Source organism: Panicum virgatum, chromosome 1N (assembly GCF_016808335.1).
Source record: "Panicum virgatum strain AP13 chromosome 1N, P.virgatum_v5, whole genome shotgun sequence".
Taxonomy (NCBI): Eukaryota; Viridiplantae; Streptophyta; class Magnoliopsida; order Poales; family Poaceae; genus Panicum; species Panicum virgatum.
In genome coordinates this window covers 38,396,816-38,468,369 of record NC_053145.1, presented here as the reverse complement: position 1 = coordinate 38,468,369, position 71,554 = coordinate 38,396,816, and the positions used below count along the sequence as shown (strand labels likewise).

The 71,554-nt window shown below is 48.4% G+C and overlaps 2 protein-coding genes and 1 pseudogene across 3 annotated transcripts; 1 reads left to right on the top strand and 2 right to left on the bottom strand.

Annotated features, from left to right (window-relative positions):
- Positions 1 to 14,566: 14,566 nt before the first annotated feature.
- Positions 14,567 to 15,845, bottom strand: LOC120653504 (annotated as a pseudogene).
- Positions 15,846 to 19,025: 3,180 nt separating this feature from the next.
- On the bottom strand, positions 19,026 to 31,681 carry LOC120655774 (heat stress transcription factor A-5-like). Its single transcript, XM_039933742.1, has 2 exons — positions 31,339 to 31,681; positions 19,026 to 20,391 (listed from the first exon to the last, which is right to left on the bottom strand). The coding sequence occupies exons 1-2, from the start codon at positions 31,567 to 31,569 to the stop codon at positions 19,198 to 19,200; spliced, it is 1,425 nt and encodes a 474-aa protein (XP_039789676.1). The 5' UTR covers positions 31,570 to 31,681; the 3' UTR covers positions 19,026 to 19,197.
- A 3,618-nt stretch (positions 31,682 to 35,299) lies between these two features.
- On the top strand, positions 35,300 to 44,829 carry LOC120655773 (protein ROOT HAIR DEFECTIVE 3). 2 transcript variants are annotated; one of them, XM_039933740.1, is made up of 23 exons: positions 35,300 to 35,534; positions 36,440 to 36,589; positions 36,691 to 36,757; positions 36,868 to 36,970; positions 38,689 to 38,759; positions 38,839 to 38,902; positions 39,014 to 39,079; positions 39,221 to 39,268; positions 39,534 to 39,596; positions 39,671 to 39,727; positions 39,819 to 39,977; positions 40,054 to 40,122; positions 40,214 to 40,305; positions 40,937 to 41,015; positions 41,755 to 41,917; positions 42,599 to 42,723; positions 42,806 to 43,068; positions 43,147 to 43,243; positions 43,326 to 43,487; positions 43,565 to 43,669; positions 43,850 to 43,944; positions 44,035 to 44,131; positions 44,215 to 44,829. In XM_039933740.1, exons 2-23 carry the CDS (start codon positions 36,442 to 36,444, stop codon positions 44,437 to 44,439), a joined length of 2,418 nt encoding a protein of 805 aa, XP_039789674.1. In that variant the 5' UTR covers positions 35,300 to 35,534; positions 36,440 to 36,441; the 3' UTR covers positions 44,440 to 44,829. The 2 variants fall into 2 exon arrangements, with proteins under 2 accessions (XP_039789674.1, XP_039789675.1); XM_039933741.1 differs by lacking the exons at positions 35,300 to 35,534; positions 36,440 to 36,589; positions 38,689 to 38,759.
- The last annotated feature ends 26,725 nt before the right edge of the window (positions 44,830 to 71,554 follow it).

Here is a 71,554-nt window from a genome sequence, read left to right as displayed (position 1 = left end):
AAAGACCCGACACCCGTATCTAGCACCCTGTTTCCCCTCGACCTGCGCGTCGCGCTCTCGCGCGCCCGGACGCCAAGCGTGGCCGACCGGCTCCGCGATCAGCGCCGTGATCCCGGCGCGGACCTCTCTCCCCCTCTCTTTTTCCCTTCTCTTTCCCCTCCTTTTTCTTTTTCTTTTTCTTTTCCCAATTTCTTTCTCTTTTCTTTTCTTTTCCTCCTTTTCTTTCTTTTCTTCTCCCCTCTCCTTCCTCCCCTCTCCTCCCTCCTTCCCGAACGCGGCAGAGCACTGGCCCCCCTCTCTGCGCGGGCCGTTCCCGAGCACGCCCCGCGCGCCGCTCGCCGCTCACGCACCAGGCTCGCCCCCGATCGCGCCCTCCCTCGCTCGCGTGCCGCGCCACTCACCACGCGAGCTGCTGCTGCGCATCGCCGCTCGCACGAACGCGGGCGCGCACCGCGCCCCGCTCCGCGACGCCGTGCCATGACCGCCCGTGCGCCGCCTCGCCCACACGCCACACCGCCCATCCTCCCCGCGCGCGCGCTCACCCCGGCCAGCCCTGCTCCGCACGCCCCGGCGCCCCGGGCTCACCCGCGCGCGCGCGTACGCGCATGCCACCCCCCCTGCTCGCCGTTGATTCACGCACTGTGCCGCCTGCGCCGAGGCGTCGCGTCACCAGCGCTCGCCCCGCCCACTGCCATCGTTGACACCCGCACAGCGCCACCGGCGACCCGCCCGTCGAGTCCCATCTCGCCTCGCCGCCCCACGCCATTAAGCCGCCTGCAAGCTTGCCCCCGTCGGCCATCGCCCCACTTCCACCGCCACCGCCTTGGCCGTCTATAAAAGAGGCCGCGGGGCACCCTCCGAGCACCCCAGTCACCCAGGCGACCTCCTCCGCCACCCCCAACTCCCTCCCTAGCCCTGCAGCGCCGCCGCCGCACACTCACCCCCGCCGCCGCCGTCGATCCCCGCGGAGCCGCCCTCTCGCTCCACCCCAGTTAGAGCCGAGGTGGGGAATCGAACCCCTTCACCCTCCTCCTCCTTTTCCCCTCCTTCCCGGCCGTTCCCGCGCCCTGGCTCGCCGGCGATGGATGCCGCCGTGCGCCGCCCACCTCTCCCCTGTTTCCAGTAGCGGGAGGAAGGGGAAAGGCAGTTTTGCCTTGAGCCCCCTCCCCTTTCCTCTATTCATTAAAGAAACCCCATCCCTTTAAGCCCTTTTACAATTAAACCCCCCCTTTTTGTTATATTTCCAAAACAAACCCCCACCATATAAACTTAATTACAAATAAAACCCTGACTCTTTTAGATTAACCCAAGAATCTTCTAAAATACAAACCAAGCCCCTGCCTTCTTAAAATTAATTACAATTAGGTCCCTGGACCCCTGTTTAGGGCCTAAACGCTCCCCTGACCTATCATTTTATGTGCCTAACGACCCCGGTTTAACCTAAAATTTTACCCCGCCTCTCCTAGCTCAGTGGTGGCCATACTATCCAGGAACCATTCAAAAATAACAATCTATGCTCTATATTTCATGTGTTCCCGTTTCGAGCTCGACGACAAATCTTTGTTTTGATTGTGTGCTTGTTTGTGTGCGCTGTAGACCACGGAGGGAACGAAGGAGAACCCGTTGACGAGCAGTGCTGTGAGCAGGTGAACGAGGACCCGTTCCGCGACCCCGAGTCCGAAGGACAGGTCTTCCCCGAAGGCTTTGAAGACGGCAAGTTCAATCCCATCCTTTGATGCATGTTTCTGTCCTAGTTTTTATAAACACAGCCAATGGCCTGTTTTATAAAGTCGCATATGTTTTACTTGCATGAAAACACGGTTGGATAGCCACCCCTTGATTTGTGATGACCATTCCTTGACCGCCTAGATTAATGTCTGATTTTGCTTGGACGTTAATCGATATTAGAACGCTTAGGACTTTACTCATAATATGATTTATTTGAATAAGAAAATGTGTGTGTGTGGGAAGGGATAAAATGTGGATTTTCGAAAGATGAGTATGGACGGGATGGACGGCATTTCTGTGTGATTTGCCGATTGGTGTGCTTGTGCCTGTGTGGCAAGGCAAAGAAGGGAGATATCCATCTTGTCGTGTCTAAGGACCGAGTTGGTGTGTCATCTCACCTAACTCCATTATCGTGCAAACCACTCGACCGTTGAATGGGCAACGGCGTAGCATAAATCCCACTAGTTGGTGTGGTAGCCATCAGGAGAGCTGAGAGCAACGGGTAACTAAGGAAAAGGGATAAGCCCCGAGTGACTTATGCCCGGTTATACCTAAGTGAACGGTCAATGACCCCTTGGTGCATCCCGTGATGGCTAGTCAGGCTTAGCTATGGTGGGTAATGGCTATGTTGGGATCTACACCGACACGACGGTGTTAGAGTTGTGGTATCCTACTTGTGGGTAAAGTTGCACACCTCTGCAGAGTTAAGAATCTATTCGAATAGTCCGTGCCCACGGTATTGGGCGAGTTACGGTGTGGTCACATAACTAGTGTTTCCTTGGGATGGGCTGGTGTGAGTTGTTTTGAAATTATGTCCGGCAGTTGTGCCGTGTGCTACGACGGACGGGGAGTCCGGTAGCAGTTTTAAAACCTGAACTCCGTGTTAATGCAAAAAAAAAGGTTTTCTGTTAAATGAACCCCTGCATAAAATATCGTTTTTCAGCAAAATGAAACCGTAACCTATTCCTTGATTTACCTATGCATATTATTCTGTTATAACCCCCTCCGTGGGTGTGGTTGGACTTGCTGAGTACGTTTGTACTCACCCCACTCTTACTTTTTACAGAAGAAGACCCGGACTTCGTACCAGACGACGCCGAGTAGGGTTATCGTTCTACACCCAACCTTGCCTGTGGAACCGGCCCTGTCGAGATGCCTCCGCTGTTGCAGTACTCTGAGCCCGTAGTAGACCCTATGTGGTTCGCGGTCTCGTGTTATGTCGTAGCCTGGTTAATTATTATCATCATCTGTATCAAGTGTCCTCCAAGGTTTGTACGGTTTTGAACCATCTGATGTAATAAATGTGGCATTAGCCTCCTGGGACTAGTGCTTTGTATCACATTTAAGTCCTCTCTTATGAGGGGACGCTTCAGGTGGTATCAGAGCCGTAGGTTGGCCGTAGGACGTGACCCTAGGAGCGAAACCCGTTTTCAGGACCTTTCACCTTAGGGCTTTTCTATCCTTAATCCTTTCCTCACACAAATACTTACCCTTGGTTCTTGCCCTGTTCCAGATGGCTGACAATGGATGGATCGGCGGAATCTGTTTCGTAGAGCCCGGCCTTCCTAAGTTGTTGATACTCAGCCTGGAACGCATTGGAGTTGTGGATCCGCCAGAGTTTCTTTACCGGGAGTATGACTCCAAGGGCACTCTTCGGTGCGACCTGATGATCTTCATAGCAAGGAGCACCCGCTATCCTGATGTGGACCCTTGGTTCATCTCCACCACTGGATTCCGTTTCCGCGGATACCTATCGGAAAGCCGCCCGCAAAGCCCTACGACGTCTACGTGTGATCTACAGGCATCACCTCCAGCGGACTCCTATGGGATTTTTCCCGCCGACTGAAGGAAGAGGACGCACATGGATTGCCAGGATGAGAGGACTTGGAAGAGAAGAAGAAGACCTAGAAGACACGGTCTCTCACCTATCCATCTATCTCACCGGCCTGGATGAGCTCTATCGCGAGCAAGCAGCACAACTGAAACAGCAGGTCCACAGAGCAGAAAAAGCAACCCAGGAGATGGAGGAACAACGGTCGAGGACTTTCCATGCCGAGTATTCCCTAGCCGCCCTCCAAGTCCAAATGGATGAAAAAGAGGAAGAACTGGAAGAACAGCGGGCAAGAGCCACACGCGCCGAGGACTCGCTAGCCGCTCTCCAAGCTCGTATGCGGAGGTACGAGGCTCGCTGGGGAATAGGCGGATGGATAGAAGAAGACGAAGAGGAAGAGCCCATGGAGACCCATTGGGATGTTGGAACTCAAACTGAAGAAGAAGAACCTGAAGAGACCCACTGGGATAAAGGAACTCAGACCGAGGATGACATGATGGATCAGTATCTCCCACTGAAGAAGCGCCCTCTTAGGATCGAGGAAGAGTCTCCATGATAGGAGTTGTCTCCAAGCTAGAACCTTTGCACTAATAATAATCGTGTACCCATGGAGTTGTACCCCCCCCCCCATGACGCCATAAATAAAAATCATCTACCCTTTGTGTACCTTAAATAATTGTGCAAGTTTTTCACCATATCCTTATTTTCAGATGGCTGAGGAAGGATGGACCCAGGGCGACTGCCAAGCTGCACCCGGCTTCCCCAGCCTCTTGATCAACGCCCTGGAGAGCCTTGGTGTCACGGAACGCCCAAGGTACTACAGCAGAGAGTACGAGCATCATGGCACTCTCCGCTGCAGGGTGATCCTAGTCGTCGCCAGAAGCGACCGTTACCCCGACATCCTGTCATGGCGAGTGACTGCTACAGGGTTTAGGCACCAGGACACCTATCCCCTAGCCGTCAGGAAAGCACTTCGTTATCTGTGCCGGATTTTCGAAGGACACCTCACCCCCACACCAATGAGGTTCTTCCCACCAGCCATCAGGACTCCAGTTTGGGAAGCTCGAATGAGGAGCCTGGAACGACGCCGCCATGAAGAAGTCCTCCTGTACCAAGTAGCTACCTACCTAGCCTCCTTGGATCAGCTCTTTGACGAGCAAGCCAACTTGCTGAGGGAACAGACCCATCGAGCCGAGCAAGCAGAGCTCGCACTAAGACTGCAACAGATCCGAGCAGTCCAAGCTGAGGCAAGAGCCGCAGCAGTGGTCAGCAGTGAAGCAGTTGCTCAGGAGAGCCTCAGGCAAGCCCGAGACCGGCGTATGCAAGAATGGGCTAGTAGTGGAACCCCAGTCCCGGCAATAGGAGAAGACCATGTTCTACTCGGGACGCCCGTCTTTGGATGGGGACCACTCGTTGGAAACCCACTAGCCCCACCCGAGAATCCTGGAAGGTCTACGGCCGCCGCCGCAAGAGAAGCCACAACGCAACCCCGGGAAAACGGAGGACTAGAGGATGGCGAACCGGGACCACTCATTTCCCCGGAGGTTGTGAGTTCCTTTCCGAGGGAGGAACCCACTCAAGCCGATGAGTCAGCCTAAAGTGCTAGCGACCGTCAAGGGATGAAGCCGTGTGGTCCGAAGAAGATCAGTGCCCCTTTTCTTTTGTAGTTGTGTACCCGGTCGTGTAGTACGCGTTTGACCTTGCCCCTTGTTGTACCACCCTGGCTGTAATAAAGTTGCTTGTGCTTGTTGTTTGTGATGATTGCTTGTCGATTGTGTGCTTGCCGGCAGCAACTAGTTACTGCCTTTTCAAAGATGCGACCTAAACAACTTAAACATCACCTAATCTTAGTCCCAATCCACTCGTTCTGCAGATGGTTTCCCGGAGCTTCACAAGGGCCTCCCGCGTCAGGGACCCTGCAGCTGCTGATGCAGGAGTACACCCTGACGGGCAAAACCATCCTCAGGAAGAACAAGAAGTGAGTCAGGGCAGAGGAGAAAATCATGGTGCACAGCTGCCACCACCACCACCACCACCTTTCGTGGACCTGGCACAAGTAATCCATAACCAGACTCTCATACTGGAGACGCTGGCCAATGCTCTAGTGAACAGGCAGCCACGAGAGCAGACCTTTAATGACAAGCTGACAGCTTTTCTGAGGACCAAGCCACCCACTTTTGCCGGATCCAGCAACCCATTGGATGCAGATGACTGGCTCCGCGTGATCCAGAGGAAGCTCGAGCCATTTGGGTGCCAGGATCGAGATAAAGTTCTTCTGGCTGCACATCAACTCACCGGGACTGCCTTAGCCTGGTGGGAGAATTACTGCGCTGCTGCCAGAGATGCCTCCACCATCACCTGGAATGAATTCGTGAGGGAGTTCCGCCGTTATCACATCCCCTCGGCCACCATGAAGCGCAAGGCAGATGAGTTCCGCGCACTTCAGCAGGGGAGTATGACGGTGGAAGAATATACTCACCAGTTTATGGAGCTGTCTCGATATGCGCCAGATGAAGTGAACGACGACGAGAAGAAGCAGGACATGTTCAAGAAGGGACTAAACCCAGAACTCAGGACCCTGCTCACTCCTCAGATCTATCCTGATTTCAACACCTTGATGAACAAGGCAATCCTCACCGAGAAGGCTAAGATTGATGAAAGGAAAGAGAACAAACGCAAGTTTCTGGAGAGTAAGTCTCACCAGCAGGATCGTTTTCAGAAGACCAAAAGTCTCAGCTACAACGCACCAAGGTCCCAAGCCCCAATGCAGTACAAAACTCAGTCTCAAGTGACAGGACCACGGGCCCCTAACACACAGCCCAGAAGCCAGAACACCATGAGGGCCTCACAGAATAATGCGAGTCAGGTCACCAACAACAACAGCAACGTGAGAGCCTGCTTCAACTGCCGTGAGACGGGTCACTTCATTGCCGACTGCCCCTATGCCAAGAACAAGCCGGCTACTTCAGCCTTTTCCAACACAGTGAATGGACCCAAGCCAGAGCTGACCGGTGCCAACCGAGTGCCCCTCCGTGGCAACAGCAACAACAACAACAACCAGCAGAGGCAATCCCAGCAGTCTTTTGGACGAGCCCGTGTCAACCACATCGACGCACAGGAAGCTCAAGGAGCCCAGGGCGTAGTACTCGGTGAGTACCTAGTCAGCTCAACTCTTGCAACAGTACTGTTTGATTCTGGAGCATCACACTCATTCATATCCTCGAGCTTTGTGGGGAAACATAAAATACCTACGGTACTACTAAAAACACCCCTATTAACCCGGACGCCCGGAGGAGACATCAGGTGTCAACTGGGTTGTCTACGGGTAAGGATCAATTTAAGTGGGGTAGAGTTTCTAGCAGATCTAGTAGTACTTAAGTCAGAAGGGATAGATGTGATCCTTGGAATGGATTGGCTGAGCAAACACAATGGCCTCATAGGTTGTACGGATAAGGTAGTACATTTAACAAACTCAGAGAGAGTCCGAGTGACCTGCCATACCCGGGAAAGTGGAGCAAACCCGATGGTGTTTAGCATGGAAGCCAAGTCCTTGGAAGAAGTCCCAGTAGTGAATGAGTACCCCGATGTCTTTCCCGAAGAACTTCCCGGTATGCCACCAGATAGGGACATAGAATTTATCATTGATCTTGTTCCTGGAACCGCCCCCATAGCCAAAAGACCCTATAGGATGGCAGCCTCTGAGTTGGCAGAGTTAAAGAAACAACTAGAGGAGTTACAACGGATTGGCTTCATCAGGCCAAGTTCGTCTCCTTGGGGAGCCCCGGTTCTATTCGTCAAGAAGAAGGACGGAAGTATGAGGTTGTGTGTAGACTACCGGGCACTAAACGAAGTCACTATCAAAAATAAGTACCCCCTTCCCAGGATCGATGATCTCTTTGATCAGTTAAAAGGAGCCAAGTACTTTTCCAAGATTGACCTAAGGTCCGGATATTTTCAGCTCAAGATTAGGGAAAGCGACATCCCGAAGACAGCCTTTGTCACCCGATACGGACAGTTTGAGTTCACAGTGATGTCTTTCGGACTGACAAATGCACCGGCCTATTTCATGAACCTCATGAACAAAGTGTTTATGGACGAGCTAGATAAGTTTGTCGTAGTCTTCATTGACGACATACTTATCTACTCAAAGAGTATTCAGGAGCACGAGCAACACCTGAGGGTAGTTCTAGAGAAGCTGAGAATGCATAGGTTATACGCCAAATTCAGCAAGTGCGAGTTCTGGCTGGAGAAAGTAGCCTTCCTTGGTCATATTTTGACCGCAGAAGGAGTGGCAGTAGACCCCGAGAAGGTCGAAGCAGTATCCAACTGGCAGCAACCAACCAATGTCAGTGAGATCAGGAGTTTCCTCGGATTAGCTGGGTACTATCGGAGATTTATTGAGGGATTCTCTAAGATAGCCCGGCCCATGACAGAGCTGCTCAAGAAAGAGAAGAAATTCACCTGGACGGAGTCGTGTGAAAGAAGTTTCCAGGAGTTGAAGCGAAGATTGACGACAGCCCCAGTGCTAACCCTGCCGGATATTCATCGGGATTTTGTCATCTATTGTGATGCGTCCCGACAAGGATTGGGTTGTGTGCTGATGCAAGATGGGAAAGTCGTTGCATATGCTTCCCGTCAGCTCAGGACTCATGAGCAAAATTACCCGACTCATGATTTGGAGCTTGCAGCCGTAGTGCACGCACTTAAGATCTGGAGGCACTATTTGATTGGAAATAAGTGCGAAATCTTTACCGATCATAAAAGTCTGAAGTATATCTTCACCCAACCAGACCTAAACCTGAGGCAGAGAAGATGGCTGGAATTAGTCAAAGATTATAATTTGGAAATTCATTATCACCCAGGTAAAGCCAATGTGGTAGCCGATGCCCTAAGTCGGAAATCCTACAGGCCCAAGAATGACCATTTACGAGAGGAAATGGCACGATTAAATGTGCACATTGTCCCTCGAGGTTCCAGCCAAGTGCTGAACGTTCAATCCACTCTAGAAGAAAGAATCAGGAAAGCCCAAAAATCGGACAAGGGGCTGATGGAAATCCGGAGGCAAACCGGAGAAAATAAGGCCCCAGACTTTCGAGTTGATAATAAGGGAACGTTGTGGTATAAAGACAGAATTTGTGTGCCCCAGAAAGGAGATTTCAGGCAGATAATCATGGATGAAGCCCACAACTCAGCCTACTCCATCCACCCAGGATCCACCAAAATGTATATGGACTTAAAACAGAAATATTGGTGGAATGGGATGAAGGCAGATATTGCACGATTCGTCGCCCATTGCGATACTTGCCAAAGAATTAAAGCTGAACACCAGAAGCCGGCAGGATTGTTGCAACCCCTACCCATTCCGGTTTGGAAATGGGATGAAGTAGGAATGGATTTTGTAGTGGGCTTGCCCAGAACCCAGAAAGGACATGACTCCATATGGGTAATAGTGGATCGCCTTACTAAATCAGCTCACTTCATACCCGTACGGACCAACTATGATGGGGAGAAGCTAGCTAAGCTCTATATAGAGAACATAGTGAAATTGCATGGTGTGCCCAGCCGAATCGTTTCAGATAGAGGGACCCAGTTCACCTCAAGATTTTGGAAGAGTTTGCATAAAGCCATGGGCACCAAGCTAGACTTTAGTTCCGCTTATCATCCGCAGACGGATGGTCAGACGGAAAGGGTGAATCAGATTATGGAAGATATGCTGAGAGCGTGTGTTCTCACTTATGGCAAAGATTGGGAACAAAGCTTACCGTATGCCGAGTTCTCATACAACAACGGGTACCAAGCAAGCTTGGGCATGTCACCGTTTGAAGCTCTCTACGGAAGAAAATGCAGAACCCCTCTGATGTGGTCAGAAGTTGGAGAACGTGCCCTAGTCGGCCCCGCACTCATAAAGGAAGCAGAGGAAAGAGTCGCCGAGATTCGAGAAAAGCTAAAAGCAGCCCAGTCCCGACAAAAGAGCTATGCGGACAAGAAAAGACGGGAAATAAGTTTCAACCCAGGAGATTTCGCGTATCTCAAGGTATCACCCATTCGAGGGACCCGAAGATTTCAGGTACAAGGAAAATTGGCCCCTCGGTATATTGGACCATACCGAGTTCTGAAGAAAATTGGAGCAGTAGCATACCGTTTGGAGCTACCAGAAGAAATGTCGGATATACACCCAGTGTTTCATGTCTCGCAATTAAGAAGGTGTTTGAGGGTACCCGAGGCAGAGCATGTGCCAGTAGAAACGATAGATCTGCAGCCAGACCTGCGATATCAGGAAATACCGGTCAAGATTCTAGACACCGTCGCCAGGAGGACCAGAAACTCCGAAGTACGAATTTGCAGAGTTCAGTGGAGCAGACACGGAGTAAAAGAAGCTACGTGGGAACGCGAAGATGCTCTGAAGAAGGAATTTCCCCACCTGTTTAGGAACCAGTCGAATCTCAAGGACGAGATTCATTTTAAGTGGGGTAGGTTTGTAACATCCCGAAAATTACCTAAAATAAATCGTGCGCTAAAATTTTGCTTCGTCGTTGAGCTCAAGATCCCTCCTTGAAACCCTAACCCCAGTTTTCCGGAATCCTCCCTGTTCCGCCGGGACTGCCGATTCCCCAAAGACCCGACACCCGTATCTAGCACCCTGTTTCCCCTCGACCTGCGCGTCGCGCTCTCGCGCGCCCGGACGCCAAGCGTGGCCGACCGGCTCCGCGATCAGCGCCGTGATCCCGGCGCGGACCTCTCTCCCCCTCTCTTTTTCCCTTCTCTTTCCCCTCCTTTTTCTTTTTCTTTTTCTTTTCCCAATTTCTTTCTCTTTTCTTTTCTTTTCCTCCTTTTCTTTCTTTTCTTCTCCCCTCTCCTTCCTCCCCTCTCCTCCCTCCTTCCCGAACGCGGCAGAGCACTGGCCCCCCTCTCTGCGCGGGCCGTTCCCGAGCACGCCCCGCGCGCCGCTCGCCGCTCACGCACCAGGCTCGCCCCCGATCGCGCCCTCCCTCGCTCGCGTGCCGCGCCGCTCACCACGCGAGCCGCTGCTGCGCATCGCCGCTCGCACGAACGCGGCCGCGCACCGCGCCCCGCTCCGCGACGCCGTGCCACTGACCGCCCGTGCGCCGCCTCGCCCACACTGCCACACCGCCCATCCTCCCCGCGCGCGCGCTCACCCCGGCCAGCCCTGCTCCGCACGCCCCGGCGCCCCGGGCTCACCCGCGCGCGCGCGCACGCGCTTGCCACCCCCCCCTGCTCGCCGTTGACTCACGCACTGTGCCGCCTGCGCCGAGGCGTCGCGTCACCAGCGCTCGCCCCGCCCACTGCCATCGTTGACACCCGCACAGCGCCACCGGCGACCCACCCGTCGAGTCCCATCTCGCCTCGCCGCCCCACGCCATTAAGCCACCTGCAAGCTTGCCCCCGCCGGCCATCACCCCACTTCCACCGCCACCGCCTTGGCCGTCTATAAAAGAGGCCGCGGGGCACCCTCCGAGCACCCCAGTCACCCAGGCGACCTCCTCCGCCACCCCCAACTCCCTCCCCAGCCCTGCAGCACCGCCGCCGCACACTCACCCCCGCCGCCGCCGTCGATCCCCGCGGAGCCGCCCTCTCGCTCCACCCCAGTTCGAGCCGAGGTGGGGAATCGAACCCCTTCACCCTCCTCCTCCTTTTCCCCTCCTTCCCGGCCGTTCCCGCGCCCTGGCTTGCCGGCGATGGACGCCGCCGTGCGCCGCCCACCTCTCCCCTGTTTCCAGTAGCGGGAGGAAGGGGAAAGGCAGTTTTGCCTTGAGCCCCCTCCCCTTTCCTCTATTCATTAAAGAAACCCCATCCCTTTAAGCCCTTTTACAATTAAATCCCACCTTTTTGTTATATTTCCAAAACAAACCCCCACCATATAAACTTAATTACAAATAAAACCCTGACTCTTTTAGATTAACCCAAGAATCTTCTAAAATACAAACCAAGCCCTTGCCTTCTTAAACTTAATTACAATTAGGTCCCTGGACCCCTGTTTAGGGCCTAAACGCTCCCCTGACCTATCATTTTATGTGCCTAACGACACCGGTTTAACCTAAAATTTTACCCCGCCTCTCCTAGCTCAGTGGTGGCCATACTATCCAGGAACCATTCAAAAATAACAATCTATGCTCTATATTTCATGTGTTCCCGTTTCGAGCTCGACGACAAATCTTTGTTTTGATTGTGTGCTTGTTTGTGTGCGCTGTAGACCACGGAGGGAACGAAGGAGAACCCGTTGACGAGCAATGCTGTGAGCAGGTGAACGAGGACCCGTTCCGCGACCCCGAGCCCGAAGGACAGGACTTCCCCGAAGGCTTTGAAGACGGCAAGTTCAATCCCATCCTTTGATGCATGTTTCTGTCCTAGTTTTTATAAACACAGCCAATGGCCTGTTTTATAAAGTCGCATATGTTTTACTTGCATGAAAATACGGTTGGATAGTCACCCCTTGATTTGTGATGACCATTCCTTGACCGCCTAGATTAATGTCTGATTTTGCTTGGACGTTAATCGATATTAGAACGCTTAGGACTTTACTCATAATATGATTTATTTGAATAAGAAAATGTGTGTGTGTGGGAAGGGATAAAATGTGGATTTTCGAAAGATGAGTATGGACGGGATGGACGGCATTTCTGTGTGATTTGCCGATTGGTGTGCTTGTGCCTGTGTGGCAAGGCAAAGAAGGGAGATATCCATCTTGTCGTGTCTAAGGACCGAGTTGGTGTGTCATCTCACCTAACTCCATTATCGTGCAAACCACTCGACCGTTGAATGGGCAACGGCGTAGCATAAATCCCACTAGTTGGTGTGGTAGCCATCAGGAGAGCTGAGAGCAACGGGTAACTAAGGAAAAGGGATAAGCCCCGAGTGACTTATGCCCGGTTATACCTAAGTGAACGGTCAATGACCCCTTGGTGCATCCCGTGATGGCTAGTCAGGCTTAGCTATGGTGGGTAATGGCTATGTTGGGATCTACACCGACACGACAGTGTTCGAGTTGTGGTATCCTACTTGTGGGTAAAGTTGCACACCTATGCAGAGTTAAGAATCTATTCGAATAGTCCGTGCCCACGGTATTGGGCGAGTTACGGTGTGGTCACATAACTAGTGTTTCCTTGGGATGGGCTGGTGTGAGTTGTTTTGGAATTATGTCCGGCAGTTGTGCCGTGTGCTACGACGGACGGGGAGTCCGGTAGCAGTTTTAAAACCTGAACTCCGTGATAATGCAAAAAAAAAAGGTTTTCTGTTAAATGAACCCCTGCATAAAATATCGTTTTTCTGCAAAATTAAACCGTAACCTATTCCTTGATTTACCTATGCATATTATTCTGTTATAACCCCCTCCGTGGGTGTGGTTGGACTTGCTGAGTACGTTTGTACTCACCCCACTCTTACTTTTTACAGAAGAAGACCCGGACTTCGTACCAGACGACGCCGAGTAGGGTTATCGTTCTACACCCAACCTTGCCTGTGGAACCGGCCCTGTCGAGATGCCTCCGCTGTCGCAGTACTCTGAGCCCGTAGTAGACCCTATGTGGTTCGCGGTCTGGTGTTATGTCGTAGCCTGGTTAATTATTATCATCATCTGTATCAAGTGTCCTCCAAGGTTTGTACGGTTTTGAACCATCTGATGTAATAAATGTGGCATCAGCCTCCTGGGACTAGTGCTTTGTATCACATTTAAGTCCTCTCTTATGAGGGGACGCTTCAGGTGGTATCAGAGCCGTAGGTTGGCCGTAGGACGTGACCCTAGGAGCGAAACCCGTTTTCAGGACCTTTCACCTTAGGGCTTTTCTATCCTTAATCCTTTCCTCACACAAATACTTACCCTTGGTTCTTGCCCTGTTCCAGATGGCTGACAATGGATGGATCGGCGGAATCTGTTTCGCAGAGCCCGGCCTTCCTAAGTTGTTGATACTCAGCCTGGAACGCATTGGAGTTGTGGATCCGCCAGAGTTTCTTTACCGGGAGTATGACTCCAAGGGCACTCTTCGGTGCGACCTGATGATCTTCATAGCAAGGAGCACCCGCTATCCTGATGTGGACCCTTGGTTCATCTCCACCACTGGATTCCGTTTCGCGGATACCTATCGAATAGCATTTCTCCGAAGTTGAAGAATTGTAATGGCAGGAATCAAAAACCCAAGAAGAAAGGTCTGGAAGTGGAGATATTTTTTTACCATAACAGTGAACGACGGGAGGGGTGAAACAGGAACTGTAGATTTGCAATCGGATGACGTAAATTTTTTTTGGCCAATCGACAGCCCGAGGAGTGGTGGGTCTTTAACATGTAGAAATTGAGTAATTTTTTTAAATTTGAAATATAACAGCAGTAGGGCAATGTAAATAAATAAATAGAATTTACAAGAACTACAACAGGGAGCCACACACCATATTTCATTTAGCAATGACAGTACGCACACACCAATTTAAAAAAGAAATAGGGCATGCCAATTTAGAAAGAACATTTGATTTCACAAATAAAAGACAGCAATATGGCCGCCGCGGTGAATTAGACCACGCTATCCGTGTCCTGATAGGCGGGATGAGCTACTGTGCATAGCATAGTTGCGTCATATGACAGCATGAGCACGGTTTCACGGCTTAAAATTCGATTGAACACATTTGTGTAGTGCAAGTATCAAGTTTGAAAGGTATGTCCAGGAAAAATCGGGGTTTTTACATTTTTACCATTATAACGAATTGCACTCATCAGATTATCACTATTATGATGCCACCTACATCTATACCATAAGAGAGAAGTTTGACTTACAAATTTACCACATTTGAGGATGTGGCAGCCACGAGACCGGTCCACGCTGGCGCTGAGTCAGCAGACACCGACGCCGTTCGGCCCCGTTACTGCGCGCAAGACATGTGGTACTCAATTGCACTTTGTCAGCATTCACTACCATTATATGATCCCTCGATCAATCAAGATAATCTAACCTTGTACAGAAGTCATCAGAATATGCATGTCGACCATCAGTACGTCCTAGGCTAGAAGTACTCAAAATCCGTGTAAGAGTCGCTGGAGTTCGACTTTGCGGTGTGACCGGGCGGCACTGCCTCGGCCGACGCCGCCGCCTCAGCTGGCTCCTTCTCCTTGCCGGCTCCGTACTGCCGGAAGTCCACCGGCTCCGGCACCGACGGCGGTGTCATGCTCCTCACGAGCGCCCAGTTGACGCCGTCGAAGAAGGGGTGCTGCTTGATCTCAGTGGCGCCCCTGGTGAAGGCGATCCGCTTTTGGGGCTCCTTGACGAGCAGGACGCGTTTGAGGTCCTTGGCGACTGAGCTGGTGGGCGGCCCGCCACCGGCAGCGTCGGAGGGGAACCGGAGCGGCTGCTCGATGACGTTGCAGAGCGTGGCGCGGTTGCCGGCGCCCTTGAAGGGCGTGCAGCCGTGCAGCAGCTCGTAGAGGAAGATGCCGAGCGTCCACCAGTCGACGGCGCTGCCGTGGCCCTCGCCGCGGATGATCTCTGGCGCCAGGTACTCGTGCGTGCCGACGAAGGACATGGACCGCGCGTCCTTCGGCTCCGCGTTGAACTCCACCGCCGGCGGCCCGCCGAGCCCCAGCTCGCTCCGGGACAGCTTCCGGCTGCGCCGCGGCAGGATGCGCGGGAAGAAGGACGACGGCTGGATGCACCCCTGGTTGGCGGTGACCGGTGAGGACCTCGCCGTCCGTGGCGTCCGCCCCGCCCCTGCCGCCGCCTCCGCTCCCGCTGCCGCCGCCGCCGCCGCTCCCCGTGGAATGCACCGACGACGACTTGACCAGCGTCGGGCACACGCTCCAGCGCAGCGAGAGGTCGAAGTCGGAGAGCATGATGTGGCCGTCGTCCCGGACCAGCACGTTCTCCGGCTTGAGGTCCCTGTACACGATCCCCAGCATGTGCAGGTACTCCATGGCGAGCAGCACCTCGGCGACGTAGAACCTGGCGGCGGGCTCGGAGAAGTGCTTGCCGGGCTGCTTCTGGCGGAGCGAGTGGAGGTTGCCGCCGCTGCAGTACTCCATGACAAGGCAGTAGAACTTGTCGGTCTCGAAGTAAGTGTAGAGCGTGGGGAGGAAGGGGTGGTCGAGCAGGCCAGAAGGAGCAGCGCGGCAAGAGGAGGAAGAAGAAGAATGCGGCGGAAGGAAGTGGGAGGAGAGGCGGGGATCGATTCGGCCGGATAGGGTTAGCGGCGGCGGCGTCAACCGGGCCCAGCTTGCAGTAACGGGACCGAACGGCGTCGGTGTCTGCTGACTCAGCACCAGCGTGGACCGGTCTCGTGGCTGCCGCATCCTCAAATGTGGTAAATTTGTAAGTCAAACTTCTCTCTTATGGTATAGATGTAGGTGGCATCATAATAGTGATAATCTGATGAGTGCAATTCATTATAATGGTAAAAATGTAAAAACCCCGGAAAAATCAAATTCAATAATTTTCCATTAACTGGAAAGGGATGAAAAATGTCTTCTACATCATGTACAGGTACAGCACAGGTGAAGTTTTCTGACCAACTGCTTGCATTGAGCTCAAACACTGAAGAAAGAAGTGCATTCAATCGCTGCAGGCAATGACCTATTGGCAGATCCGGGGAATAACGTGTGCAGGCAGCAAGCAGAGGCACAAACAACACACTTGCAAACCAAGGCGCTGGCGCGGCCTCCCGTGCGCTGCGCGTGCAGCAGCAGCAGGATAGGGCAGGCCCGCGGCTGCTGGCGCGGCCTCCCCGCGCGTCCAGCAACAAGATGGGGCGAGCCCCGCGCCCACGCCGTGCAGCTGCTGGGGGCGGCCCCCAAGGGTGCTGGCGCGGCCCCCCAAGGCTGCTGGTGCGGCGGCCTCGCAAGGCTGCTGGTGCGGCGGCGGGCGCTCCCCCGCGCGCGGCCCCCGGCGGGCGCTCCCAGCGGCCGGCGGCGGCTCCCTACGGCGGCGTGCGGCACGGATTGCTAGGGTTAGGGGAGGGCAGCGGCCGGCGGTGGCTTTCCTGTGCGACACGCGAGAGAGAAAGTAGGAGCTAGTAATGGATGTCAGGGGTAAAATGGTCATTTCCATTGATAGGTCCAACCTAACCTATCAAGGCTTTTCTACCGTTAAATCTTAACCGAACATAGACGGAAGGATATAGAAGTAAATAAAACTAAACGTGAGGATATAGAGATGCGAATTCTGTTTTCAGGAATATAGATGTAAGTGATACTTAACATAAGAGTACCTAGGTAAAGGACTCTTAGAACCTGAGAGAAGCTAGATTCTGTCTTTGATACTATCCGAGATGCGTTATCTAGGTTTGGCCCTCCTTTTGTGGAAGTTGGATTCGAACACCATTGGATGAATATCTGATGGTGTCCGTCTTGCAGCTATAAGATTCTATGATTTAATATTTTGTTTTGTTGTTGTTGTTGTCACAAGCTGAAAGAACGACGACCCTATCTGATCTCGTTTGGAGGGCTCTGTTCGAAGCAGCGCATGCTTGGCTATGCAAAACCAAACGGAATCTTTTATGTGAGTCCTGCACAATGTGAATCCTTGTGAGATCTCCAAAACAAGTCCAAGCAACTTCCATGCGGCGGCTTGGTGTCGTGACTTGGCCGGAGGCGGTCCATATTGCATGGGTCATGGGACTCGTCCCACTAACGAGTGGGTTCGAGGGTAGAATTTAGTACGAAACCGTTTTCATGGTAGTCATGCTCAAGGTAATCTAATAACATCTCTAGCAGTCTCTCAATAATTATTTCTCAATAATTAATATTGGGAGATATCCCAATAGCAACTTTAGGATTATTGGGGGAATTGTTTTTGCAGTTTCCCAATAACTTCATTCCAATCCAACTATCTTATTGGGAGAGTCACAACTCTCCCTTTATTTAGGGAGAATTGAGGTGAATTATTGGGTTGTCCCAATAACTATTGGGGAAAATGAAAGATTTAGGGAGACTGCTGGAGCACTATTTTCTTATCAACTCTCCCAATATGATAGTTGGATTGGAGATTGGGGACTGCTGGAGATACTCTAACATCGACCGTCTTTAATTTAGGTGCAGCGATTTTTTTAATTGGGGTCTATGTGTTATAATGATTGTTTTGTATGTTTCATCTTCTCTATCAATACAATGTACTACATATATATGCGGTTAATTTATCACTTCTCTTTAAAAAGAAAAAAAGTTTGTGATGAGCTATTTTGGTAGAGCTCCAACTCATTTTTGATTCTCTATGGAAATTGATTCTCTAACAGAAGTGATTCACTAGCTGAAAAGTGATTCTTTATGATTATCTAAGATTAATTTGTGAAAAACAAGCCCGGCCAGTGTAAGAAGTGAATTCAGAGAAACTTTTTTTTAGCTCCCAGCTTCTTAGTTTGTTTTAGAGAATTACTCTACAAAATTAATATAAAATCACTTCCCTCAGCAAAATTATTTAGCAGAACTTCTTTTATATTCAACGGAGAAGCTGCTCTAGCAGCTCTAAACGAGGCCTATCATCTATACGCTGATCGGCCAATCCTAACAATCTTGCATATGCACACGGCTCTCAGGGACCTGACGTGGAATGCAAGAAACGTTCCCGGGGATGCCTACTTTCTAGTGACGTGTCCCGATCGGACGGGCGATGGTTGCCACAAGCCAGGGCCATCTCTCTCTCTTGGAAAGAAGATGAGAGCCAATTCCCTCGATGCCATTAAAATTTTAGTCAATTCCTTGATTGCTATTGACCCCACATGTCATAGACACAAAAAATTCATTCAATACCATTTAGTGGCATTCAAGGGATTGGCGAAAATTTCAATGGCATTCAATAAATTAACTCAAAAAAGATATCGCCCTCTGGTACAGTCACCGGTTACCGGGGCTGTTTGTTTTCCTTGCGTTACTTGCGCTACAAAAAAAATCTTGTGTGCATGGCGATCAAAAGTCTCATTAGATTCGTCTCGCGAAATAGTGAAGGATTCTGAAGTTACTCCATCCGTTCCAAATTATAAGTCATTCCAAGAATTTTAGAAAGTCAAAATTTTTCAAATTTGACCAAATTTATACAACAAGATAATAACATTTACGATATCAATTAAGTATCATTAGATTCTTTGTTAGTTATATTTTTATAGTATACCTATTAGATGTCATAAATCTTTTTGTTTCTCTCTATAATTTTGGTCAAACTTTGAAATGATTTGACTCTCCAAAATTCTTAGAATGACTTATAATTTGGAACGGAGAGAGTAGTTTTGTAAACCATCTTTATTTAGTACCCTTAATTATTGATCAAAATTTGTGCTACGTGTGCTACTGCCCAAACCAAATTGGACCCGGATCAACCAGCCCCACCGTGAAGGTTACGGCACAGGGAAAGGGAGCCGTTGGGATAAAATCCCCGAAACAGAGGTCCGTTTCTCTCAATGCTGTGTGCGTAGATCGCGCTCTATGCGAGCCAATTGGCGGGTCTTTATCATCAATCACATTCACAACAGAGCCAAAAATCCGTAAACAATGCACAAACCGCCATTATATACTTATATTAACTGCTGGTCTCCTGTGGTAATATGTACTACTCCCTGTGATGCTGCGTACAATCACACTACATACATACGCAGTTCATAACACTGTGCATATGCATCCCATCTGGGAAAGGAAAGTGATCGTGCTAACCTGAAGGTCAGAGCTTCAGCTGACGCATATCTCTCCTGTCACTCCTCGTGTCCTCGTACGGATCTTCCCTCCTCAGCGTAGAGCTTGCTTCCTCGGCTTCCGTGCACCCCGGCCTCTCCGTCAGGAACTGCTCCCAGAACTTGTCGTTCGCCACAACAGGGGGAGCTGCAGCTTCTTCGTGAGGGGGAGCTTGTTGGCTGCCCCCATGTGGCGGCGCCGTCGTGTCCGCTGCAGTGGCTGAGTCGCCTGAAACCTTGGGCTGGGTATCACCCTGGCGTCTGTCGATGCCGTCGTCTTCCTCCATGGTGGCTGTAGTGGTCGCCTCCGCTGGGCCGTCCTCCTCTTCCATAGCGTTCCCATTCGCGTCGGAGGTTTGGCTTCTGTTGACGTCCATCGAGCACGACGCGAGGGTGAGGTTGAGGTGGCACGGCAGGAGCCCGTCGTTGTTCGCGGCTGCGGCGAAGCTCACGCTCTGCCCCTTCGAGGGGCAGATGGATGTCCCGGTGTCAGAGAGCTCCATCATCTGTGGAACCAGCGGGAGGCACTCCACGCCCGGTCTCTCGCAATCTGGATGCTTGCCGTGAGGACTCCCGTTATCTTCGTGCGAGCTTTGGGCACTCAGGGTGACGAGGTTGCTCTCGGTCATCGCCGGACAAAGCCCCAGCTTCAGCTTGTCGGAGAAGTGCTGGTTCAAAACGTTGCCCAATTCTTGCCTGGAGGTGCTGCTGTGGTCATCATAAAAGCTACTGGTAGTTTCAGCGGCCTCGGCGCTGTATTCCAGCCCAGGTAGCCTTCGCTTCTTGTGAAATGCGTCTGCGAAGATCGGGGAGGTCTCTGCCATCTTAGCGAGCTTGCTGACAAACTGAGGGTTCCTGCTAGCCTGCTGCAGGAAGCTGAGCATCTTGACCTGCCGTTGCTCCATGTCGAGCACCCGCTGCTCAAGATATTCAATCTGGCTCACGGCCCCTGACTGCTGCTCATTGAACTTCCAGAGGTCAGCCTGAAGGGCAGCTTTCTCCCGTGAAAGCCGGTCAATCTCATCCTCAAATAACGCACGCTCATTGTCAGGCAGGGCACCAGGTTGATGGCTATGGCTGTGGATGGGCTTTCGCCTATGGATATTCTTCAGCAGGTGCTTCTGTCCCTTGACAAAGTACTCGTTAGCAAATTCCCAGCGCTCCGGGTCAATTTTGCGAAAGCCCTGCAACATCGACACTTCTTAGTGAATTTCCATTAGTGTAGTGGAATCAAACAGTAATATCATTTCATTGGGATGCAACTAAACAACAAAAACTGGATTTTTTTTTCTACACGAATAATATTGTTACAGGTCAACAAGAATCCCACTGCATAAAAGCAAGCACCCCACAATAGCATATTGATGTGATCAAAGTTTTACAAGGATTGCAACAAGCAACCAAAAGAGTTAGATGAAAAATATTAGTAAAGAAACATTTGCTGTCTCACAAGAAGAGAAAAAAATGACAGTTTTCTACAGTAACCTCTACACGTAAGACTACTATTTGCTCAAATCTATAGGGCCCATTCAACAGACCAGCAAATGCAAGTTCAAACAAGGTTTCAAATCCCAACAATAAACACAGGGAACATGGAATCCTGGGAGGATATCTAGAGCAGAAAAGAGCAGCGGAAGTATAGCAATTATTTCTTCTTTTTTTCTTTTGAACCATATTCCCAAGATATTTTTTGCTTCAAGAACAAAAGAAAATGACAGGACACCAGAATTTCACAAAGATTGGACCTGTAACCTGATAGCTGTCAGCAGTTTCCCAGCTCCATCAAGGTCTAGAAATTGCTGAAACCGAACTTAAAATCCCCGATTCCATATAGATATAGCCACTTATTTATAACTGCTAAGAACAAATCTGTCCTTTCACATCCTCAAAGGGATTCATATGAGCCAAAAAAAAAAAACTTGGGCTCATATACCACATAGAGGTGTGAACTACATTCCTAAATCAACAATAGAAATAACAACAAATTAGATGCTCGAACATAGGATTTAAATGCAAATATGCAATTACTAAACTTAACTACAAATTACATTAATCAAAAAAGAAATTCAAAAGTGGAATCATTAAATGAACTTGGTCGAGAAATACTCAACAGATCATGGATTTTCCTTGGATTTCAGATCACCAACATCAAGCTTGATCCATTCCAGGAGACCACAGGAGCTGAAGTCTGAATCTAAAGTTCTAAACACCTAACTATTTCAGCTGCATTCACAAACTAGGTAATTTTTATGTTTTTAATATCTCAGATTACTCATGCCACAAGGCTCCCTCATTCATCTCAAATAATGAGCACAGCAATCAGCACCAGAACTAAGTCTAATTCAGATATTACAAAAGATGATCTGCTTTTCATCTGAAAAAACAGAATGATTATCCGCAAATACAGGTGAATGTCAAATCAAGTCGCATAGTCATTGTCAATGGGCTAGAGGAACCAGTAGCCCTATTTCTAGGGAGGGCTAGAGGACCAATTAAGCTATACTGGTTCCTCTACATTTGGGCTGTCGGTTAAGATCCATGCAATGAGTAGTATCCACTAAACCTCAAATGGGGCAGAGGAACCAGTGGCCCTATCTCTACATAAGAGGGAGGAAGGGTTTACTATCCACACTTACACATAAAGATAAGATTTCACTACTCAAACCAATCTTATCAGCAATACCTACACCCAGAAAGAAATTTTCAGTTTGCTGAATGTTTATTTAGTAATTCTGGAAGGTATGACATAGTGCATTTTCATTATGAATGAGAACGTATTAGGCCTAAGTTTGACCTTGACCTTTCCAATTGCTTGCACAAACAAAATTACTATTTAGACGGTGTAATAAAAAAATGGGGCTTTGGCGTTCTTGCCCCTATTTCGAAGTGAAATGATGATTTTACCCTTATTTTTTGAACTTTGCGAATTTACCCCTACTTTTTGAAAACGAAGATAGAGTTTGCCCCTATTCCGTGAAAGACAGGTAACAGTGTTAAAGTTGATTTGAAAAGACCAATTTGCCCTTACTATTATTTCAATTTGGTGATTTACCTTTGTTTTGAATAGAACAACATTTTGACAGCTCTGAAATGACCTTTCTTTAGCAAATTCAAACCAATTTTTTGTTCAATTTGTTTAACATGGGCATGTTTGCACCGGGACACTTCCAATTTGTTCAATACAAGCTTTTTCTTTGATCAGTTACTTGGCTATCACAGTAACATCTTATTGATTAGTACTCCTTAGCACACCATCAATGTCGATGGCGCATCTAGGGCGTGATTGGTTTGTGTATGATCGTAGCCTGGCTCGCATCTTGCATGCAGGCCCGTGTTGGCCAGGTCCGCTAGATACAGCAGCCTTTTGTTTGCTTGCCTGTGCCGAGGCAGCCAGGCCAGGTGCAGAGTATGATTGGTTGCCCGTGTCTAGCCATCAGCTGATCCAATTTCCCTCACTGAACACTTGGCCCGGCGCGCTTCCCTGCACCGCGTGAGCCAGGCTCTGGCCTCCTTTTTGCACCCACGCAGCCTGGCTCCGGCATCAACACAAGCAACCAATCAGACCTTTCCTGCATCCACGGAGCCTGGCCACGGGATATGCAAGCAACCAATCAGGCCCCTAGCGCCCTGCCTACTACCGCCCAGCTGCTGCCTGCTGCCTTGCTGCCGCCACTCAACCCTGCTGCCGCCGCTCCGCCTGCTACTGCCTGCCGCCTTGCTGCCGCTGCTCAACCCTGCTGCTGCCGCTCCGCCTGCTACTGCCTGCTGCTGCCGCCCTGCCGTGTGCTTGCTTCAGCGTCCACACGCGCGCGCGCCGGCCTGGCGCAGCGCTCACGCCCGCGAGGAAGGGCCTCACGCTCGCGCCGGCCTGTGCCTCCCTTGTCGCGCGCCGGCCTGGCTTTGCCCCTGCTCGCTCTCGCGCAGATCCGGCGCCTTTGTCTCCTAGGGTTAGGAAGAGGATCCAAGATTCCAAAACTAAATCTGTGGAATGGGAAGGGAGACAAGATAGAGTTAAGGGTATGAACGTCTTTTAGTGCCCTCAATTTTTCTCTAATTTATTTTAATTGTTTTACTGGACATATACCTAACGGTGTGAAAAGGAGGGGCAAACGGAGCCTTCGTTTCCATAAAGTAGGGGTAAAATCGCACAAATCAAAAAATGAGGGTAAAATCACCATTAGAGATTGAGACATGGGCAAGAACACCAAATTCCCTAAAAAAATTCACTACCATAGAAAGTTTGGAGTATTTTGGAAAACAAATGCTCTTGTTATTGTTGAAACTTGAAAGGTGAATATTGAGGCTACAAATCAAGCTTTTTTTTTCTCGAATGCGCAGGAGAGCTGCGCATCAATATATCAAGAAGAAAGAAAAAGGGGGGAAAGAGCCCCAAAACAAAAATGTTACAGGGATAAAGGATCTGTAACACACCCTAGGAAGAACACACTCTCTTAGACACACTAGACACTTAAAGAACCAGACCACCTGCACAGGGCAATTAGGAGGTGGGAGCTAGGGCAAGGAGATAAGAAACTCCTCGAGCCCCAGCTACAGACCACAGTTGGACCTCTTCTCTAAAGGCTACCATGACCCGGGATAAATTAGGAGTTCTTCCATCAAACACACAGTAATTCCTGTGCTTCCACACTAACCAAGATCCTAGAATAATGATGGAATTGATTCCCTTTTGAACCTGACCCGAGAACCTGCTGCTAGTTCCCCCCACCAATGAATAAAGCAGTGATCATCCAACTGTGGCGCCAAGGTTTGCAGCCCAAACTGCTGCAAGGTGTGGACCCAGAACTGTCTTACAGATTGCTAGAGAACACCATTTACTGCATTGTGGACACTGGAATCCACATCTACCGATCCTAAGTAGTACATAAAAATTAAAAGAGCTCTTTTATACTAGTCCCAATTCCACTAATTCCGAACTAGTATTGAAAATTGTTGGTGTATATTGAGCTCATGTATAGAGGCCCATCTAGAGGCCCATGTATAGGAACTATATATCCCACCCTTCTAGGGTTTGGAGGAATACAAGGCAATTATTCTCTCCAATATGGTATCAGTAGCCTAGGGTTAGGGATCCCTCCTCTCTCCTCCCCTATTTTACACGGATACCGGTACGGGTATCGGATACGATACGTATCGGATGCGCGGATACGCACTTTCCCAAAAAACACCAATACGGGGATACAGCTAGAATAATTAATAATTATATATAAATATCATGCTGAAACCAACAGTTGTGTTGGTACTAGCAATGACACATCTTTAGGCTGTTCACAGCAAAAGAAAGAAGAAGGGGGGCTTCAGTTCACAGCAAAACATGGAGAGGGGTGGCTGTTCAGGGAATAACTTACTTGTTTTGAAGGGAGGGCCTCGCCGGCGACCGATTTTTGCCGGGGAAGGAGCTCGCTGGCGGCCGGCGGCCACCGGATCTAGAGGGCGACAAGAGGTCGGGCGTGAGGGAGGAACGGGAGCACGAGGACTCAAGGATTGTGGCGGCTGCTATTCAGTCACGGAGGGGGTAGCAGTAGTCTAAAATCTAGTCTGGGTGGGCTAATTGGGCTGACTAGTGCTTTGGGCCGTATCTAATCTGTCCCAAACGTGTCGGATACACGTATCCAACACAAAACGTATCTGCATTTTCAGGATACGCCTGGAAACGTATCCGAGGCGTATCCGGGGCATATCCGTATCCGAAACATATAGGATACGGATACGCCACCCCCTAGGAGTATCCGCGTAACAGAGCTCCTCCCTCCCCACCTCCCAGCCGCCGCCGCCGGCAGGCATGGTCGGCCGCCGGCGCCCCCTGCTCTTTCCTTCTTCCCTCCCCTCCCCTCCTCCTCTGCCGCCGCCGCCGGATCCGCCTGGTCCTCTGCAGCTGGCGCGGAGCTGGCCGTCGGGGCCCCTGCTGCCGCCGCATGGTCCTTTCCGGGCGCGCGCACCCCAGCTTGGTCCTCCTCTGCAGCTGCCGCCGGTACCCCTGCTGCCGTCGCCTCGTCCTCTCCGGGGGCGCACACTCCTACTGCCGCCCTGGTCCTCCTCGGACCAGCCCCGGAGGGCCCAGCGGGCGCCGCTGCTGCAGATCCGCCGCCGGGTCCCCTGCAGCGAGCGCCGCTCCTGCCTGTGCAGGATCCCCTGCAGGGGCTGCCACTTCCGCCCGTACAGGGCCTCCTGCAGGGGGCGCCGCCCGCGCAGGTGCCGCCCGGGCCCCGGCAGGTGCAGCCCGGACTGGCGCCCGAAGCCGCCGCTGCTGCAGCCGCCCACCGCGCCGCCGCCGTCGATCCGGCCGTCCTGCGGGCCGCGGCACAGCTGCTGCAGGCCGCGGGCGCCGATCCGGCCGCCATGCAGGCTGCGCTGCCGCTACTACAGGATCCCGCCGCCGCCGCTAAGTCCCACCACGCCGATGTCGCCGCAGGCAAGCAGCCCGCCGCCGACACCGCGCCTGATGCCGCGTAAACCGGGCTCGGGACGTCGCCCACGGATGCGCCACTCTCCGCAGCCGCCCTGCGCGGGCAACAGGCCGACGCCACTCTCGCCACGGCCCTCCTCGCCGCCAAGTCGGAGGCTTCGGCGGCCCAGGAGCGGCTCCGCGTGGCTGCTCTTGCCTGGGAGCGCGAGCGCGCCGCGGCCGACGCCTCCGCTCTCCGGGTCACCGAGGCGGAGCGCTTCCTCCGCGTCTCCTCCGGCCAGCCCGTCGTCCCCGAGCCCGGCGCCTCCTCCTCCCGTCAGGCCCCGCCAGCTAGATCTGGAGCCCGGTACGACCCGACCGACCCCATGGTCGCCCAGCTCCACCTCCAGGCCGCCGGCGTCCAGAACATCAGGGCCTGGTCACCGTCTTCCTCGACCCGACGTCCTCCTCCTACAGACGCTTGCGGGACCAGGTCTTGCTCGCCCTCCGCCGCTACGCCCTCGACGACCACATCCTCCTCGACACGCGTGGCTGCGCCTCGACAGCGTCGCCATGTCCTAGATCTTCGGGTCCATCTCCCTAGATCTTCAGGACCTCGTCAGGACCCACGGCGGCACCGCGCGGTAGGCCTGGGTGGCGCTCGAGGGGCAGTTCCTCGGCAACGCCGAGTACCGCGCCCTCCAGCTCGACGCCACCTTCCGCACCTTCGTGCAGGGGGACCTCTCCGTTGGGGAGTACTGCCAGCGGATGAAGGGCATGGCCGATGCTCTTCACGACCTCGGGGATCCGGTGTCCGATCGGGTCTTGGTGCTCAATGTCCTGCGAGGCCTGAGCAGCACCTATGACCACCTGAAGAGCTGGATCGCCCACCAGAGGCCCTTCCCTTCCTTCCTGCAGGTCCGGGACGACCTCGCTCTCGAGGAGATCACCAGGGGTCTCACGCCCGGATCGCCCTCGTCCACCTCCACCGCGCTTGTCGCTGCTCCACCGGCTTCCTCCGCCGCCCCTGCCACCTCTCCTTGGTGCTGCTCCCGCCGGGCAGACCGGTGGGGGGGGGGGGGCGTGGACGTTGTCCTCGGGGGGGGGGGGAGGGGGGACGTGGTGGCATTGGCGGCCCTGCTTTTGGGGGTACCGGTACCGGTGGGGGCCGTCGGGCGCGCCGGCTCTGGCTCCCGCTTCTGCCCCTGCACCTGGAGGTACGCCCTGGCCATTCTTCAGCAACCCATGGTCATGACGCATCTCGATGTGGCCGTTCCAGGATCCGGGAGGGGGGCCTCGTCCTCAGCTCCAGCCGGCGGCCATGTTCACCAGTGCTGCTCCCCTCTCCGCGCTGTACTAGACCCCGCCCGCTTAGCCCAGCCAGCAGCCGACCTGGCCTGGGGGGTGGGACCAGGCCGCACTGGCACAGTCCTTCAGCACCATAGGACTGACGCCGCCGGTCAGCACCGAGTGGATCGCTGACACGGGTGTCTCCTTCCACACCACTCCTGATGTCGGTATCCTTTCTTCTGTCCGACCCCCACACCTCTTGTTCTTCTTCTATCAAGGTTGGTGATGGGTCTTGCCTTCCTGTCACCGCCGTGGGTTCTGCTCCTCGTCTTCCTAATGTTCTTGTTGCTCCTCAAATGGTTCACAACCTTCTTTCCATTCGCCAGTTTACTGCTGACAACTCATGTTCTATCGAATTTAACTCTTCTGGTCTTACTGTGAAGGATTTGGCTTCTCGGCGTCCGCTCCTCAGATGTGACAGCCCAGGGCCCCTTTACACTCTTCGGCTTCCTGCTTCCGCTGCCTCGTCTTCGACTTCTTCTTCGTCTACTGGTTTTGCCGTGACGCCTTCTTCCACCACCTGGCACCGCCGGCTTGGTCACCCCGGTCGCGACGTTTTGGCTCAGCTCAGTCGTAGTACCGATGTTTCATGTACTAGGGCTACTGCTGAGCACCTCTGTCATGCGTGCCAGTTAGGTCGTCATGTTAGACTTCCGTTTTCTTCTTCTTCGCATGCTGCGCATGCTTTTGATCTTATTCACTGTGACCTGTGGACATCTCCTGTACTCAACATGTCAGGCTATAAATATTATCTGGTCATTGTTGATGATTTTTCTCATTACTCTTGGACTTTCCCTTTGTGTGCTAAGTCTGAGACCTTCCCCACTCTCCTCCACTTCTTTTCCTGGGTGTCCACTCAGTTCGGCCTCACCGTTAACGCCGTCCAGTGTGACAACGGGCGGGAGTTCGATAACTCCACATCCCGTTCCTTATTCCTCTCTCGGGGTGTTCAGCTGCGTATGTCTTGTCCGTATACCTCTCCTCAGAACGGCAAGGCCGAGCGGATGATTCGCACGACGAACGACGTCGTGCGCACCCTTCTGATCCAGGCCTCTCTGCCCCCGCGCTTCTGGGCTGAGAGCCTCCACACCGCCACCTACCTGCTCAACCGCCTTCCGTCCACTGCTTCTTCTGCTCCCACTCCACACCACGCTCTCTTCGGTACCCCTCCTCGCTCCGACCACCTTCGGGTCTTCGGGTGTTCGTGTTACACTAACACCTCTGCCACCGCTTCTCACAAGCTGGCGCCCCGCTCGACTCGTTGTGTGTTCCTCGATTACTCCCCTGACCACAAGGAGTACCGATGCTTTGACCTCACCTCTCGCCGCGTCCTGATCTCCCGACACATCGTCTTTGATGAGTCGGATTTCCCCTACTCCACCTCCTCCACACCTTCTCCTGACCCCGAGCTGGAGTCTCTGTTTCCGACTGACCCGGTGGTTCAGCCACTGTTACCTGTCTGTCCTTTTCCTGCAGGTTTTCTAGGCACACCGGCACCGCTTCCGGTGATCCCTGCTGTGCCGAGTGCGGCCCTGGTGCCCGCAGTCGCGCCACGCGCGGCCCCCGGACCTCCGGTCGTGCCGCGCGCGGACCCGGTGTCTCCCGCTGCGCCACGCGCGGCCCCGGTGCCTTCCCATGCACCAGCACGGTACGCTCAGCCGGTGCAAGTGTACCGGCGTCGCTCGACGCCAACCCCAGCGCCGCAGCGGTACGCTGAGCCGGTGCAGGTGTACCGGCATCGTTCGGCGTCGACACCGGCGCCGCCTCCTGCTCCGGAGGCTCCTGCGACGCCGACACCAGAGCCGTCGCCGCCGCTGCCTCCTCCGACTCCCTCTCGAGCCGAGCCGGAGGTGTACCACCCGCCAGTCATCCATCGGGATCCTCGGCATATCCATTTCATGGTGACTCGGCGGATGGCATCTCAGGCCGCGACACTCTCCCCACCGAGGGAGAGCCGCGGGTCTCTCCGGTACCCTCCTCTGTTCGCGACGTCTTGGCGGATCCTCACTGGTGTTGCGCGATGGAAGAGGAGTACGCGGCTCTTCTTGCTAACCAGACGTGGGACCTCGTGCCACGTCCGTTTGGTGGCAATGTGGTGACAGGCAAGTGGATCTGGACGCATAAGCGTCGGGCTGATGGCACACTGGAGCGCTACAAGGCTCGCTGGATTCTCCGGGGGTTCACTCAGCGGCCTGGCGTGGACTATGATGAGACCTTCAGTCCAGTGGTGAAGCCCGCTACTGTGCGCACGGTCCTCTCGCTTGCGTTTTCGCACTCTTGGCCTGTGCACCAGCTGGACGTGAAGAATACATTTCTTCACGGCACTCTGTCAGAGACTGTCTACTGCTCTCAGCCAGCGGAATTTGTGGACTCGAGTCGTCCGGATATGGTCTGCCGCTCAACAAGTCTCTCTATGGTCTGAAGCAGGCTCCTCGGGCTTGGTACTCTCGGTTCGCCACGTTATTGCTGACATTGGGGTTCACCGAGGTCAAGTCTGATACGTCTCTCTTCATCTACCGCCGTGGGGATGAGACTGCTTATCTGCTGCTCTATGTCGATGACATTGTGCTCACAGCCTCCAGTCAGCAGTGCTTCAGAGTGTCATCTCCTCTCTGCAGCAGGAGTTTGCTATGAAGGATCTCGGTCAGCTCCACCACTTCTTGGGCGTCACTGTGGAGCCTCGCCCGTCTGGTCTTCTCCTTCACCAGCGGCAGTACGCACTTGATATTCTGGAGCGGGCTGGGATGACTGATTGCAAGCCCTGCTCCACTCCTGTCGACACTCAGGCGAAGCTTTCTGCGATCTGGGTGATCCGGTGGCTGATCCTACTGCTTACCGGAGTCTGGCCGGCGCTTTGCAGTACCTCACCTTCACCAGACCGGATCTCACGTACACTGTTCAGCAGTTCTGTCTCCATATGCATGATCCCCGGGGGTCACACCTTACTGCGTGAAGCGTCTCCTCCGTTACGTCCGTGGCACTGTGGACCTCAGCCTGGTGCTTCACCGCTCGTCCTCTGCTGAGCTGGTTGTCTACACCGACGCTGACTGGGCTGGCTGTCCGGACACTCGCCTCTCCACTTCCGGCTACGCCGTCTTCCTGGGCAGCAACCTGGTCTCCTGGTCGTGCAAGCGGCAGCCGGTTGTCTCCCTCTCCAGTGCTGAGGCGGAGTACCGTGCTGTCGCTAACGACGTGGCGGAGGCGTCCTTGCTTCGACAGCTCTTGGCGGAGCTCCACAGCCTGCTCGCCAAGAGCACGCTCGTCTACTGCGACAACGTCAGCACCGTGTATCTCTCCACCAACCCCGTCCAGCACCAACGGACGAAGCACGTGGAGATCGACCTGCACTTCGTGCGCGACAGAGTCGCCGTCGGCGATGTTCGGGTACTCCATGTCCCGACCACCTCCCAGTTTGCTGACATCTTCACCAAGGGACTGCTCTCCTCGACCTTCTCGGAGTTTCGCTCTAGCCTCAACGTAGCCGGTGGCTAGTTGTGGCTGTGGGGGGTATTTGCCCTTTGTACTTTCTTCTTGTCCAGTCTTAAACACCGCTGCGTCGGTAGTTCAGACTGCGGGGTGGTTTTAGCTTTCTTGTTGTCCAGTCTTGAACACCGCTGCGCCGGTAGTTCAGACTGCGGAGGGTGTTGGTGTATATTGAGCCCATGTATAGAGGCCCATCTAGAGGCCCATGTATAAGAACTATATATCCCACCCTTCTAGGGTTTGGAGGAATACAAGGCAGTTATTCTCTCTAATAAAAATGTAAGCCTAGAATAAATATCAGCAACGCCAAATTAGAGTTCAACCAAAACAATTAGGATAGACCATGACACTAGACCACTAGTTCCTTGCCAATGCAACCATGAGAATTGTAAGTCAGTCAATTATGCTTCCTTAATGCGATGGGCTCTAATTCTTAGCCTCAAGCTCCATTGGAACAGCAGCACACGGCGACACAAACCATAATGAAGTTTGGACTTCGGAGAACATGTTGACTCCCATCGTGACTTAATTTCAGTTTCACCCCAATTATTTTGGCACAATTCGAAGTTTCCAACCAATCAATCTACAAGAAAACAGAAACCAACATACGACAGATTCTAACAATTCGCCAAAACAGCACAAACATCTCGGCACCTAGGATCAGAAGTACCCTGAGCACAAATCTGGACGCCAAATTTCCCAAACGAAACCGCGCGAAAGCCATGTTAACTCCACCTAGGCCATCCCCCGCACCTGCGCAACCTTAACGCCCAAATTCCCACCACCCCAACCGCAGCAACGCACAATATCCCCAACCCGAGCAACGCGACGATATTCAAGTGCAGAGCAGGGCAGGACAGGGAGGAAAAGGAAAGGTGGGGTGATCGTTACGCACGTAGGTGTTGAGCTGGCGGATGAAGCTGGAGAAGTTGCTGTGCTTGAAGTAGGTGGGCAGCATACGGGCCGCGAACTCGGGCGGGTTCCAGACCACGAAGCTCCCGTCAGAGGCGTCGCTCCACGACACCACCGCGTCGCTGGACGGGTCGTCCACCATCTCGTACGTCTTCAGCAGGAACGGCGCCGGTCCACCACCGCCGCCGGACCCGCGGGCGCCGGCGACCTCCATGGCACAACGATGCGGCAGCGCGTGGTGGTGCGGTTGCGCGGCGAGAGGGAGGGGAGTTTGGTGGGGGGAGCGGTGAAGTCCCTTGGTCGTTGCGGGTTGGAACGGGGTTTTTTTTTCTGCGAGGGGTTGGAATGGGTTTTGGTATAGTTTAATTTCTCACAAATCTTTCTCGTTCTTTTTTTCACATTCTTTGTTCGTTTAGGATGCAAATTTGCGCTAAGCTGTTTTTTCAAAAAAAAAATTGCGCTAAGCTTCTAGAAGGCCCCTAGTGAAGTCAAAGGCCGTGATAGTCAGCACTACAATTGGACTTTGGGTCCGCGATGTAAAATTCTGCGCGAGCCAACCAATATAAGAGTAATTTTCGAATTCAATCCAATTCGAATTCAAATATTCCGGATATAAGGATGAGTTTTTAATATCCACATGGATATGAATAGTCTGAACTGTACTGCATGTATAGTTGGTCATTCATGCCGCCCGGCACGACACGGCCCGGACCCGACTCGGCCCGGCACGATTAGGCCCAGCATGATTTTCCTGATTATTTATCCGTGCCGGGCTGGATCGGTCCACGTGCCGAGGTTTAAGCCAAGGTACAGTCCAAAGGCTTGTCATCCGTGCTGGGCCGGCCTGATTTTCTATACAAAGTTTAGGGTTTAGAGTAAAGAATTTTGATGATTAGGTAGAAATATATTTTATAGAAAATGATTTTAGAGTACGACGAGTGCGGACAACCTTTGAGCAAGAATAAAAAAATTATTTCACTTAGCTTTCTATTAGATTCATGTTCATATATAATTATTATAGACATAGTGTCCAACCACAATTACTATACTTCTATAGTGTCTTTGACAAAAACAATATTTTTAGTTGCTTGTGGTAAAAATTATTTTTTAACGGTGTTCCATATTGTCTACAGGATACTTATCCCGCTCAAGCAACACATTTTAATTAGGACACGTAGCGTCCTTGTAGTATTATGCTCACTCTTATGCCCGAAGGAATTCAAGCCACGGGAGTCCATCTGCGTTTTAATCCAACCGGCATCTGACGCGTGTACAGTGTATTGTTTTACCATGCTCACCCCTCAGCCCATCTGAAAAAAAAAAGAATGAGAAAAACGGTACCTGGCGTGGCATATGCAAGGGGCACCGTCGGTGACTCAGCAAGGAATCACTGCCCACGCGTCCAATCTTTGCCTCAGTACCATCATGTTTACTTGCAGTATATAAGCATCAAATTGTGGTAGCAAACCAAAACAAAAAAAAAAAATAGTTCAAAGCAATTCATGTGTAGCAGTCTTCTGACTTCTAAGCTGTCTATGTATACAGTGTGTATTTGTATTTTGTCCTAATCAAACTATTTTATTAAGGCTGTACCTCCTTTGAATACTGAATTGACTATTGACCGGCCCACATTTATGTTAGCAAGTGTTTGATCACCATATATTTGGCATCTGCAAATGTTTTATCCATGTCATTAGGAGTATGGACTGCCGTATCATATTAGACCAAAATTGTATGCTGCTCATTTATTTGCATCAGACCTGATTGATTGCTTCAGTTTTTACATTTAGACCAAAATTCACTGTGATTATTGTAGCTCTTAGGCATAATACTGTGATTATTGTAGTATCCATTTATATCTCATCAGCCAGATATAGCTCTTAGGCATAATACTGTGATTATTGTAGTATCCATTTACAAATTTGATCTTTGTTTATGCATATCTAGATCAATTTTTCATGCATGTTAACTTCAAGCTTTCCAGCAGCAATATAAATGCTACGCCAAAACCAATGTGGTTTGGTATATATCATATGCGATCATTTCATCCTTGCAACTCAATAATCAGTGTGTTCAGAGAGTGAAATATTTCAGCACGAGTTTTTCTATGAGGCCATTAGTGGATTTAAGGTAGGTCTCATAGTGTGTGCCTTCGTGTAATTCTTAGTTTTCTGACAAAAATTCTGCCATATGCAAATTGAAGTGATGATCCAATTTCTCCTGAAATGAACGTATCAAGCTTTTAAATGAAGATGTAAGATGTATTTTAGTTTTTAGCGTACGAACCATCTTTTTTACGCTCCAGTTTTATTTTATATAATGATGAATTTATAGTCTTAATTGTTGATCGGACGGTTCAGGTTTTTAAAAAAACTAAATATAAATAATACCAATGGATTTCAGTTAAAATTTTGTTATCTAATTGCAACCTGCTGACTGCAAACTCAAATGAAAATACTACAGATATGGTGCATTATTAGTTTATTACTCTTTTTAACTATTTTTAAGTGCAAGTATTCTGGCACACATATTAAGTCGTTCTTAAAACGGTACGGGTAGTTCGGGTATTGGGCCACGGTACCCGAACTACCCGAAATACAGCCCAGCCCATGTATGTTTCCTCATTGCACTTGCAGCCCAGCCCACGAAACCCTTAAACCTAACCTACACTGCCGCTGCCGGCCAGGCGCACAGCCCACCCCACACCCCCAGTCAGTCACGCCGCCACTACACCCGAGTCGCGACTCGCGAGTCGCCCAGGCCACCAGCGCCCCTCGCCCGCCGACCGCCGCCGCGCCACCGCCCCTCGCCCACCGGCCGCCGCCGCGCCACCGCACGCGACCACGGCCTACTTCCTCCGACGGTGCTACTCGAGGCGACCCCCTTGCTCGCGGCGACCCCCGGCGGCCGGATCCAGTGCCGCCCCCTTCTCCTCTTCTCCGACTGGATCCATGGAGGCATCTGGCGCCTCCCACTCCTTCCTCTCCCTCCCCGGCGAGCAGGCGAGCCGGCTCCGGATCTCGCCCTCGCCGCAGTGGCCGTCGGGGCGGCCGCCTCACCGGCTCCCTCTGCGCCAGGCCGGCGGGCGAGGAGCTGCGGCCTCCTCACCTGCGCCGGGCCGAGGAGCTGCGCCGGCCGGCGCGGGTGTGGGGTGGGGCAAGCCTCCCCTGCTCCAAGGGGCGCGGGGCGAGCGGATCCCGGCCGCGGTGGCGTGCAGAGGCCCCTGCGGCATGGTCCCGCCCCGCCCCCGCCCCCGCCCCCGCCGGCCGCCCGCTGACGCCTCCGCCCCGCCCGTCTCCCGCGGCGCCTCCACCCCGGACGGTCCGCCGCCCCTGCCCCGCCGGTGCCGTCGCCCCCGCCACGCCACGGATGCCCCCACGGCCCGTCGACGCCCCCGCAGCCCGCCCCCACCGCGCCGCCGACGCCCAGCCCCCGGCCCCGCCGCCGACGCCCAGCCCCCGGCCCCGCCGCCGACGCCCCCGCGGCCCGCCCTCACCGCACCGCCGACGCCCTGCCCTCACCGCACCGCCGACGCCCCGCCCTTTGTCGGCCCTCTTGATATCGGGTAGTTCGGGGATTACCCGAACCCGAACCCGAATTTTCGGGTACCCGAAATGTCGGGTTTTTGTTATTTCGGGCAAATTTCGGGTATCGATTTTCAAAACCCGAAAAGCCCGACCCGAAATTTTCGGGTTACCCGAATGCCCAGCCATAGCGTAGCGCGCCTGCCATCCTAGTATATTCCATGTCGCAATGAAAGTAAGCATATACGTTTATAGCCCTTTGGTAATTTTGATTAACTATTATTCAATTATTAATAAATTCATGGTAGTTTACCATTTTATTTCATTTTAATATAATATATTCTTTTATCTTTTATTAAATAAATATCTCTCTTTTTTAAAAAAGAAAAGATTCAGTTTGGTGCATCTTCGTCTTGCCCGATCTCCATTTTACTCTCTCCACTTCCGCTCCCATTCCCGGCCCGGATCCGTCCCCGTCATTCACCGCCGCCACACACTGACAGCCCTCCCCCTCACGGTCACGGCTCAGGTCCCTTCCCCTTCTCTTTGACTCTCCTGCCTTGGTCTTCCTTCCCTGGCGGCGACGACTGGGCGAGCGGCGGCGCCACTCGTCACGTCTTCGCCCAGCCCTTTGCCGGCGACGAGCATCCACCAGGTATGCCCGCCCCTTCTCTTTCCTTCTGCTGTGCGAGACGGAGCACCCCAAACCCTAACAAATAGTAACTATTTGTATTTGGATCTGATCCAGTCACAATATATTACCTACTAACTTCGATTTCGTTTGCAAAATTTATCCTGTGTATATGTGTACACCCATGTCCTATGCTGGGTCCGCCCCTGACTTACTCCTCCTGCATTGATATTCAACTTGACAGACTTAGTACGCTAGTAAACAGACATTTACTTTGTTTCTATTCTTGTGGATCATGGCCACACCTTGCCTAGCTCACACAGGCAAAGCTTTCAAAAGCAAGAGCTATTATTTTTTTTAATAATGAAAGCAAGAGCTATTATTTGGTTGCTCAGTGTAGCAGCTCATTCAAAACACACGATCTTTCATGTAACTGCTTGCTTGCTGATAACGGAGAGCTAAATCAATCGCCTGGCCGGGCAAGCTATTTCTTGCCACTGCAGGCTAGATTGCCTCCAAAGGCCAGGATTTTCTATCGGTACCAAATGCCAATGGTTGCTGAGCAAGACTAGACTAACTTTTGCCTGAGATCCAAACACACCCTTTAAATAGTAAGCCCAATAAGCTGCATTGCTTGTTTTGTGGTGACAGCACAAACACTTGCCTGCCATTCTGTTCAACTTGATGGTCTTGTCCTTAAAAGCCAAAAATATCCGGCGTTCTTTTGTGGCTTCTTCGAGTATTGTTACTGTAAGCTCTGTGTCGCTGTGTGTTTGTTTTGTCACATTTTGTTTTTGGTGAAATCTTTGAGGCAGGTGATATGCTGCAGTCATCTTCTCTCTGCCTCGGATTTATGCCCTGGCCCCTTGCCCAGCTTATACTGTGATGTCTTATACTTCTACTTCATACATTCCTACCCTGCTGAACAGAAATGGGGGATGCATGTTTCTCGACGCAGCTCATCGATGGAGATGGGGTCTTCAATGTTTCTGGATTGGATAATTTCATGAAGGAAATTAAATTGGGTGAATGTGGGCTCTCATATGCTGTTGTGTCAATAATGGGTCCGCAAAGTAGTGGTATGGGGTTTCTCCTTTTCTCGTTCTTTCCATACTGTTTAGTGAACACTTTCTCTTATCTGATTACATTGTTCATTGTTGACTCAACTTCTTTTTTTCAGGGAAGAGTACACTTTTGAATCATCTTTTTGGCACCAATTTTAGGGAGATGGATGCTTTCAAAGGAAGGCATGCTTCTATTATTTTATATTTCTGTGTCTTTGCTTAGCACAAACTTTCCTGGTTTTCATGGAACCTATTCTTGTCTGTAACTTTGGTAGCATTCTTGAAATTTTCAGGTCACAAACTACCAAAGGTATATGGTTAGCAAAGGCCCAAAACATTGAACCATGCACCCTTGTAATGGATTTGGAAGGGACTGATGGAAGAGAGAGGGGAGAGGTAATGAAGATGAAGATACTGACAATTATGATTGGGTGGGTGGGGGGGTAATTTGAACCAATATACTGAAACTTGGTAATATTTATCACTTGTCGTAGCTCGTAGGACCTTGAAGTGAGTAATGAGAATCACATTTGATGTGGTTTCCTATCAGATTTATATACACAAATGAATGTCATATAACTTAGAACTTAATGCATCTGTGTTGATGTTTATAGCCTTTAAATTGAGAATTACGAACAATAGATGTAGGAATGATCAATACAGAAGTAGTAGCACAGTTCTTAAGCTCTAATGGGCAGAGCTGCCAAATTGTATTCTTGTGTCAATAACCTTTCTTGCCTTTCATTTTGGGTGGGTACCAGCAAAAGTAACTTGCTGATTATTTGTGCTACCAGGCCTGTTTTAATAACATTAATTCGAAATTTTGCTAGCAGTGCCACATAAACTGCATGCTTAAAGTCATTTGGGCATCTCCAATAAGCCATCCTATACTCACGTTCGCATCCAGTGCTAAGCCTGCAATGCCTTCCTCATTGATTTGAGCCTCTGTTCGCCTAAACGGCCGTTTAGTCCGTTTAAACAGCATTTAAACGGTAAACAGAGGTCACCCGTTTCGTTTAGGTCCTAAACGGTGAATTAAACAGTTGGACCATTTAAACCCATTTAAACCGTTAAAATCTGTTTAAATCGTCTAAACAGAGTTGAGTTAATCATGATTAAATAAGCTAAATGATCATTCAATTCATAATTTAGTCAATAGGAGGATTACAACTACCACAGTCAATACCGAACCAAATAGCACTGTAAGTATATGAAATATTGTGGGATTTAGATTTCTTCCAAAAAGATTATTTGGAAAAATAGTTACTTTTTACATGTGCAAATATGTAGACTTTCTAGCATATTTGACATATACATACATAAATATGCATATTTTAATGTTACTAAGACAAACCGTTTAGGCCGTTTAACTCCATTTAAACAACGTTTAAACGGCCTAAACACTAAACAAAGGGTGACCGACTGTTTACCGTTTAATGTTTAGGATAACATTTGAGCTTATCTTATCTTAATTTTTTTTATGGAAGGACACCAGCTTCTTAAATAAGCCAAACAATGTGTTGCCCATGGTTCTCATGGCGTCGCCTAGGCGACAAGGCGCTCCCCTTGTTTTGGTCTAAGGCGCCGCCTTAGCCCGCCTAGGCGGTGGTGACTCGCCATACCTCGCCTTACCGCCGTAAGAACCATGGTGTTGCCTGTTTCATCCTTTGTTTTGATAGTAGGACTGTAATTGGAAGACACAGGATAGAGGTTTGCTGTTCACGCGGTACTGTACTGCGTGAACATTGCTTGGATTAGTTGTTTTGTTAGGATAGAGATAAGTGAGATCCATAAAGTTAGGATATTTGCTTAGGGGTCAAGTTAGTCGTCTCTATAAAAGAGACACCCTCTTATCAGTTCAGATCAAACAAGAATATAAAACCTAAATAGTTCAGAGCCTCCAAGGGAGGGTGAACTGGTTTATCTTGCCCTAGTTCTATCTACCATATCATCCTTGCTTCAGCCTATTGGTGAACAAGCTGTAGCTGAAATTGGCTTGTACTGAACCATCATATTGCCCATAGATGTCAGGGTTATGCTGTTAGATTTTGTGTTGCAAAATTTTTACTCCTCATTGTGCCTGTATAACCTGTACTTCATCTATTTGATGTCAGGATGACACAGCCTTTGAGAAGCAAAGCGCATTGTTTGCTTTGGCTGTTTCAGATATTGTGCTTATCAATATGTAAGTTCTGCTAAGTGATGAGAGTTGGACCTATTATTTAACTGTGCAATTTAACAATTGTTTTTTCCTCCTTCCATAGGTGGTGTCATGACATTGGCAGGGAACAGGCTGCAAACAAGCCTCTTTTGAAGACCGTTTTCCAGGTTACTTTGTTGAAACAAATCTCTTAATTTTAATATCTTATTTATTTATTTATTTATTATTCTTTGGTGGTATACTAGGCATTACATATCAGGAATTGTTTATCTATGTAGGTCATGATGAGGTTGTTCAGTCCTCGTAAAACAACGTTGTTATTTGTAATTCGTGACAAATCGAAGGTTAGTGTTTGATACTGCTCCTGTTAGGCTACCTAGAACTACGATAAGTTGCTAATCAACTGTTAACTTTCTTAGTTTTTCCCTATCCAATATAGTTATGTATACATAAACTAATGTCTGCTATTTTTTTATTTAAAACAGACACCCCTGGAAAATCTTGAACCGATTCTAAGGGAAGATATTCAGAAGGTATTCTCTTAGTTGATTATCTTTCATGTGTTGTGGCTAGTGGCGGACCCAGGTTTCGAATGGAGCCCGGGCAAATCACAAGGCAATTGTTTCTTCTTATCTCCAATTGAACTGACAAACTATAGATTTGATGGCTAGCATCTTACAATTGTTGCACCGGAGCCCGGCCAGGTGCCTAGGGTCACTGGGCCCTGGGCCCGCCGCTGGTTGTGGCTGATGTTTCATTGTCCTTTTTGTGGGTTGAGCTGTTTTCAATTTGATGCAGATATGGGATGCTGTTCCTAAACCCCATGCCCATAAAGAAACTCCGCTAAGTGAATTCTTCAACGTAAACTTCTTAACCTAGTCCGTGTTCTTGTTATGATTTATGGTGGATTTACTCAATGTCAATTCCACATCCAGGTAGAAGTTGTGGCTCTATCCAGTTATGAGGAAAAAGAAGAGTTATTCAAAGAGCAGGTTGTTGTAAATACAATGTAAATTACTAAATACATGCTTACTGCTGATGTCCCAACGATTATGCTTAATATTAAATTATTTTTTTCTGAAGGTTTCCCATTTAAGAGCTAGATTTCAGCATTCTATTGCTCCTGGTGGACTTGCTGGAGATCGCCGTGGTGTTGTGCCAGCTTCAGGTTTTTCTTTTAGTTCACAGCAATTTTGGAAGGTCATTAAGGAGAACAAAGACCTTGATCTACCTGCTCATAAAGTGAGTACCCTCCACTATTTATTTATTTGAGCTAGCAGCATCTTGTATGTTGCCATATCCTTCTATGATTGGTCAGGTTATGGTTGCTACTGTGCGTTGTGAGGAATTTGGTAATGAGAAAGTTGCCAGTTTTACAGCTGATGAGGTGATTATAGACTTAAAAGTGCATATTGTGCTTGGTACATGGTATATAGAACTTTTGATTCACTGATGCTAAAATATTTTTATATATGAAGGAATGGCAACAATTTGAGGAGGCCGTTCAACATGACTATGTACCTGGGTTTGGGAAGAAACTCAGCAGCATTCTTGATAGATGTTTATCAGAGTGAGTTCTTTAGTCTTTATGCATAGTCTTTTCTCTTATTCTTTTTGTGGTATTCCTAAAGTCAGAAAGCATGCATGGCTGGCTCCTGCTATTTACCAGTCAGACTGGCTGGTGGTTGGATCCTGAACAGAACACTGTCAGAGTGTTTTCAAGGCGTCGCCTAGGCGACAAGCCGGTGGTGGCTCGCCTCGCCTAAGGTGTTGCCTTAGTCCGCCTTAGCCCGCCTAGGCGATAAGGCGTCAGTGGCTCGCCGCTCGCCTTACCTCGCCTTAACGCTTTAAAAACATAGCTTTCAGTCTGTTCTTGTTGAGATAGGCCAATTCTAGCCACTCTATCCAAGAGAGGTGTCTCGTAGGTTCTTGGTTGGACTATAGGATCTTTACTGATTACTGCAAAATAGCAGAGTCCATATCCTAGTTTGGGACCCTGTATATTCCTAATGTACTTCTCATGGCAATCTTGTTGGGTGTTGGCATAGGAATAAAACATTCTGTAAAGCATATCTTTTTCTTATTGATGAATTACTTAGTTTATCATCTAAAAGAAATGCAATGTTTATTTTTTTGTCATACATTGCGAGTACTATCTGTAAAAGCGACAGCAACTTGAAGATTTACTTCTTTGGTTGAAGGTATGACATGGAGGCTATTTATTTTGACGAAGGTGTCAGAACCTCAAAACGACAACAACTTGAGTCTAAACTCTTGCAGGTTGTCCCTCCCTTGCATACTGTTACAGACACTTGATCCATTGCCTCAAATTATAGATGCGCCTCACCTCACTTCCTCATATTTACTCCCGTTTATATATATGTCCTCGCTATCTAACATTTACTATCTGTATAATGTATATAAATGTGTGTTGTTTTGGACATGGCAGACTCCAAGAGGCAACTCGCTATTACTTTCTATCACGATATGTTGGTTAAAAGTATTGAGATACAGTATGATGGAAGTATTTTTGGTTGATGGACATTAGTATTGCTTTCAGGAGGTGAATCTAGATATAGTTGCTTATATTTGTAGCCAAATTTAAAATTCAACAGATTCTTGCCCAAAATGGCATACATACACCGAGGGAACGAGGAACAGTTGATGCAAGTATTTATGGTGTAGAGCATGAATCAGTCCATATACATACGCCACACTAGTTACCTGGAATTGAATGTAAAATCAAATATTGATCTCATTTCCTGTGTACTGATTGCCTTTTTTTTGAACTGATTAGTGTAAGAGTGAAAGTATTTTACCATCTAAACCTAAGTCAAGTCTGAGAGCGTTCACATATTCATTTTCTGCCATGACTTTATATTTCTCAATGGATTTTCTTGCTTGATTGTAACTGAGTTTGGATCACTAATTTAGTCTGATGTGCTGCTTATTTTGTTTCTCTAAAACATTATTTTGGATGACTTCATTCCTAAACACATGCCTATTTCATCTCCTATAGCTTGTCAATCCTGCGTACCAATTGCTTCTGGGTCACTTACGGACTAGAACTTTGGAAGCATTTAAGGAGTCCTTTGACAAGGCCCTAACAAAGGAGGGATTTGCTTCTGCTGTTCGTGATTGTATGCAGACTTTCTTAGAACAGTTCGATAAAGGATCTGAAGGTATGAGTTTCAGGAATGCTATCTATTGACTTCCTCATAGTTTCTTTAGCCTACCCCAACTTTCTTGGGACTAAAAGGCTCTGTGTTGTTTTTTATAATGGTTTCTTCAGAAAGGTTATGTTGATCACCTGTCAGTTGACTCTGGGTTGTGGTGGGAACATTAAATTGGGCTCTGAATGGGTGTTTAGGTATAAATTTATAATCCAGTCAGCCACTTTTTAGGATAGAAGTATACAACTTACAGTTCAAGAGTCCACAACCATAATTCAAGCAGACTAACTTTGTAGAAGTAATATGTATTGCAACACTGTCATCAGTGGAGAGCTAACGATTTAGCAGTAGAAAGTACTTGCTGCATATTTTCCTGTTCTCCATTTCAGTATGGAAATTTTGACAAATTGGCAGGTATGTTTCTGGTTCTGCTGGTGAATCTACCGGCCAGTTGAAGAGTAAATAAGACCTGTAGATAGGCTTACGATGAAACAATATGTATCTGCTGTTGGTGTTTAAGTTTTCAAAACTAATAGAGATATTATTGACTGCCTGCAATATTATTGGGACACAAACTTTTGAGTAAAGTCTTATTCTAGATAATGTTATGTTTTAGTTTAGAACCCACTCCTTTTTCTACCTAAAGTCCTAAACATATGTCTTGTTACATATGAGCTTTCTCTTTGACAGATGCTGCTATTCAACAAGTAAAATGGGATCCCTCAAAAGTTAAGGATAAGCTTAAGCGTGACATGGAAGCACATGTGGCTTCAGTTCGTACCACAAAATTATCTGAACTTTGTGCCAAATATGAGGTTGCTTGCATCTTCGAAATCGTCTGTTTATGTCATAGCACAGAACATAGAATCCTTATCTAATCATAGAATGTTGTTTCAGGCACAACTTACCAAAGCTCTGGCAGAACCTGTTGAAGCTCTGCTAGATTCAGCCAGTGAAGATACCTGGCCGGCCATCAGAAAGCTTCTTCAACGTGAGACAAAAGCTGCTGTTTCAGGTCTTGAATCTGCTCTTTCAGCTTTTGAACTCGATGAAGCAACTGAGAAAGAATTGCTTGCGAAATTGGAGAACCATGGAAGAAGCGTTGTTGAATCAAAGGCAAAGGAAGAGGCTGGAAGGGTCTTGATTCGCATGAAGGACAGGTGAGGTCACTGCATATCTGCAACAGAATGAGACATATCTTCTGTATGAAGACTAGATTGAATTTTTTTTTGCTGCAGGTTCTCAACGTTATTCAGTCGTGATGCTGACTCAATGCCAAGGGTGTGGACAGGAAAGGAGGATATAAAAGCTATTACCAAAACTGCACGTTCAGCTGTATGTCAATTGTCAGTACTATATTTGAAACATAAACGAATTGTTTTAATAACTCAAAAATTATTTTCCCATTTTACTACAGTCCATGAAATTGCTGGCTACACTGGCTGCAATTCGGTTGGATGAGGATGGTGACAACATAGAAAACACTCTCTCCCTTGCTCTTGTTGATACGGCAAGACCTGGGACTACCGATAGAAGTATCCAATCGTTCGATCCACTTGCCTCTAGCTCGTGGGAGAGGGTTCGGAATATGCTACATTTATGCTCTTCTAGCACATATATGTTGGGTGTTGCTAAAGGGATGTCATTAATGTGCAGGTTCCTGAGGACAAAACTTTAATCAGCCTTGTCCAGTGCAAATCTTTGTGGAGACAATTTAAAGCTGAAACAGAGTATACAGTCACTCAGGCCATAGCTGCTCAGGTATCTCACAATATCCATTTATGCGTGTGCTCATTATGTGCTACAAAAAAACTGTAGTGCCTCTCATCTCGAAGTCCTTTATTTTGTTTGTTGTCCTCTGGAAGTATTGACTGTAATCTCAATTTCATTATTGTATATGCAAAAATCTAGATACTAAACATGTACTGTTGCCTTCATCAGGAAGCAAATAAGAGGAACAACAACTGGCTGCCACCTCCATGGGCACTCGCCGCAATGGCTATTCTTGGATTCAATGAGTTTATGACATTGCTGAAGTATTTTTTTTTTCTGTTTGCAGAATCATACATTAATTCTTATTAAAGTATTCACAATTTTGATCTGACTTGCTTTTACTTGGATAACAGGAATCCACTGTACCTGGGTGTCATATTTGTTGTCTTCCTTGTTGGGAAGGCCATTTGGGTACAATTAGACATTGCCACTGAATTCCAAAATGGATTTGTGAGTATTCAAATCATTTCTACTGTTCTATTATGTGGCCTCCTAATTTTTTTGTAAACTGATATGCTTGTAATGGTACACAGCTTCCGGCCCTCCTTTCACTGTCAACAAAATTTGTCCCCACAATAATGAACATTTTGAAGAGATTAGCAGACGAGGGGCAGAGACCTGCAGCCCCCGAAAGGCAAAGGGAGATGGAACTCCAACCAACGAATCGTTCTTCATACAGCAATGTGACATCTGCAGGATCGTCCAGTGTAACCACGACAGAGAATGGACCTGAGTATTCAAGCCCGGTGGCAAAATGATTTTTCGGGTCTATAGCTTTTTGCTGAAAACCAACCCTGCAGTTTGAGGCTGCACATGGCCTTGAACCTATGGACGTTGAAATGCCTTCCGGATTTTGTGAGCTTCCCTTCTCAAAATGATGTATGGAGATCACACGGGGCTGCCCACCGTGGATGTTTGATGAATTTTGGGGCTGGAGTTGTTTGTAACAACGTTGTATAATAACTTTGTGATGGTTGTATAGAAGTTCAGGCTAGGGGGTACACGGCGGCGCATTCAAATGCAACAATGTTTATACTCTGTTCATAGTTGCTATGTAAATGTCTCGGAACTGTCATCAGTTTGCTTTGTGAATGTATTAGGGGTTTTCTTCGATAACAGAAGAGCAATGCAAAGCCTTTTGCATTTTATTGTTCCTAATGGCCATGGTTTACATTAATTTCTCGTTCATGATTTATATCGCAAATACTCATTGTCCAGAATGACAGCATTTTCTGGCAGAAGCATGCTGGAGTTTGAAATGTTGTGCTGACTCTCATTATCATTGGCAGTGAATTTTACACGTAGTACAACAGAACTGATATTTTTCCGTTCTCATTCACGAGGTGATTCTGAATGTCCCGTCCCCCCTCTGTCCCGGGAATCTTCACGTAGTACAACAGAACTGAGATTTTTCCGTTCTCATTCACGAGGTGATTCTGAATGTCCCGTACCCCCCCCCCCCCCCCCCCCCGTCCCGGGAATCTTCAGCTCTACTAGGGATGAAAGCGCATAATATTTTTATTTTTTTAAACGGAAAGCTTTATTGATCTTAGACAATTACATTAATTGATCTTAGACAATTACATTAAGATGATACAATTATATAAGAACCAACGTGACCTCTGCATAACTAGGATGCACACAGCCAATAAAAAACAAAAGGAGAATGGCATGACCAAAAAATCATATCGCAGCAAACTACAACATGCAACTTCACCTTCAACCCTCCACAACCATAGCATCACCTGGACAATGAAATATACTCCCGAAGACAATGCCTCCAACGAGAAAACGACACGCGCATGCACTATCATTGCAGTGACCCAACCAACAAAGCCAAGCTCAAAGGTTTTCACCCGAGGGAGCCATTTATCGGAATCCAAACAATGACTTCAACAAGGCCATTGCCAGGTACAACCAGTTAAGGTTAGACCAAGAAATTTCTTCCCAGAGGCAATTAATCGATACAAGTACCACAAAAACGAAGTCACTCGGTACTGCTTCCACCTTCTTACCAAGCCAATGCTTTCATATAGACCAGACTTGGCCCGCTTCGATCTGCCATGAACTCCAATTCAAGCAAACCATCTGTAGCCTTGTCTCTCGCGATACCATGCTACAGAGTAGCCAATAGGTACACGTGCATAATCCACCGGAACAATGTGCAGATAGAATTCGTCTTCGAGTATGAGAATCCGCGAATTGAAACCAAAGTGACTCGAATCTCTAGAATATATGAAGAACACAGATGAAAATGAAGATGTCATCACCAGAAGTAGTTGCGAAACCCGGAGCTAGCTCTTCCGTCACCAAAGCCGAAAGCGCATCCGCTGAAGAGGAGTCACCACCGCCGCCCAAGCCGACACTAGATCAGGGACCTCGAAGCCGCCCATTGCAAACCACACGGGAGAGCCGAGATGTATGGCCAGGCGCCGGGAAGAACGAGACCGCCATGCATCTGTGCCACTACCAAGGGCGGTCCATCCTCCACTACGGCAGGAGAGCTACAGCCGTGAGGAAGACAGACACAATCCAGTATCATGCAGCCCCTCAACCCGGCCGCCACAGGAGCACACAGGTCCGGCCAAGAGGCAGCGGCCACCTGCACCACCGGCCAGGGAGAAGACAGCCGCGACCAAGAGCCACCGCCACTGCCACTTCTGGCCACAGCCCGGCCGCCGACGCCTTGGCGGCGCCAAGCAGCCGTCCGATCCGGATGAGAGCGGCAGCCACGAACGGACCCGATCCCAGAGGCTCCCACGCCGGCGAACAGAAGCAGCAGCGCAAACCTGTCGGATCGCCATCAGAGCATCCACACCGACAAAAAATCAGGGGATCCCCTCGCGTGACAACCTCACCATGAAGGGGAGGACTACCCCGCCACTGCCCTCCTTGAGCCTGCGTTGATGCGAACAGATCCTTGCCACCGGCCATCCTCGTCTCAAGCCAAGCTTCCGACGTCGAACTCCGGCGGCGGCAGGATCATGGAGGGCCGTCGGAGGAGCCCCTGGCAGCGTTGTTGGGTGCCGCCGCCCGAGTCGCCGCAAGAGCGACGCGGGGGCAAGATCCCAGTGTTGGTGATATGCCCAAGAGCCCATCATCACAATACGGTTTAAAGGCCCAAGAGGATATTGATCCAAGAGGGATTAGGGTTACTAATGGGCCTATGAGATAGAAGCCCATTAGTACGCCCTATATATACGAGGGAGGGGCTAGGGGGGCAACACCCCTGTAAGCCGCGCCACCTCCTAGCCGCCGCCCCTCCCTCCCTCTCTCGGCCGCCGCCCATGCCGTGCGTGCGGTGCTAGCACACCGACGCCCGGCGTTTCATCCCCGTACGTGTGGACTCCGTGGAGGCGCTGCTACGACTGCTGCGCTGATCGGCTGCTGGGATCAAGTACGAGGAGCTCGGTTCGTGGGACGTGATCGACTACTTCCTCTACATCGACGCGCGACTTCTTCTGCTGCGCTGCGCGTCTAGTGGTAACGATCTATGATCTTCTACTCGCAAGTATCTTGGGTATATGCGGTAGTGATGCTAGCGTAGCCTACCCCGTTTCCCAACAGTGGTACCAGAGCCATCTTGCGTAGTTTTTGGTCTGGATCATTAGCATATAGGTGATATGTTATTGTAGTAGATTGAATCTATTACTTTTGCACGGTTTGATTAGATCAATTGGTCATAAGGGGTTAAAACTGGAGCGAGTTGATTGCGCGGCATGTGACAAAAGATTAGTTCGTGTTCTTTCTCTGTTATGCATACGACATGTCCCTACCAGCTGGAATCACCATCAGGGACTAACTGTGTGCATAGTCAGCAGATTGAACCAACAGATCGAGGTCATGTGTAGATGCAGTCTTCTCAAGTGCAAAGTTTGCACGGTCAATGTGATTGACCTAGTGAAAATTGGGGCATTATGAATGGCTCGGATTTGAGGTGATGCGATCACTCTGATGAGATTTTCATAGGGATTCCATAGATGCGATCTGTGTAATTCCGTGTAGCTTTCTCGCTGTAGCGGCTTCCTAAGCGCTACTTTGGTAGAACACGTCGTACGCCTAACTTGTTTTTGCAGGGTGTGATGTGAATGGTATGGTCTCAATGTCATGTGATGATGTATGTGATGATTTGTGCGGCCTGCGTGTCGCAAGTTAACACAACCGGGTTGAGGTTGCACCATTATTGTATAACGACCTGCATGTCGACTTGTGATGTTTGAATCCTCATGTAATTATTTCACTAGCTATTAGATGTAGTAGCTTAGTATCTTTTCATGGAGGCTTCAATCATGATGGCGATGATGATCACACAAGACAGGACGGATGGCAATGGAGGTCACCTTGGAGCCATGGCGATGGAGCCCATTGTGATGCAAGAGGCCATACTATTCACATTATAATATGATTATATGCCTGTGATGTTTATTTTCCTGTCATACTATTCTTTCATGCTTTTACATATGGTGGATGCTTTAATCATGATAGAATAGCTTCCCTCAGAAAAGGTTGAGTTTTTTATGCCTTTTTACCAATAGCTGCACCTATAAATTTTAATCGTTGTGTGGTAGGTTTACCAAAGTAGAGTACCCTCAGCTATCACTTTTGTATAAGGTGGATGTTGGACATTCACAAGCATAGTATTAGTTTACTCAGCAAAGCTATCAAAACAGCTTTGGGCTTTAAGGCATAGGGTTGGGGCCGGGGCATTGGATGCCACCCAACAAACAAGAGTCGCATAGAGATGTGATTAGTAATTTGTTACTTACTTGTATCACTACTTTTCTAGCCGTGATGCTAAAGCTCACTAGAATTTTAGTGATTATGGATCTTGAACCACTGTATCTCATTAGAGGGAAGATGACTTTGATATAGTAGGTTGTCTTTTGTTAAGTCAGTTAATGAAAGTCTTTACATAAACTTAATGCTGAAATCTTGCTTTACTTTAATGTTGTAGATCATGTCTGCCAGTAATAATTCCGCTTTCAATTTGCGTTCTGGTCTTGAGAAAGAAAAGTTGAATGGAACAAACTTTATTGATTGGTACCGCAACCTGAGAATTGTTCTCAGATAAGAGAAAAAAGGAGTATGTTCTTGAGCAGCCATATCCTGATGATCTCCCTGACAATGCAACTGCTGCTGATCGCAGAGCTTATGAGAAGCACTGCAATGACTCACTTGATGTCAGTTGTCTGATGCTCGCCACCATGTCCCCTGATCTGCAGAAGCAGTATGAGCATGCGGATGCTCACACCATGATCGAGGGGCTGCGTGGGATGTTTCAGAACCAAGCCAGGACTGAGAGGTTCAATATCTCAAAGTCCTTGTTTGTGTGCAAGCTGCCAGAAGGTAGCCCAGTCAGTCCTCATGTGATCAAAATGATTGGTTACATTGAGACTTTGGACAGACTTGGTTCTGAACTTCACCAAGACTTGGCTATTGATGTTATTCTGCAGTCGCTCCCGGCGAGCTATGAGCCTTTTATCATGAACTTTCAGATGAATGGCTTGGATAAAAAATTGAGTGAGTTGCATGGGATGCTAAAGACAGCAGAGGAGAGCATTAAGAAGAATCCCAATCATGTGATGATGATTCAGAAGGGGAACAAAAAGAGGAAGTGTTGGACGCCTCCTAATCCCAAAGGTAAAGGCAAGGAAAAGAGTTCCGGTGGTGAGTCCTCGGGCTCTAAGCTAAAGCCAGCACCTAAGGCCAAATCTGGCCCTACTTCTGAGGATGAATGCTTCCACTGTCATGAAAAAGGACATTGGTCTAGGAACTGCAAGAAGTACTTGGAAGAAAAGAAGAAGAAGAAAGGAAGTGAGACTTCAACTTCAGGTATAAATGTTATAGAAATAAATATTGCATTATCTTCTAGTGAATCATGGGTATTTGATACTGGATCGATGATTCACACTTGCAAATCGTTGCAGGGTCTAAGTGAGACTAGAAGATTTGCAAGAGGCGAGTTGGACGTTCGTGTCGGCAATGGCGCAAAGGTTGCGGTGTTGGCGGTCGGCACCTACCACTTGTCTCTACCCTCCGGATTAGTTTTGGAATTAAATAATTTTTATTGCATTCCTGCTTTGAGCAAGAACATTATTTCTTCTTCATGTTTGGAAGAAGTTGATGATTTTAAGATTGTAATAGAGAACAAACGTTGTTCTATTTTTTGCAATGGTATTTTTTATGCTCATTGTCCATTGGTGAATGAATTATATGTTCTTGATCTTGAGGATAAATCTGTCTGTAACATTAATACTAAGAGGCTTAGACCAAATGATTTGAATCCCACTTTTATTTGGCATTGTCGCTTAGGTCATATAAATGAGAAGCGCATTGAACAACTCCATAAAGATGGATTATTAAGCTCATTTGATTTTGAATCATTTGACACATGTGAGTCTTGTTTGCTTGGAAAGATGACCAAAGCTCGTTTCACTGGTCATAGTGAGAGGGCGAGTGACTTGTTGGGACTTGTACATACCGATGTATGTGGACCAATGAGCTCAATAGCCAGAGGTGGTTTTCAGTACTTCATTACTTTCACTGATGACTTTAGTAGATATGGCTATATCTACTTAATGAGGCACAAGTATGAATCGTTTGAAAAGTTCAAAGAATTTCAGAATGAAGTACAAAATCAATTAGGCAAGACAATTAAATTTCTGCGATCTGATCGTGGAGGAGAATATTTGAGCCTTGAATTTGGTGATCATTTGAAGCAATGTGGAATTATTCCGCAGCTAACTCTGCCCGGAACGCCTCAAAGGAATGGGGTATCCAAACGGAGGAACCGAACCTTGTTGGACATGGTTAGGTCCATGATGAGCCAAGCTGATCTTCCATTGTCATTTTGGGGTTATGCTCTTGAAACTGCTGCGTTCACACTGAATAGGGTTCCATGTAAGTCTGTTGAGAAAACACCATATGAGATATGGACTGGGAAGCGTCCCGGATTATCTTTTCTCAAAGTTTGGGGATGTGAGGCTTATGTCAAACGTTTGATGTCAGATAAGCTCACTCCAAAGTCAGACAAATGCTTCTTTGTGGGGTATCCTAGGGAAACCAAAGGATATTATTTTTACAATAAGGCGGAAGGCAAAGTGTTTGTCGCTCGCAATGGTGTTTTCTTAGAAAAGGAGTTTCTCTCAAAAGAATTTAGTGGGAGCAAGGTGCAACTTGAAGAAATTCAGGAAACACCCGAAAGTGTTTCAGCAACCACTGAACATCCACGGGATGTGCAAGATGTTGCACAACCCGTAGTTGAGGCACCAGCCCCACGAAGGTCTATAAGGGTACGTCGCGCTACTGACAAGCTCAACCTCCTTATTACGGAGGAGCGCCACGTATTATTGATGGAAAATGATGAGCCCTTGACCTACAAAGAAGCAATGATGGGACCCGACTCCGACAAATGGCTTGAAGCCATGGAATCCGAGTTAAAATCCATGCATGATAATCAAGTTTGGAACTTGGTCGATCAAATTGACAGTATGAGACCTGTCGACTGTAAGTGGATTTTTAAGAAAAAATTAGACATGGATGGAAATGTTCACATCTATAAGGCACGATTGGTTGCGAAAGGTTTCCGACAAATTCAAGGTGTTGACTATGAGGAAACCTTTTCGCCCGTCGCAATGCTAAAGTCTGTTCGGATTCTCCTAGCAATTGCCGCATATTATGACTATGAGATATGGCAAATGGATGTCAAAACCGCTTTCCTTAATGGACATCTAAGTGAGGATGTGTATATGACACAACCTGAAGGTTTTGTCGATCATAAAAATGCTGGGAAAATATGTAAGCTTCAGAGGTCCATCTATGGATTGAAGCAAGCATCTCGGAGTTGGAATATTCGTTTTGATGAAGTAGTTAAAGGGTTTGGCTTCATCAAGAATGAAGATGAGCCTTGCGTTTACAAAAAGGCTAGTGGGAGCGCACTTGTGTTTCTAGTCCTATATGTGGATGACATATTACTGATCGGAAATGATATTCCAATGCTTGAAGCCGTTAAAACCTCATTAAAAAAGAGTTTTTTGATGAAGGATTTAGGAGAGGCAGCTTATATTCTGGGTATTAGGATCTATAGAGATAGATCAAAAAGGCTAATTGGATTAAGCCAAGACACGTACATTGACAAGATATTGAATCAGTTCAATATGCAAGATTCCAAGAAAAGTTTCTTGCCAATGTCATATGGCATTACTCTAAGCAAGAGTCAGTGTGCTACGACACCTGATGAGCATAAGAGGATGAGTACGATTCCTTATGCTTCAGCCATAGGGTCGATCATGTATGCTATGCTTTGCACGCGCCCAGATGTTTCCTTTGCTCTAAGTGTTACGAGCAGGTATCAGTCAGATTTCGGTGAAGCTCACTGGACAATTGTAAAGAGTATCCTTAAGTACTTGAGAAGAACTAAGGATATGTTCCTAATATTTGGAGGCGAAGATGAGCTCCTTGTAAAGGGTTACACCGATGCTAGTTTTCAAACAGACAAAGATGACTCCAAATCGCAATCCGGTTTTGTTTTCTGCCTCAATGGTGGGGCAGTGAGCTGGAAAAGTTCCAAGCAAGATACGATGGCTGATTCGACGACAGAGGCCGAGTATATTGCAGCTTCCGAAGCTGCAAAAGAAGCTGTTTGGATCAGAAAGTTTGTTTCTGACTTGGGTGTTGTTCCTAGTGCGTCCAGTCCAGTGGACCTCTATTGTGATAATAGTGGTGCCATTGCACTAGCAAAGGAGCCTAGAACAACTAAAAAGTCCAGACATATACTGCGGAAGTATCACCTCATCCGTAACTTTGTTGAGAGTGGTGATGTGAAGGTTTGCAAAGTGCACACGGATTCAAACGTTGCTGATCCGTTGACGAAGCCTCTCCCACAACCAAAGCATGAGGCGCACATGAGATCTATGGGTATTAGATACTTACATAAGTGATTCTAGTGTGCGTGGGAGATTTTTGTGTCATGAGTATGTTTATGTAATGATAAATAATTGTTATTTGTTCCATGGATGATTATTTTTTACATTGATTATTAAGTATGTGACTTGTTCGTGAAACTCTTTGTTGACAATGATATGATTCTAAATTATCCCTAGTTTATGTCGTTGTGTGGGACAACAACGACGTTGAGACTAGCACATGCATTAATTGATGATCATGTTTCACGGATCATGGATATGGAGATATCGGATTAATGATGTGGACACATGTTAGTGAACATGGTGTTGGATTGACCCACTCCAAGACAATGTTGGGATTGTTATTTTGTATGTGCCATCAGTTGTTCTTGAGTGTTATACCTACTGGATCCTTAGACCTGAGATCGCCATTGTTTCTCACTGTGTGTAGTGGTGCATCTTGGGGCTGCTAAACACTACTCCGTGACTGGGTAGTTACAAAAGTAGCTTACAGGTGTGTCATGAAACATGGAATGGGATGTGAGCGGATCAAGATGGAATTTACCCCTCCTAGATAACGGGAGAGATATCTCTGGGCCCCTCGAGATAGTTGGATTTGAAAGTGCATGGCCATGCCAAAGTGATTAAAGAGTTAATCATGATGACTAAAGGTTAGTTATGAATAGAATCCACTATTAGATCGAGAGAATGGTCGAGCTATCACAAAGGTGGCACGCATCTCACTTTGAGCTTAACTGGTATCGTGTGGCAAAGGGATCGGTGTATGAGTATATCTAAGGTTCGGCCGATATGATCTTTATGTGTATTTGTGAGTCACTATGCCCTGCTAGGTGCCGCTATTGACTTGTGATTCGGAAATGATTTCCGATCACGACCACCTACACATGAACCTAACGGGTCACACACTTAAGGGGTTTGGAATGTTGGAAAGCTTGCCTATATGATTGTCTCTAGTGCAAGTGGGAGATTGTTGGTGATATGCCCAAGAGCCCATCATCACAATACGGTTTAAAGGCCCAAGAGGATATTGATCCAAGAGGGATTAGGGTTACTAATGGGCCTATGAGATAGAAGCCCATTAGTACGCCCTATATATACGAGGGAGGGGCTAGGGGGCGACACCCCTGTAAGCCGCGCCACCTCCTAGCCGCCGCCATTCCCTCTCTCTCTCGGCCGCCGCCCATGCCGTGCGTGCGGTGCTAGCACACCGACGCCCGGCGTTTCATCCCCGTACGTGTGGACTCCGTGGAGGCGCTGCTACGACTGCTGCGCTGATCGGCTGCTGGGATCAAGTACGAGGAGCTCGGTTCGTGGGACGTGATCGACTACTCCCTCTACATCGACGCGCGACTTCTTCTGCTGCGCTGCACGTCTAGTGGTAACGATCTATGATCTTCTACTCGCAAGTATCTTGGGTATATGCGGTAGTGATGCTAGCGTAGCCTACCCCGTTTCCCTACACCCAGTTGGGTCTTAATTAGAAAGTCTAAACATGCTATCCATATGTTTCATATCCTAATCCATATTTTTTAATCTATTTCAGAGCGGATATTACATGGACGTGGTTACGCATATGGATTTTTTTTTTCAAATATCGAAGATGGTATAGGCTTGTATCGGTATCAGAGTGGAAGCAGACTAAAATATTTCGAATAATCATGCTTAGCTTTTTATGGATCACTAGCATAGACGCACGTGCAACACGCACGTGATTTGTCTGTCTTGATTTGAAAATGCACACATATACCATGATAGACGTCACTGCTATCTCGTAACTTAGTTCGATACAAACCTATTGCAATAGAAATGGAGCTAAAACAATTAAGCGGTCGAGGCTTAAAGATATAGGAATAGGGGTTTAAATATTAGAACTCTATATTTCGGAGGTTAGGTACCGAGGGACTTGGGAAGAATTGTGCATAATTTAAATAAGAAAGCTTGCCAAAGATAATAGAATTCCATCAAGATCAGATGGGTAACCAAGCATATCATGTGAATCAATAAAAGATGGATGCTTACTCACCATTTTTAGTTGCAGCACAAGTAGATGATGTTCTAGTAGGCAAGAATAAGTTTAAATTGGGAACATGGTAGAAAACATTGGACAAACATATTCTGATGTTCCTGAAATATCAGAATAGACCTATCCAGATTGGATGACAAATAACGTAAAACCAAGAGCTAGTAGACCCCAAAAATCTCAAAGTTTGACCCGCACCTAAGTAAAACTGGCACCCCTCCACATTAACTGTCATCAAAACCAAATCAAACAATAATAGTTTGCCAAAACCACATGTACAAGTTAACAAGACTCTGTATGTGCAACCTGTAAATTGTTGCATTCATTATTTAGTATAAACTGGAATGAAAACAAAAAAAATCGACAAGCTGCCGCTATACTCATTTATTTGCCGTAGGGAAAAAAAACTGGCATCCAATTGAATTTGTAGACTAATCTGTGGCCACCAGCACACCCATTGCAGAGAAGTTCAGAAAGCGCCACCATGCGATGCAGGGAACAGAACCAACTGTAGATGCAAAAGGCGACTTCTCCTAGCGGTATCTGAAGCCAAGGATCCCAGCACCATACGCATAGCTTCAGCAAATTATAAATTCCAACGAGGTTAATTTCCATGGAGTTGCAACCTGCAAGCCAAGAACGCCCATCGCCCAAACAGGACATCCAAGCAAGGAACCGAATCTACCCCGCAAAGTCAAAACAATAATGACGAAGAACTTATGATTATACATTAGAGCTTGCTCAAGCAAAGAACCGGAACAGAAAGAGACAGGGGAGGGGAGAGGTGTAAATAGCAGAATCGGCGGATCTGGAGGGTGGTGCGGGTGGCGAACTCGACGCCGATGGTGGTCTTGGAGTCGAGGGCGAAGCTATTCTTGGTGAAGTGGGAGAGCAGGTTGGACTTCCCTATGCCGGAGTCGCCGACGAGCATCACCTTGAAGAGGTAATCATATACTTGTCGCCAAAGTGCTCCCACGATGACCTGGATGGAGAGGAGCGGGGACGGCGACGCGGTGGCGCGGAGGAGGGAAGACCCACGGAAGGGAGAAGAAAACGGCTGCAGCAACACGGTGGTGGAGGCCGCGCGGAGGAGGCAAGACCCGCGGCGGCGCCGAGGCCGTGTGGAGCAGCGGGAAGTGAGCGAACGGCTGCTTTTCGGATTGCTGACGAGAGCGGGTACGCGTAGGCGGGTAAGGAACTATCGGGTGAGAAAAAAAATTAACTTTTTGACAGAAACATCTCCTAATGGAGGCTTCTACGCGGAGAGGGGTCTCCGGATAAGGTTCCGTGGAGACCCCCCTCCGCTTCTCGTCTTCCTCCGTCTTCACCGACCCCTCCATCTCTCGTCTCCTCCGCCCGACCTTGCTCCTTGCTCCGCCCCCGCTCCGCCGCCGACCTCCCCCTAGCCGGCGTCGCCTCCGACGCCGACGAGGACCGCCCTCTCTTCCCCTTCCCTTTCCCCTCCCCTTTCTTCTCTTCCTCTCCGGCCAGATCTGCACGGGAGCCCCCGCCCTGCCGCCGACCTCCCCCTCGCCGGCGTTGCCGCCGGCGAGGACCGCCGCTCGAACCCATCCCCTCTGCTTCCTTCCTGTTCGCCTCCACCGCTCGCCCCCGCCACCGACTCTGCCCACCGGTTGTCCACCACCACCCGGCCGGCGGCGCCATCGCCGCCGGTCTCGCCGCCCACAACCCGCCTTCTTCGCCGGGCCGGCCGCCGCCCACGGCCATCCCTCTAAAGCCGCCGGCCATGGAAGCTCCCCCAACCCGAACCCCAAACCCTAAGGCCGCCGGCCTCCGCCGCCACCCCGGCCGGCAGCGACCCCGCCGCCGCCCGCCACGCCCACAACCCGCTGGAGATGGAGTAGATGATCGGAGAAGGTGGAGTTACTTTTTTTTGGATTTGTTACTTTTCTTCTTCTTTCCCTGTATGGCTTCTTCATCTTGTAATTACCTCATTTTTCCATATTTGGGGGGCTCTCGATTTAAGCCTCTCCATTTAGGATTCACCTCCCCTAACATGCGATTTTTATGGGTCTCCACCCCTCCCACCTCCTTCAGCCCTGATAGGTGGGTCCAGCATGAGGGGTAAGGTGGACCCAATATGAGTGAGAAAAGTTTTCAATTATTTTCAATCTTTATAGTATAGATAATATGACAATTCAAAGACGTAGGATGACATCTAAGTGTAAAAAAAACTTCACATTTGATTGTATCGGGCTCCCTAACCTAGTTGGATATCCCATTATAAAGATCAGATGATCCAAGTTCAATTATTGGATAATTCATACCCATCAAATTTTGCTAATACCATATCCTACTCCGCAAGCACACATAATTGGATTGGGATTATCCATATCCATATGGATATAAGAACACATGCTCATACTGGTAAAATTCGGATCTGGAACGGATCAGATTAGGAAATTATCCCCACCACTTTTGCCCCTCCCATACTCCTCGTCCTCTTTGCCCTCCCACAGATTGCCACGATTTTCGCATGTTGTACAAATTTTTCTATTCCATCAATTTTGTAGGTATGTTGTATTCCCAAAACACTCTCTTTTGTTTATCCAAATATTTGTCCTAAATATTCACATTCTTCAAGCATCGGAATGTTTCTTGTTTGAATTAGGAGCTAGATCAATTTGTGAAGAAGAGAGCTCGTTCTATGAAAAAGAGTCAAGAGAGTTCAAAATATTGTACCCCTAATCCTTTGTATAATATCATTCTCTTTAAAGTTGTCATGTCTATAAACACAAATACTCCACCTGTTTCAAAATATGTTGTTTTTTGCACTACGTCAAACATCTCCAACTTTAACTATTTTGTAGAAAAAAATATTAACATCCACAGTACCCAACTATATCGAATTTATTAAACATAGATCCCTCCCCATTGCGCAGAGGATTTCACGGGTACTTTCCATCATCTACACCGCACCACGTGTCCCAGCCGGTGAGCCCTCGATGCGTGAGAGCTTTCCGAGCAGAGGGGGTGCGACCCACAGCGTCAGCCCTCACAACATTATTGATGGTTGCTCCACTGAACCTTGATCTAAGATATGCTGGCGTATCTAGGGGGTGAACTGGGTGGGCCCTAGCCCACTCTAAGATTTGACTCAAACACTCATATCCTTAGTTTTTCTCTTATACGCCCTTATTTATTACTTATAGAAAAATAGCTACTAATTATTTTTTATATACAACAATTGATAATTCAATTGAGAAGACAAAAAGTTAGAAATTATAATTTTATAAGATTAAATTGGCTTATTCACTAAAATATCTATAAAAGTTATTGGACCACCCTAACTAGAAATCTTAGATCCGCCACCCGCCACCGGCTGGTACTCCTTTCGAAGGAAAAGCATACCACAAGCTCATTCATCGAAAATCATAGAGACTATTAAATAAAGGATAGAGCAATTCCTACATCGGAAAAGCTAGTGCACGTTTAATGAAAATACTTTATGATATACTAGAACAAAACTTATTTGATATTTTGATATTGGATATTGGTGCAGTTTTCTGTAAACTTGGACCAAATGCCCAAATGTGGACTAGCTTGGCTCCGGATAAAAGCAAAACAACTTACATTTGAGGAAGGGGGCTCACCCACTCGAAGCCGGATTCTGTGACTTGGTTCTGCTTCTTAGGAAGCTGAGGCAATTAATTGCTGCATGTGCTGTATCTATGTTCATTATGTTAGTCTCAGATACTGAGCTCATGCCGCTGAAATTTCACCCATTTTATTAACTATAGCAAAAATGCATGTGCGTTGCTACGGGCGACATATAAATATATTATTATCAGTTTTTATTGAAACAATATATTTGGGACCACATGTATAAATATATTATTATTAGTTACTTTTGCTATTGTAACAAAAGACTATGATCGGTCCAGGCTAATATACCATGGATGCAGCCTTATTTGCATGTGGACAACTGCCTTCTACTTAGGAACAACAACTAAAAGCCTAGTAAAACTCAACATATTAAACTCCTCTCGCTCTTCTCCCATGCAGATGCAGCACACCGAGCTTCCAGACATATCACCTTTTTGCTAGTATATACTCTGAATAGTTATCTTTCCTTGCTAGCCCATTCGGCACATGGCACATTAAATGAAAATAAGTGCAATAAAAATCCTAAGAGTTGGGCGATTAAATAAAAATATGTATACATGCAAAGGATTTGTTGGTTCAGAATTTCAGATCAGAGATCTACCAAAAGATCTAAAAAGAAGATTTCCTATAGCACACGAAAAATATCTGCAGAGTTTCAGAACAGTGCTTAATTATTTCAAACATTGAATTGTTGGTTGAAGACAACGTGTGTAAACGCAACTTGTGAAAAAAAAAATAGTTTGTAGGATGATGCTTATTGGCAGGTCCTAATCCAGCATGTAAGTGGAGTGGGACACCAATATGCTTATAGACACATACATCGTCAACATTGAGTGGGATTATCCACTAAGGTAACGGTCAGGGATAGATGGGCTCACATAGCGGCTATTAATCCGCTTGTTGACAGCGTCCTAGGAGCAGCACTGTGCTAGGTGGCGTCGCGCGAGAAGGAGGGCCGCCGCCTGCCGGCCGCGCTGTCCCGCTGTCCGGTGCTCGATTCGTTGGGTGGCATTGCTAGCACTCGGGCGGGCAGGGAGCTCCGACAGACAGCGTAGAAAGCAAAATAGAGAGGGAAGGGTGTGACAGAACCGCCAAATTAAAACTCAAATTAAGCTAAATGACCATCATTTGAACACATCAGGCACATTTGGCTTAACGGTTTAATTTGATAATCCTTTCGAAACCGACATTCCGATCGAAACAAACACCAGTAGTCCCACGCGAAGGTGAGCGCAGGCAGTACAAACATGACGAGTACATAAAATACGATTACAATACCGAGTAGGGTGCATCAAGTTTACAAACCTGGTTTGAGTACATAAAATAATACACACAAGAGTAACTTCAGTTGAAAACAAAGTCCGATATAGTAAACTTGCCGTCTATAATACATGAAGCGTAGTAACGAATCACACACTCAGCCCACGGGTGTGTGATTTTGTAACTAGCAAGGGCTAAACATCTGGTCCTGCCACCTCCCAACCAACCGCGCCAAGCTGGATGAATTTAGCACAACAAGGGCAGAAGTCTATCTCATCCTGACCTGAAATAGTTTGAGCCACAACCCTGAGTATACTAATACTCCGCAAGACTTACCCGACTATGGGTATACATAGCCCATTATCTAGACATGCACGGCTTTTTGGCTGTGGGTTGTTTGCAGAAAAACGTCTAAAGGTGGATCCTTATTTTCAATATTTTAGCTCACATTCTATATAAATTAATATCCTCTAGGCATTTGCATAACCCTTTCTAAAACAAACATAATAAAAGATCAATTAGTAATCTTAACATTTCATTCAACATATACGTTAAAATTCCATCACATTACTACGATGCAGTGCTGTGATCAAGGTGCTCATATCCGAGATGCGACGTACGGCGGATCGATCCGATTTAACCTTGCAAGGTGGACCTAACCAACACGGCATGTATTTGCCCCGTCGGACCATACATACCAACCATTCCCCTCCCCGCCTCGAACTACAGGACCGCCCCACCAGCGTATAGTCAGCCGAGCTCAACGAGAGACCACCAAAAGTAAATACATGCATCCCAATTCTCCGCGACTACTCGACTCGCCCTAAGGGGTGGGAAGGAGTCCTATACTTTCGAAGTAAGGCAGTACTCGGCTTACCGGTTTCGACTACCTCCTACTCCCGGCATGCAGTTAGTACAATTCAAACTCGATCACAGGGCTAGACAACGAACGGTCCTTAATCGACACAGACGGGCTAGCCTTTCCCCGCCCGGTCTCCATTTTCTTTTCTTTCTCCAACCTATTCCATTATTCCATATACTCAAAATAATGATACATCCTATATCTCGTGAGTGACCAGAAATCACTCGACTTCTACCGAGATCTTATTAAGCATAGTATTTCTATCGTCCTATACATACTAGTATAACTACAGGGAACCTAGGGATCATGCAACTAGAGTTCCAAATAATTCCTAAACCTAATGCACAAATAATAGAAACATATATAGATGTCATAAATTGAAATCATAGGATGTGCACCGGGGCTTGCCTGCGGGCTGCTGCTCAGAGCTAGGGTCCACTGGGCCTTGGGCCGGGTCGTCACGAAACTCCTGCGAGGCTGGCTCCGTCTACTCCTGCGGCTCCGCGATCACCTCGTATACGACTTCCTCGGTCGCGGATTCTATATGTATGCATATCAAACAATGAGTAAATGTCATGCATATGAGACAATGAGTAAATGCCAACATGACTTTGCCATTAGATGATAAACATTAAACAAATTAACAATTTACATAAAAGGATGCAAGTACGGTGATAAATAACTTTAACCCTAGTGCTAGAAACAATTAGAGGCCAAATTATCAATTAGAGCATGATTTACTATAAAATAAAATATGACTAGCAAAGACATTATTATTTGCCTCTTATAATTTGTAATAAAAATCTACATGTAAAAATATTATTATACCTATACACATATTTAAGTTTGGTTACATATTATATTCATATACTAAACTAGGTCCTATGTGTCTGAAAATTTTATGGTGGATCACTCATGCTTAAAGTAAGCTACTGCAAAAATTTCAGAATTTTTAGATTAACAAATCTATAGAAACTAATTAAGCAAGACTAAACACAATCCAAATTTTTGCAGGGGTAAAAAGGTCATTTTGCCACTATGGATATTTTTCCTCCATATATCTTACTCTAAAAAATCCAACAAAATTTATTTCATATTTTTCGTATTTTTCCTTGATTTTATATGGAATTTACAATTCACAGTCGAAATAAACACAAAATAAATAAAATCCCCCCTTAACCTCCCCCTGACCAGTGGGCCCCACTGGTCAGTGGAACAAAACAGGGGAGGGGGTCCGCCCAGGCGCGCGCCATGGCGTGCGGCTCGCCGGCGCAGGGGGGGCGAAGCCCGTGGCTGCAGCGGCCGACGGCGGCCTGCGCGGTAGCGCAGCAGCGGCAGCGCGGTGGGGCCCACGCGCGCGGCCCTAGGCGGCGGGTTGGCCAGCGGCGGCGGTGCCCTAGCGGCGGCGCGAGGCAGAGGAGGCGGCGGCGCGGCTTGTGCCGACGACGGCGGGGTGAGGCGGCGGCGGAGTGAGGCGGCTCGAGCCTCAGCGCGGCCAGGCGGCTCCGGTGCTCGCGCAAGGGTGGCGAGGGGGCGGCGCAAGCGGGGCGCGCGGCGTACAGCGGCGGCGGGCGGTTCGGCCGGCGGCAGCATGGCCGCGTTCCGGCGTCGGTGATGCAAGAATTGAAGAGGAAAGAGGCGCACGAGTAGGAGCACCTCACCTAGGTTCGATTTGAGCTACTGGACGAAGAAAACCACGGCCGGAGGTGGGAGTTCGACGGTGAGGTGGATTTCGGGCGTTCCTGCTCGCCGGCGGACAGGGACCTCCGATTCCCGGTGAGGTGGGGGTCGGGCTGTGATTGGAGGGGTTGGGGAGGACGCTAGGGGGGTGGAGGAGCTTCGGGCGTAGTGGATTTGGGATCCATGGCGAGGAGCTCGCGAATTCGGTGGAGACGGTGAGCTCTCTCAAACTCCGTCCATGGCGAACTCAGGGAGGAGAAGGAGACGAAGGCGAGGCGCAAGAGGGAGCGAGGCAGGTGGCGAGCTCGGGAAAGAGGGCGTGAACGACTTGACGATGACACCGGCCGGAAAAACGGGATCGGCTTCCACGATGGCAACGCACAGCGGGGAGCTTCGGGAGGCCTCGCCTCCATTACTGCGGACCGTTGCGCACAGGAAGAAGTATGGGAGAGGGGAAAGAGAGACTGACATGTGGGGGCCACGTGTAAGAAAATTTGTTTATTTGAATTCTAATTTTAGGATTGTTACAAAGGGCGTGGGGTCGCTTGCCAGTGCCGAACTGCGGACGATTGGGGCTGCTCGACCTTGAAGAAGGCGGCGGTGGTTTGGGTTCCACTTTGCAGCGGCGCTCCCGAAGCGGTGGAGGGGGGGTGCACTCGGCGCGTGGATGCGCGCGGCAGTGGCGTATTTGGCCGGCAGGCGGCGCGTGCAGCAAAACTGGCAGAGGAAGATGACAGCAAGCCAGCAACGCTACTCCCTCGGCGTGCTCGTCTGTCGTCTGGCGATTGCGGCGCAGGGAAAATAGCGCTGGTAGTAGCCGTGTTACCAGTGGCGGAGGACGCCAAAAAATTAAGGTATGGCAGTGGATATCATCTAAGGTTTCATACAGTACACCAAAATAAAATTTCAAAATAGGAACATTGCCGAGAAGTACCTCAAATGAAGAAAAACTTGCAAATTACACAATAACTCCATAAGAATGACCAAAATAAGCTGTCAAACAAAGAGAATCATGCATTAGTTGTAAAACATTAGAATTACATATAATGCAGGATATACAAGTGGAATTGTGAAAGCTTGGAATTTAGAGTTGTACCACAGTACCAGTGGGGCGGGGCGACCGGCCGGCGAGGAGGCCGCGTGGCGCCGCCACGCCGGGGCGACTGGCCAGCAGGGAGGCCGTGGCTACGCGGCCAGCAAGCAGTGGCGCCGCCGCGCCGGGGCGCCAGATCGAGGCTGTGGCCGCGCGGCGCCACCACGCCGGCTGGCCAGCAGGGAGGCCGCGGCGACGCGGCCAGCAAGCAGGAGCGCCGCCGCGCGGGGGCGCCGGATCGAGGCTGTGAAGGCCGGGGACAGGGCGACCTAGACAGGGAGGTGGGCTAGACGGCAGGGAACGGCGGAGAAGGGGAGATCGAAGCTTGAAGGCGGCGCGACGGGCGGCGGCGGCCAGATGGGGCGGCACGACTCGCGAGCGAGGTCGGGAGGAGCCGAGGACTTCGGTTCCCTTTGCCACCACTTGGGCTGGAATCAAACGGGCTGAATTTGAAAAAAAAAGTATATCAAGTGGGCCTAGCGGATTTAGGTATGGCGCGAGCCATACTGCGCCATAACAGGTCCTCCGCCCTGCGTGTTACGGTCTGAGTTCCAGTCGAAGGCGATGCTAGCAGAGACTGCGCACAGGCGATTCCAGGTCGAAGACGATGCTAGTGGAGGAGGCGACACCACGGACGATGACTACACGGGATTGGAGAGAGACACGCTAAGCGAGCCCACCCGTCAGTGTATATTGACGGCACAAAAGTCAAATTCGCTCTTTAGAAATAAGGTAAAGATAAAGATAAGTTCGATAAAATGGATCAAGAATCGTCTAAAGAAGAAGATGGTCCTAATTAATTACTTGACAACCTTTATCTAATGGGCCTCTTATTATTTTGTGCCAAGTCAAAATATTATGCTCATTATTAGTAATAAAAATTAGAGTTATGTATTCTCATATTTCGCCTAGATTTTTCAGGTAAGGCTATGCATGATTTTTGAATGACTACACTCAAGGGTCAGTTGCCCACGACCGGATCAATACCGCACAGCCATATCGGTCGCTTTCGTGATCGTGTTTGGACGTAGCAGTCCGTTTATGGGCCCCATAGGACTCAACTATCACCCCAGGTCAGTTGCCCGCGCCCGTATGAATACCGCACAGCCATACCCGTCGCTCTAAGGCCGCGCTTGGGCGTAGCAGTCCGTTCATGGGCCCCATGGGACTCAACTACCACCCCACTGACTCTGATTGTTCATGGAAGGAAAAATGTAAGAAACGATTGTTTGCGCTGACGCACAACCGCGCACCAGCCCTCGTCTGGTCTTTCTTGCGTCACGGGCTCTTGCGGTCCGGCAACCTTACGTGCTCAACCCCTACTTGCTCCTGCGTGCTACTGCTCATGCCCCGCGCGCAGCACAGGTGGGCTGGAAATGGACACCTTTTTATAAAGATATCCTAAAAATATTTTATCTACCTTATATTTGTTAGAAATTTAAGTAATTTCTGGCACAATTTAATTCCAAAATTAAATGTATAAACTAGCAATATTTCTATGACTTTAAGGAGTAAAATAAAACATGTCAACATATTTATACTTATCACACAGATAAGCATAAACAATATAAATAACCAAAGTTTCAGGGAGTACCCTGAAGCGGGGCCGTTGCCGGAGGCATTGGCTGCGCTGTTACCAACTGGAGTAGACATCTACTCGGTTGGCCTCAGTCGAAGTAGTCGAACTAAATCGGTGCAGGAAGAAGTTCGCAGTGCAGTCCCGCGAACGGTCACCAAGATGTAGTCGACGTAGTCGTTCGGCCACCAGAATGTAGTCGACGTAGTCGTTCGGCTCGTCCACCAGGAAGTAGTCGTTCAATCGGGCAAAGCCTTTGTATTTTTGAGCAGTCACGCTAAAGCGTTACCCAAAAACCTGATTGCCCGCCTATCCCGTGCAGGATCTCAAGGCGAGCAAGGTTTCGGAGGCCTGCTCACGCAAATTCTGTGCGCGCAGAAATTAGCGTTGGGGAACTCAGTTGTTGCAACTGGAGAGGGAGAAGAGAGGAGCCGAGTTGCCTCAGTGCTCTGGTGCAGAATGGATGAGGGAAATGTCACTTCTTATATAGTGACTCAGGTGCTTAGGATCGTTGAACCTGGACACCATCAGAGTCATTTAGGTGATGCGGTTATGGCCATTAATTACAGATTTAATTGCACGTTTAATCGCACGTTTAATTGCTGTCAACGGATGGCCATTAATTACAGATTTAATTGTACGTTTAATCGCACGATTAATTGCTGTCAACGGCAAAATAGCCATCACATCGCACCGCACCGCACCGCACCGGCACCTGCACGTCACGTCCGGCCGCGCACGCGCACCGCACCGCCCGGCCGGCCGGCCGGCCGCGCCGCGCCGCGCCTCGTCTTGGCCTCGGCCACGGCCCGGCCCGGCCCGGCCCGGCGAGGCGAGCGAGCGCGCGTGTGTGGTTCACCATCCTCCTCTTACCGGCTTCACAAGTGGTGTACACGAAGTCCACCTTTTAAGTCGGTTGAGATCCTCCTCAATTCCCGGTACGGAATTAAGCATTGATTCCCTAGCATTAATAGTGGGCTTTAAATTCTTTTAATGCTTTAGAAATAATGGGCCAAGCCCATTACTCCAACAATCCCCACCAAGAAATTCAAGCCACACTAGAAATACCCTCATTCCCTCATTGATATACCAGTATTCGACAGAGACTGTTAAGTTGAACTTCCATCTAGGACAAAGGCTACACTTATTCACAACTGTGCAATGGACTATGCCTTGAATTGCCAGTTTTGTGCAAACAAGTTTGACCAGAGCCCTACACTGGTACTAGGCTGCAAAAGCATCCCCGCGGTTTGGAGCTTATAAGTCATACTCCAGGCCCTTCATGAGTTTCTAGAGAATACCCAATTCTCATAGACCATGACCAGTGGTCAAACTCATATAGATGTGTTCCTTTCAGATGTTCTGTAGGACAACATCTTTGTTTCAAGAAAACAACTCATTTGTTTAAAAGAAACCACCTGGCACACATTAAGGTATAGACCAACCTGCCATACAGATTAGAAGAGAAATGCACCTTATACACCGAATGAGCCCTTTTCACAAAGGTTCTCTTCTCACAGTCAGACTTTAGTTTGTTTCACCATCCTAATTCACGGGATCTCCGATCACATAGGACAGGTTTCCACTATAGAATGACTCACGTGGGTCTCAAGCCCAATTCCATAGATGCATTGTCTATCACATTTCGTGAAAGACCCTTTGTAAACTGATCTGCCAGATTCTTAGCCGTCCGAACATAGTCCAGGGCTATAACTCCGGAGTTTCTCAATTTTCTGACAGATTTCAACCGCCTTTTCACATGTCTAGATGACTTCATGTTATCCTTTGAACTATTCACCTTGACAATTACCGTTTGATTGTCACAGTTCATTAGGATTGCCGGTAACGGTTTTTCAACTATCGGCAAGTCCATAAGGAGCTCACGAAGCCACTCAGCCTCAACAGTGGCGGTATCTAATGCTGTGAGTTCTGCTTCCATAGTTGACCTCGTTAAGATGGTCTGCTTGCAAGACTTTCAGGAAACAGCTCCACCACCAAGTGTAAACACATATCCACTTGTGGCCTTTATCTCATCAGCATCAGAAATCCAATTTGAATCACTATACCCTTCTAGTACCCTTGGGTACCCGGTGTAGTGAATTCCATAGTTCATTGTCCCCTTCAGATAGCGCATTACTCTTTCAAGAGCCTTCCAATGATCATCTCCCGGGTTTGAAACAAACCGGCTCAGTTTGCTTACAGCAAACGAGATGTCAGGTCTTGTAGCGCTCGCTAAATACATTAATGAACCAATGATCTGAGAATATTTCAGCTGATCTCGCATTATCCTTTTGTTCTTTCTAAGAATTAAACTGGCATCATATGGTGTTGAGACAGGTTTATAGTCGCTATAACCAAAGCGACTTAACACCTTCTCCACATAGTGAGACTGTGTAAGAATCACCCCACCATTGATCTCTTTTATCAGTTTTAAATTAAGGATAACATCAGCTTCTCCCAGATCCTTCATCTCAAAATTTTGAGATAAAAACTCTTTGACTTCCTTAATCACATTAAGGCTAGTGCCAAAGATCAGTATGTCATCCACATACAAGCACAAAATCACTCCTTTTGCCCCACCATAGCGATAGTACACACATCTGTCAGCTTCGTTCACAACAAAGCCGGCAGAGGTCAAAGTTCTATCAAACTTTTCATGCCACTGCTTAGGCGCTTGCTTGAGACCATATAAAGATTTTAACAACTTACAAACCATTCCTTCTTGACCCTTTGATACAAACCCATCCAGCTGATCCATATAGATCTCCTCTTCTAACTCTCCATTGAGGAAAGCCGTCTTAACGTCCATCTGATGAACGAGAAGACCATAAGAGGCTGCCAGGGAAAGTAACACTCGAATTGTGGTCAATCGGGCAACTGGTGAATAAGTGTCAAAGAAATCTTCTCCTTCTTTTTGGGTATAACCCTTGGCCACAAGCCTAGCCTTGTACTTTTCAATAGTACCATCTGGCCTAAGCTTTTTCTTGAACACCCACTTGCATCCAACCGGTTTACATCCATAAGGACGTTCAACGACCTCCCAGGTTCCATTAGACATAATAGAATCCATCTCACTCCTTACTGCTTCCTTCCAATAGTCAGCATCAGGAGATGAATATGCCTCTTCAATGGTTCTGGGTGTATCATCTATGAGGTATACAATGAAATCATCACCAAAAGACTTTACAGTCCTTTGTCTCTTGCTCTTTCTCGGAGCATCATTGTTATCCTCCTCAGGATTTTCTACAAGTGTATGTTCATTGTGTTCTATCGGCTCAGCAGAGCCATCATCCTCGATGAACTCTTGCCTAGATGAACTTGTTTCATCTCTCATGGGAAAAATGTTTTCAAAAAATGTAGCATCTCTGGACTCCATTATAGTACCAACATGCATGTCAGGTACTCCAGATTTCACTATTAAAAATCTATATCCAACGCTGTGAATAGCATAACCTAGAAAGATACAATCCACAGTTTTAGGTCCAAACTTACGTTTCTTGGTTATTGGCACACTCACTTTTACCAAACAACCCCATGTACGTAAGTATGACAGTGTTGGCCTTTTCTTCTCCCATTCCTCGAATGGAGTTATCTCTTTATTCTTTGTAGGAACACGGTTTAGGACATGACATGCAGTCAATATAGCCTCACCCCACCATTCCTTGGAAAGTCCCGCTGTATCTAACATGGCGTTAACCAAATCCGTTAGAGTGCGGTTCTTTCTTTCGGCAACCCCATTTGACTGAGGTGAATAGGGAGGCGTCCTTTCATGAATAATACCATGTTCCTCGCAGAATAAAGTAAATAAATTTGAGAAATATTCGCCACCACGATCTGACCTAACTCTTTTGATCTTTCTCTCAAGTTGGTTTTCTACTTCAGCTTTATAGATTTTAAAGTAGTGTAAAGCTTCATCTTTTGACTTCAACAAATAGATGTAACAAAATCTAGTACTATCATCAATAAAAGTCATGAAATATTTTTTACCACCTTTTGTCAACACTCCATTCATTTCGCACAAATCGGAATGAATTAATTCTAAGGGTGCCAAGCTCCTTGCCTCCGCGGTCTTATGAGGCTTACGAGTTTGTTTTGATTCAACACATACATGACACTTAGAATTTTTGACAAAAGTGAACTTTGGAATTAAGCTCAAATTAGCTAAACGCATCATACAACCAAAATTAACGTGACAAAGCCTCGAATGCCAAACATTTGTTTCATCAACGTTAATAACATTGTATGCAATTTTATTACAAACATCTGACAAAGAAAGACGGAACAAGCCTCCGCTTTCATAACCTTTTCCAACAAAAGTACCAAACTTAGACAAGATACATTTATTGGACTCAAAGACTAATTTGAAACCATCTCTACACAGTAGAGAGCCGCTGACTAAATTCTTCTTGATGGTGGGGACATGCTGCACGTTCTTCAGCTGCACGGTCTTCCCCGAAGTAAACTTCAGATTTACCGTACCAACACCAAGAACACGCGCATGTGATCCGTTCCCCATCAGCAAGGAGGAAGTCCCGCCGGTCTAGTAAGAAGAGAACAAAGAAGCATCAGCACAAACATGAATATTAGCACCAGTGTCAACCCACCACTCGGGTGAACCAAAGACTGAAATAACAGTAGGTAATAAATTACCGTACCCCGAAGTTCCTCCAGGCTCGCTAATAACCATGTTGGCGGAGTCGTTGCCTTTGTGGTTCGGACACTTTGCAGCAAAGTGATCCGTACTAGCGCACACATAGCAAGCTCCCATCTTCTTCTTCTTAAAAGTGGTTGTCTTCTTAGTCTTTGGTTGGTTCTGCGGTGGCTTTTTCTTGTTCTTGTGGGAGTTGTTCTTCTGAACAAGATTGGCACTTGAAGCACCAACAACTCCTTTCCCACGTATGTTCTTTGCTCTCGCCTTCTCCTCAACATCAAGAGTCCCTATGAGTCCATCTATTGTGAACTCCTGTCTCTTGTGTTTTAGAGAAGTAGCAAAGTCCCTCCAAGAAGGTGGCAGCTTAGAGATTATACCTCCGGCCACAAACTTATTGGGTAACACACATGGGGACTCTTTGCTGCAATTTTTGAGATCTTTTGCCAGAGTATGTATTTCATGAGCCTGTTCCACTACAGAACGGTCTTCGACCATCCTGTACTCAAGGAACTGCTCCATGATATACAACTCACTCCCGGCGTCAGATACTCCATATTGAGCCTCAAGAGCATCCCACAATGTTTTGCCAGTTGGCAGCCGGATATAAGAATCCACCAGGTTATCACCGAGAACACTAATGATCAAGCCTCGAAAGAGGATATCAGCCTCATCGAATGCACTCCCTTCCTCTGGAGAGAATTGTTCAGGCTTACCCTCTTTCACATGGATCACTCTCGATAGTGTTAACCACAGTATAAGCCGCTCTTGCCAACGTTTGTAATTTGAACCATCAAAAGGTGGTGGTTTGATTGATGCAGCAAAGCTAGATACCGAAAGCCTATTAACACAATCAGGTTTTTGGATTGTTAGAAATTTAGGCAATTTCGGGCACAATTTAATTCCAAAATTAAATGTATAAACTAGCAATATTTCTATGACTTTAAGGAGTAAAATAAAACATGTGAACATGTTTATACTTATCACACAGATAAGCATAAACAATATAAATAACCAAAGTTTCAGGGAGTACCCTGAAGCGGGGCCGTTGCCGGAGGCATTGGCTGCGCTGTTACCAACTGGAGTAGACATCTACTCGGTTGGCCTCAGTCGAAGTAGTCGAACTAAATCGGTGCAGGAAGAAGTTCGCAGTGCAGTCCCGCGAACGGTCACCAAGATGTAGTCGACGCAGTCGTTCGGCCACCAGAATGTAGTCGACGTAGTCGTTCGGCTCGTCCACCAGGAAGTAGTCGTTCAATCGGGCAAAGCCTTTGTATTTTTGAGCAGTCACGCTAAAGCGTTACCCAAAAACCTGATTGCCCGCCTATCCCGTGCAGGATCTCAAGGCGAGCAAGGTTTCGGAGGCCTGCTCACGCTAATTCTGTGCGCGCAGAAATTAGCGTTGGGGAACTCAGTTGTTGCAACTGGAGAGGGAGAAGAGAGGAGCTGAGTTGCCTCAGTGCTCTGGTGCAGAATGGATGAGGGGAATGGCACTTCTTATATAGTGACTCAGGTGCTCAGGATCGTTGAACCTGGACACCATCAGAGTCATTTAGGTGATGCGGTTATGGCCATTAATTACAGATTTAATTGCACGTTTAATCGCACGATTAATTGCTGTCAACGGCAAAATAGCCATCACATCGCACCGCACCGCACCGCACCGGCACCTGCACGTCACGTCCGGCCGCGCACGCGCACCGCACCGCCCGTCCGGCCGGTGTAAGGATCACCGGGGTGTCCGACCCTAGAGGGGGAGGGGGTGAATAGGGTCGCTAATCGCTTTTTAACCTAGGGCTCAAACTACTTGCATAAGGTAAACCTAACACGTCCTATACATGCTAGTTATGACTAAGGTTTATCTATGCTACTCTCTACTTACCCCTAAAAGACTTGCAACCTAGCCAATCCTAATCAAACTAATTAGGAAAGTAAAGGTACGCAAGATAGAGTAAATGCGGAAACGTAAAGCTGTAAGTAAAGAGGTAAGTGCAAGAGGGATGCAAATTCCCGAGTAGACACGGTCATGTAACGTGGTTCGGCACAAACGCCTATGTCCACGAGACACCGAGGCTCTTCCGATCACCGTCTTGCACTTCGCCACCAAGGCGATGCCGGCAAGCAAAGGCAAATGCCCCTAAGACACCGAGTCTCGTGCACCGCCACCGTCTCTCTCGGTCACC

Bases quoted from the DNA above. Each gene is read 5' to 3' on its own strand.
- LOC120655774 (XM_039933742.1), bottom strand. From the start codon at position 31,569: ATGGAGGTCGCCGGCGCCCGCGGGTCCGGCGGCGGTGGTGGACCGGCG. The intron at 20,392-31,338 runs GTGCGTAACGAT...TCGATGTTGCAG, and splicing joins TCCGCCAGCTCAACACCTAC to GGCTTTCGCAAAATTGACCC.
- LOC120655773 (XM_039933740.1), top strand. From the start codon at position 36,442: ATGGGGGATGCATGTTTCTCGACGCAGCTCATCGATGGAGATGGGGTC. The intron at 40,123-40,213 runs GTGATTATAGAC...TTATATATGAAG, and splicing joins CCAGTTTTACAGCTGATGAG to GAATGGCAACAATTTGAGGA. The intron at 43,244-43,325 runs GTATGTCAATTG...ATTTTACTACAG, and splicing joins CCAAAACTGCACGTTCAGCT to TCCATGAAATTGCTGGCTAC.